This window comes from Paramormyrops kingsleyae, chromosome 20, assembly GCF_048594095.1.
Source record: "Paramormyrops kingsleyae isolate MSU_618 chromosome 20, PKINGS_0.4, whole genome shotgun sequence".
NCBI classification, from domain to species: domain Eukaryota; kingdom Metazoa; phylum Chordata; class Actinopteri; order Osteoglossiformes; family Mormyridae; genus Paramormyrops; species Paramormyrops kingsleyae.
In genome coordinates this window covers 20488907-20556244 of record NC_132816.1, presented here as the reverse complement: position 1 = coordinate 20556244, position 67338 = coordinate 20488907, and the positions used below count along the sequence as shown (strand labels likewise).

Here is a 67338-nt window from a genome sequence, read left to right as displayed (position 1 = left end):
GCAATGAGGGGCAGGCCAACAGACACCAGACACTACAGTCCAAACCTGCCCTCCCCCCAGGCAGCTCCACCTGTGAGAGCCCACACCCCCCCCATCACCAGTGGTTATGCATGGGGGGGGGCAGCCGGCGAACCAGGCCGAATGGGATTCAATAGTTGAATCCCATTTGGCCTGGCGCTCTACTTCTTGGTATAGCCAGCAATGATTGGCTAGGATGTGGTTGGGCCTTGGGGACCGGCCTGCGGGGGCTTGCCGGGATGTGGCTGGGGGTGTGGGGACCGCCCAGGGTGTGGCTGGGCCTTGGGGACTGGCTGGGATGTGACTAGGCCACGGGGACTGGCTGGGATGTGACTGGACCTCGGGGACTGGCCTGCAGGTACTGGCCGGGATGTGAGTGGGCCTTGGGGACCGGCCTGCGGGGGCTTGCCGGGATGTGAGTGGGCCTTGGGGACCGGCCTGCAGGGACTGTCCGGGATGTGGTTGGGCCTCAGGGACTGGCCAGGTTCTGGCTGGGCCTTGGGGACCGGCCTGCGGGGACTGGCCGCGATGTGACTGGGCCTTGGGGACCGGCCTGCGGGGACTGGCCAGGTTGTGGCTGGGTCTCAGGGACATGTCATGGGGGCATTACCGACCCCACTGAGTCCCGCTGTATTGTTCACATTTTCTCACATCTCTTCACCCATCCCTCTTTCTTACCCTCATCTCTCCTCCCAGCTCACTCACCTTTCATTGTCTTTCTTTACCTTCCGTTCCTTCACCTCCTCCATATATCTCCCTGTCTAACACCACTGCCACTTGCATCCTATTCACTTTCCCCTCTCCCCCCCCCCCCCCCCGTCCTCTGGCTCCTCCTTCCCCTCCCCAACATCTCAGTAGCTGATTAGTTCCAGGAGGACGGGCATGTGCTTCTTATTTGAACAGGACTTAAACGGGCAGAATGAAATCCAAATGTACAACCTGTGGCCGATTCCTGGAACACAGAGAAGCTGAGAGAGAGAGAGAGAGAGAGAGAGGAGGGGGGGAGAGAGTGGGAGAGAGAACACTTCAGATTTACTGTTTGGAAATGAAATAATTGCCTTGGCAGCAAATTGCTTGAACGAGGGACACGTGGTGGGGGGGGGGGGGGTCATTTCTGTCTCTTCCTGCCATGGACTGTCAGAGGTGGCAGATGCAGGAGAGATGGAGGCCAGACTTTGGGGTCAGGTTCCACAGGAACTAACAGCTATCCAGCAACCTTGCCTAGTCGGCGATGGCCAACCGGTTTTGGCCTTAGGGTGGGAAGCTTCGGATTGGTCGACGGAAAGAGGAGCATCTGTTAGCAGGTGCATGAAGCAAACTGGGCGACCAGTAACCATAGCGATGGAATGCATGAATGTCACATGACAAGCCAGACCCCACAGCTGACGAGTCTGTGGTCCCACTCCCACCCAGTTTCCAAACAGGTGGGCTCCTCAGGCCCCAAATACACGCAGAGGGGAACCACTGGGGTGCCCCATGCCTTGTTAAATGCCTCAAGTTCAGAAATTATCAATTGTTTTAGCCCACAAGGGGGCAATAGTTGCCTCTGTTTTGATTGGCTGGTGCGATCCCTGAGGTCAGTGCCTAATTTCATAATGACTAATTATCTGGTAATGGGCCGTGGATGGGGGGGCAGGCTAGAGCTGGGATCTCAGAGGGAGGGGCTCCCTATGCCGCAGAGCGCTTATGGTATTGCCCTGCCCCCTCCCCCCCACGGTCCCGCCCCTATCCCAGGCGGGGCATTAAAGCAGCCCCATCTACTAAAACCCGCCGGTTAAATATTTACAAATGCACCCTTTTCTTTTTGCGTCCTCTGTTTGGATTCTGGGGGCCGACTGCACTGAAACAACTCCACAGTCCCTGTCTCCCCACTTCAAAAAAATGGGGGGGGGGGGCAATTACAAAGGATTTTCCTTTCATTTTGTCTTCCTCGACCCAGAAACACCCCTCCCAGACGTCCATGTCCAAAAGCACTGGCAAACACAAACACTCACAGTGCTAATGTTTTCAGAGTCAGCTGGGGGGGTCAGTGCAGCGGTGTATGTCATCTCCGTGAAAAAAACAAGCGATGTGAAAAACAGGAGAAGAAGATGAATGAGAGAGAAGAAGAAGAAGAAGAAGAAGAAGAAAAGCCCATCCAGACCCAAGTGGGAGCCCACAAAATGCCCCCCCCCCCTCGGCCAGACTTGGGAGCAGAACAAAGGAGTGGTTGTGACTGGAGTCCGCATGTGTCCCCCGGACACCTTGTGCGGGGAGCACACACACTGCAGTCAGTGATCACAAGAGGGTGCAAGCGAGCAGGTTGGAGCCCCCCCGCCCCACCCAAGGCAGCCCCCCCCCCCCCCCCCCCCGAGTCCCCATCTGACCCTTTACTCATCCTGCATGTTCATGTCGCCACCGTGAGCAGCTGTTAATTGCTAACAGGAGGATGGAGAGCGCACGCTTCCTATTTACACCCTTACAGCGCAATTAATGAGTCTTAACCTTCACTAAAACACACGCAGAACAGAACGGCTGCAAGCGAACGAGAAACAAAAATATCCGGCACTTCTGTCTAATATCTGGCAGATGTAGGGGGCTTGTTTCGTGGGCTCCCACCCCTCCCCCCGCAACATCTGTTTGCGAGAGTTCAGTAAACCCCCCGCATTGCACACATGTGATTGGTGATGCAACCCCCCGCCCATTACTGGATCCTCGCCACGAAGGCAGCTTGCCCTGCAGCACAAGTGCAGCAAATGCGATGGAGAGCAGAGGTGCATCTCGCTGCGAGACGGCCGGCTGGATCTGCCGTCCCCAGACAGGACACTTCCTGTTTATCGCAGGCCAACGCTTCTCTGGTCATGTGACTGTACCTGGCCGTACAGCTGCCCCCAACCCAGACTGGAGAGTGCAGGGGCTTGAAGGTGTGGCATCTGGATTCGGGGGTTTTGGGGGGGGGGGGGGATTGGGGCAGATTCCGAAAACATGAAGTGACCAGAGAGGAAGGGGTGGGGTGGGGGGGGCGGGTCACACAGGATTGGGGCTTTGAGGTTGGGAACTGGCAGAATGTTTATGATGCTTTTGGGAGGAGGGGGACACACCAAAAGATAGAGGACAGGAGGAAGGGTGTGGGGGGGTGTGGTGGCGGGGCTGGGCGGCCAAGCGGCCTGTAATTAGGTCAGCAGGAATGTCTGTCATCCAGCGGGTGTGGCTACTCACATGCTCAGGGAGCAAACCTCTCCCAGCCTCGCTCTTCTCTTTTCAGGCACGTTGTTTTTTTAAACCCTGCCGCCGTATCTTTTCACAGCTATTTAAATATTTATTAAGCGCAGAGAAGTTTTAATACAGGAAATTCCAGCCATGTATTATATTTTCAATATGCACTCTCTGGAGCTGTGATAAACTCCGCCCACTGGGCGTGGCCCGTGGTGCTCATTACAGGATAGGCAGACTGACAGGTCCGTAGAGGTGCGGATCCTTTCCTTTGGCCAGCTGTGTACGAACTTGAACCTGTAGCTCCACCCATATCTCCGGTGACCATCCAATGAGGCAGAGGGGATTGCTTGTGGTTGTCCAGTCAGGATTTGGCATGGTGAGGGAAGTATAATGCATTAAAATGAACTAAAGAAACGCCATTGGCGGGGGGGAGGTCGGGTGGAGGTACTGGTAATGGCGGCGAGACCAGGCTGCTGTGGCAGTGCAAGGCCACTGGGACGAAGAGCGGGATTCTGGGAATTCCTCATGTCCATCTGCTGCCCTCCATCACTCACTGTGGGACTCTGTAAGAGGATGGGTGGAGACCTGGGGGTGTGGGGGTGCGGGGGGTCAATCAAGGGCCAGTGGCTCCATGCAAAGCAGATGCAGATGGGCATGGAAAAGGGGGGAGATATCAGCCCCTCACAACCACAGACAGTAAGGGTGACCATTTGAGTATCAGTTAGGGGTGATGTCATGCGCCTCACCGACTGAGGTGCATTGTGGGTGATGGCCAGCAGCTTTCCATTCCGGATAGAATCAGGGCAGCATGTTGCTGACCTGGGGAGGGTATGCCAAACAGCCTGTGCCTGTGCTATTCCCCCCCCCCCCCCCATGCCCCCCCGGCTATCAAAGTCCTTACCTGCTTTTGTCCAAGTCCACCTCCTCTCATGAGCACAGTTCTTCAGTCTTCAGTTCATCTCTCTCTCTCTCTCTCTATCTCAGTCCCTCTTTCTGTCTATCTCTCTCTGTCTTCATCCCGCTCTTTGTGTCTCTCTCTGTTTTAGTCTTTCTATATACATCTGTCTAGATCCCCCTTTTTCTGACTGTCTCTTTCTGTCTCTCTCTCTCTCTGTCGCCCCCTCCTGGCCATCTATCAGTTAGCAGCCAGTATTCCTGATGACCCGTGCCATTGCATGGGAGGTGAGGAGGTGAAGCTGTGTCAATCTGCTGCTTTATGAGAGCAGACATTTAAAAATGATTTATTGCCAGTTTTCAAAGCCGTCTCACGGCAATTTGAGTGGGGTCTGTTCAGGGCGACTCAGAACTGGGATCTGGGTCAGGCAGTCAAAACACCTCTTCCAGAGGCTTACGCACCAGTTAGAGCTTCAGGGAAAATGGGCAGCGCCACCCGTTCATGAGGTCACATGACCCTACTGTGGTTAGGCATTTCGCCTCGGTACCATGTCAGCCTGTGGAAAAAAGTCACGGTCACAATTAATGGACATCATGGTCTGGTTTGTTCTGAGCGGCTGCCCTCCTGTGCGATACCCACTGTGCAGTTCAAAGTGCCCAAAGGCGCTCTGTGGCTAGAAAACTGAGGAGGAATTCAGAGTGGGGAATTGGGCCAGTCCGGAATCACATCCCACCCCCTCGATGCCGGGGGTCATGTGACCACTTCTCAGTGCTAATGAGGAAACCTGTGAGGAAGCCAGGCAGCAATTCAGCATCAGTATCGCCGGGCAGCAGTTCGGCATCAGTATCGCCGGGCAGCAGTTCGGCATCAGTATCGCCGGGAGTCACCGCTGCTCCGCTGATGGGGCCTGTGACACTCCCTCCAAGGTGTCCCATGCATTGTTGCCTGTGCTTCCTGGGACAGACTCCAGGCCATGGCCTGGTATCAGATAAACCGTCATGGAAGATGGATGGATGCGTATTCACGAAGACGCACATTCTGTGTGACCAGGAACCCAGTTGTTAGCTAAGAAGGTTGAAAAGAATCATTTCAAACAGATCCTGTTATTCTGCATGGGTCCGCAACACCTTCCCGCTTGTGGTTCTGGGCGCCTGCTCAGGTGACTCGTGAACAGACCTCCCTTGTGATCCAACGGGAGGCTGCAAATCCACGCGCCCCCCCCCATCCCCAACGTCTTTCGCAATAAATGCGCCCGACCCTGGCGAACCTCTTCCTGCTTTGGGGGACCTTGTTGCATGCATGCATGCGATTGAAGGTAATTAACGTGATTGGGGTTGGGTGCCTTAAAGCGCTGCATTGATAGCAGAGCAGGAAGTGTGGTCAGGCAGAGGTGCTGTGGAGGTTTGGGGACAAAGGTGGCCAATGTTTGGCCGGACAAGGGGACCCGCCCAGCTCTCAATGGGAGACTCTGTTCTAGGGGCTGGATAATGTGTAATTAAATGTGATTACGGAAGCTGTGCTCTCTTTTTGACTCACACACATATGCATACTCCCCAGCCCACAAAAAAGGTACCCCCTCTGCCTTAGGCTGAGGGTCTGACCTCACAAAAGGTTGCTTTCAGGTCCTGTGTGAGCCTCACCCTTCCCAGTTTACAGGGTGGGTTTCCCCCACCCTTACTGACCCCTGTGTTGACCTGGGGTCACTATGAGGTCAGGGGTCACCCCACAGCTTTCACTCCACCCCTCCTACCTCTACCCCGGTTGGAATGTCTCCTCCTCAAGTTCCCTCATTCTTTTCCTTAAATCTGCTCCAATATCTAACCTCTCTGCCCCCTCCGGGTCCCGCCGCTGACCAGATCCTGCCCCCGGCATCGAGCCCATCATCGGGGATTAGGTGCGATGAGAGGGGGGCCCTGCCAGTCGGGGGAGCTGTCAGATTGGTTTTCGGGGCCTGGTAGAGCATGAAACCCAGGAGTTTCCTGCCAGGTCTCCCTGCTCACCAAACTCCCTCCCTGGGGATGGCACTGAGGTCATGACACCCCCGCCCCCAGCCAGCCTGGTCCTGGCACCCGGCCCCTCTCTGCATTCCCTCGCTCTCTCCCACCGATCCAGTGTTACCTCACACGCATGAAACACGTGTGGTAGGCGCCATCACTGCGAGACCCACACCGCTTCCCAAAACGGGCGCTAAGCCCACCGGATCGTACGCAGGGCCGCTAAGATTTAATCGCACCGCTCCGGTGCCTGGGACCGCGGGCTCCCAGACTAATTAAAAATGGAATAATTGCTCTTGTCTCTGCCGTAAACTCGATAGCACCATTTAATCAGGGAGTTGTGATTCTTTTTTATAGACTTGACTTCACAGGCAGCCACAGATGCTGTATAAGCTGTAAGCTTCAATGCGTGTGATGGCGTCTGCCTGGAACGCGGCCTGCGTGTGAACACATGGCCATGGGATCGACACGCGCACTCGCAAGCGGCATGGCCCACTCCGCTGGCACGCCAGCATCCATCTCGGCAGACGGAGGTGATTTAAGGACGACTTTGTCTAAATGCACACTACTCTTTTCGCATGATTTTTATCCTACTGGATAAAAATTACAGTCCATTTCATTTTCTTTGATGTATTAAAAAAACCAATTTCTTTTATACTGGAAAGGGTGGGACACATTTATCAAGCTTTTGTACCTATGGGGTAATGCAGTGACTGGGTGTGTGGAAATGCAGTCAGAGGTGTGGATTTAATTCTCATCTAGCTCTATGAGTGTGCAGTTTGCATGTTCTTCATGGGTTACTGTGGGTTTTCTCTGGTTTCCAGTTTAAGAGAGTAGTCAGTCTACATTTTTCCTCTTGGATAATTTTGTGTGTGTGTGTCTGAATACGCCCTGAGAAGGACTGACCTGTACACACTGGGATTGGATCAGCAGCGTGAGAAAGAGATTCATTTTGATTTAACTGCAGATGCAGAACTGTTACTCAGCAGGATGAGACAAATAAAAACGTTTAGGGTGTTAAAAAAAAAATCTCGATTAACCAATGCAATAAACATTGAAATAAAATACTTCTGTCGTGCTTTAAACATCCGGGCCGATAGGGGTAGCAGAGAAGACGTCCCCGGTATAGGCCACCCGCCCCTCGCGGCGGCGCTGAGTTTCGTTTCCTGTCGACGTGTGTCTCCGTTTTCCATTCTTACTTCCTGGATACGTACACAGGGAACCGCGAGAGAGACAAACGTAACGTTCCGAAAACTGATTTTATAACTCGAAGTTCAGTTTTTGTAGAATTAAACTATCGAGAAAATGTTTATCATGTAGCGTGTAAACGCCCGGCACTTGGTGCTTTGTAATGTCGCTGTCTCGGGAAGTCTTGTTATTGGTGTTGGACGGGAAAGGATTCCGCCGAGTTTGACATGCAGAGGAGCTTCGGGGGCACCCAGCTGTATCTGTGTCGTGCTTCATAAAACAAAGAAAATCACAGCTATCGGATCTCCAGCTGAAAACATACTTTGATACAGCACCCCCCCAAAGGGAAAACCCCCCCGAACCGCCGCGGAAATGACGGGCTCAAACTGGGGTCTGATCATGAACGTGGTGAACAGCATCGTCGGCGTGAGCGTGCTAACCATGCCGTTCTGCTTCAAGCAGGTGGGTGAGCTTTGGCATGGCAGGGGTGACAGGGGAAGGCACGACTGAGCCTCCAGTGTCGCCGTTCATGTGCGACAGAGATGTGGGGGAGAAAGGTGTCACAGCTGAGCTAATGCAAATCTGGCATCATTTATGTTTTATCTGAATGTTACGTTTCTAAAACACCCTTGTTTATGCTTGTTGGGCGCGTCACTCCGGTAAAGTTGCTTTGCATCAGCTCTTGGTTGAAGAAATAAGCGAAGAAATGGTGTCGGGGCCACGCTTCAGTTCTCACCGGCCGCCTTGTGTGCGCGCCTGCAGTGCGGGATCGTGCTGGGCACACTGCTGCTCTTCTTCTGCTCCTGGATGACGCACCAGTCCTGTATGTTCCTGGTCCATTCAGCCAGCAGCACCAAGCGCAGGACCTACGCCGGCCTGGGTGAGCTTCCACAACAGTATGACACAATCAGCAGCCGACACCCATGGAGCATTCCGGAGATGCCGCATTAATAACAAAATGCATTATGGTTAGAATTTATTAGTAACCATGCGATAAGTCCATTTCCCAACGATTTCTGTATTTATGTATCTGCAGCTTTTCATGCTTATGGGAAGGCAGGCAAAATGCTGGTGGAGACCAGGTGAGTGTTTACTGCTGTCACTCCACGTTGGTGCCCGTTGCTGCCAGGCAGACTGTACAAGGTGCTTCATTTCAGCCGCCTGCCGTAATTTTCTTGTATTTTGTTTCCAGTCTTGATTATTTAAGGAGAGCAGATGGGGCCGCACTGCAATAAGCAATCTAAAACAGGTGGTGGAATAGGCTGCATGTACTTCAGGGAGACTGGGCTGGTTTTTTAAGACAGTGTTTCCCAATCTGGTGCTCACGGATCCTGGCAGTCTGCGTTTGTCGTCCCTGAGGACCGGGTTGGGAATCACCGGAGGAGGAAAGTTCAGGTTCAGAAAGTAAAAATCCAGACCAAGATTTTGCTTCAACCAAACAGTTGAGTATAAAGAGTCACATTCACAGAGTACTCAACTGGTTGGTTGGATCAAAATCTTGATCTGGACTTGTACTTTTTGGACCTGAACTTTCTACTTCTGAGAAACTGATTTATGAGAGGGAGCGGAGCAGAGTGCCCCCTGGTGGCTGAGTGGCCTTCCTGTCTTGCAGCATGATCGGCCTGATGCTGGGTACCTGCATCGCTTTCTACGTTGTCATCGCTGACCTCGGCTCCAATTTCTTTGCCCAGCTGTTAGGGCTTCAGGTGAGACAGACACATTTTGAGTTTTATCCATTTCCGTTTTCATCACCCTTTTGAAATATCTGTTACATTTTTATGCAATAATTTTTTAATAGTTATATTTTACGCAATTAACTATGTTTGCGCATTTTATTTTTGTATATAAGACAATTTTCTTGTCTTTGTTCTGTGTGCGAATGGTTGTTCGGTGCACGCTGGCGTTTTTGTTCCGATCTGCTGATCCTCCTTGAACCCCGTTTCCTAGGTGACGGGAAGTTTCCGCGTGCTGCTCCTCGTCGCCGTCTCCCTCTTCATCGTGCTGCCGCTCAGCTTGCAGAGGAACATGATGTCTTCCATCCAGTCCTTCTCCGCCATGGCGCTCATGTTCTATGCGCTCTTCATGTTCGTGGTGAGCTGTGTGCCGCCCACAGCCAGGGGGGGAAGCGTATCTCCATAGTAGCTGAGTGCCTATAGCCCCCCCCACCCCCTGCCCCCAAAGCCCAGTAGACTGGCGCCAAACTCGAGAGACATGGTTGCCTTGGTAAGGCTGCATGTGACAGTGATAGAGGTCACCTATCACAGGTACACACACACACACACACACACACACACACGGACACACACGTCCCGCGAATGTGTGTGAATGATGTCACCCCTCTGGCTTCAGAGCAGACTGGCTCTCTGCTTCTTCTCAGAACCAGCGCGGTCCGTCCCCGCCCCTCCCCACCCTCTGGAACCTCTCTCTCGGTCACTGCATCGTCACCACCGTTTAAAGCATTTGTTGTCATGGTTACCGCTCCCCCGGCTGCATGCACCTGTGACATTGTCAAGGGCCAGATGATCCCGCGCAGGATGCTGTTCACCTGCCGCTGGCTGTTAAAGCTCTATAATATTTAATCATGAACTTAATTATGAGCTGCATGCTGATTGGGTAATAATCCTGCCCCACCCCATAACTAACACACTCTTACTGACTGTGGAGCCTCAGCATATTAAAATATTCACAGTACTTGGGTAGAGCATACTTTTTTTTTTTTCTGAATTAACATTTCTAGGATTAATTAGTGGTGTCTGGCTGCTGCGTTGCTCGTGCCTGGCTATCCCCGTCCTGGCCGGGTTGGGCCGGGAGGGGCGGGGGGGGTCTATCCCGGCCACTAACCCTCTCCATGATGTGTCTCCCCCACCCCCCTCCCGTTCCCCGTGGCGCTGCTCCGCCCCTAGATAGTGTTGTCTTCTCTGCGTTACGGCTTCGCGAGTGGCTCATGGGCGGAGCGTGTGCACCTCTGGCGAGGCTCGGGCATCATTCAGTGCCTGCCCATAATCGCCAACACCTTCTGCTGCCATCCGTAAGTAGACCGCAAGCCCCGCCCCCTTCCCCTGACCCCACCACAAGCCACGCCCCCTTCCCCTGACCCCACCTCTTGCTCATGTCTGGTTCCATCCTCTCTTTCTGGGCGTGCGTGTATGTGGGTGCGTGTGTGCGGCGGGCTGGGGGAAGGTCTAAATCTGTACCTACACCCTCGAGCCTGGACACCCCATCACAGCTCGGTCTCTGGGGGATGTCACAGGCGGGAGGTACGGTGGTGGCATCTTGGTTACCTGGGAAACCCTCATCTGAAGCAAATGGCAATCAGAATCATTCCTCTCACTGTGTTGTCCCCCCCGAACAGAAACATACCCACCTCATCTTGCTAGATCATTCTTTTGGTTTCTCCTTTTTGTTCCTAGGGGCCCCTGGTGGCCCTTGAGCCCAGGGTGGCCCCTTGGCTCTGGTGCTTTGGACAGTGTGGTGCTCCGCCGTGAATAGTGCCAGGGCTTATAATCATGGGATCGCTGGCCTGCCCTTCTCTGGTCTCCAGAACCATCCCTTCCTCCGGAGCCCAGAGAGTGGCAGGACTGACCTCTGACCTCGCTGCTCTCCCCTCCCTCGAACGCAGATGGTGCTCTCCTCTTTCAAACATGGTCTCATCAGCGGGCAGTGGGTGAAGCTGGTCACTTACATGCACTGGGACGGCGTCTTTCGCTGCATCCCTATCTGTGGCATGGCATTCGCCTGTCAGTCGTAAGTACCGCTCCTTCCTCTTCCTGCTCCCAAGTATTGAGGTTGGCGGGGGGGAGGGGGGGGGTCAGCTGTCATATGGGACATGTGCTGCCGCACGCTCCCTTTTTAAGCTAAACCCTTTGATCTGTCTTTTAAACCCCACCCCCTGCCTGGGAGAACAGCACACTGATTGGCTAATCCATGTGTGGGCGGGGTCTGTTATATAACTTGCTTACATCTTGCTGTTCCGTTCTGCTACGTGGCTCAGCTGCACCCCCTGTTGGTTTGTTTCCCCCAGACCCTCTTCTCTCTATTGATGCTGTTTCAGGAATAGATGACAGGGTTAAGCATTTACCAGCAGTGTGTGTTTGTAGCTTGTAAGAAAACCTGGCCTAGATATGAGGCTGCCCCCCAGTTGCACCCCCTCCTCATGCCAGTTCTCCTTGGCCCTCCCCCCGAACCGCTCGCGGCGAGGAGCAGCAGGCCAGAAACCGCTTCCAAGTTCTGGCTAGACTTCAGTGGGGCTTCCTGCCCGCTGCCATCTCCCTGGCACCACGTCGCTGTGTGTGTGTGTGTGTGTGTGTGTGTGTGTGGGTGTGGGGTGGGGGGTGGGTAGGGGCGGCGGCGGCGTCACTGTTCTTCCTGGGGGCAGGACTTCTGCAGGCCTCTCAGTACACGATTGGGGGTGGGGGGCATCTGTCATCCTATCTGCACGGTCGGGTCGACCTGACCGAGGCTGTCAGGGTAGGAAGTGGAAAACAGCAACTGTTTCATCTTCAGCCAAGTGAGAGCCGGGTTTTGTTGGGGGTGTGTGTGTGTGTGTGGGGGGTGTCTGTAGATAACAATGAGTAAGCAGATGGGGGGGGGGGGGGTGAGAAGCAATGCTGGGGCAGGGGGGACTGGCTCAGTTCCATGAGTAGGCTGGCTGGAGAGGTACAGTGCACTGTTAGGGTATTGGTTCTCAACCCTGCCCTCTGGGAGCCCCAGACGGGCCATGTTTGAGAAACACTGTGTTAGGGGGGCAGAAAGGGCTCTGGATGGGGGGGGGGTAATCTCAGCCTTGCTCCCCCTCTCCCCTTCCGCATCTGTCTGCCCTCCCTGTCCCACCCCACCCTGTCCCAGCTAATCCCAGCCCACTCTGTCGCCCCCCTGTCCGTCCCTGTCTCCCCCTGTCCGGCCCCGTCGCCCCCTGTCCGGCCCCGTCTCGCCCCCTGCCTGGCCCCCTGTCCCCCCCTGCCTGGCCCCCTGTCCCCCCCTGCCTGGCCCCCTGTCCCCCCTGCCTGGCCCCCTCTCCCCCCCTGCCTGGCCCCCTCTCCCCCCCTGCCTGGCCCCCTGTCCGGCCCTCTGTCCCCCCCTGTCCGGCCCTCTGTCCCCCCCTGTCCGGCCCTCTGTCCCCCCCTGTCCGGCCCCCTGTCCCCCCCTGTCCGGCCCTCTCGCCCCCTGTCCCCCCCTGTCCCCCCTGTCCGGCCCTCTCGCCCCCTGTCCCCCCCTGTCCGGCCCTCTCGCCCCCTGTCCCCCCCTGTCCCCCCTGTCCGGCCCTCTCGCCCCCTGTCCCCCCCTGTCCCCCCCTGTCCGGCCCTCTCGCCCCCTGTCCCCCCCTGTCCCCTATCCTGTCCAGTTTCCTTTTCCTTGTCTTTTGGGTGTCTGCTGAGGGGATGGGTTGATGCCACTCTTGGTCATTGTTGATTTGTTTCCATTATTATTTTTAATTGTTCTTGTCCCCCAAGAGACGTCTGGCTGGTTTATAGACCGCGCCACTGCACCATGGACGCTCCTTGAGGTCTGCGGCACGTGGATGGCTAAGACAGTTGAGCTGGCTAATTAGCTGGATCGTGCCGTTATTACGCTTATGTGTGATTACTGCATGTTCTCTGTAGTCAGATGCAGGACAGGCTGCTGCACAGAACTGAAAACGGTGAAAGTCCCCGGAGTGGTTAAGCGGCTCCATATTTCAGCGGGACGCTGCGATGTGGTCGCTTCCTGAGCCGTGAAATTGTGCGGCACGATGACGCGTGAAACACACAGCCAATCAATAACTCTTGCCCCCCCCCCCCCCTCCCTCGAGCCTTGGCCACTAGTGGCTGGTGGGGCATGGGGGCCGTGGGGCTGACTCCTGCCAATAGCTCACCTGTCCACAAGCACCCCCCCCCAGAGCTGTTTTCACGCGCCGTGCGGGATGGAGTGGCCCTGAGATTGACTGAGGCCGTTTAAGGAGTCCTGTAAAGGCCTGTAAAAATAAGGGGGGGCTATTTTAGGTTTCCCTCCCTCTCAGAGGGGCGGCTCAGCAAAAACCAACTGCCAAGAAACTTTATAAGGTTTTAAAATGTGATCAGCGGCTCAGCTCGGATAGACAGCGGCGGTAAATTCCCCGGCCCGCAGCTAGTGCTCTCACGGGTTGCTGTGGCGACAGCCCCATCATTCCTGTCGCTCTTCAATTCCAAAAAATAACTCGCTTTTAACTGCCCCCCCGCCCACGTCGCTCTATTCCCATTCTCATACCAAACCCTCTCGGCTGTGTGCTTCCGTGTCCCGCACCTGGGGTGTCACATGACCTAAGGGGCGTGGCCTCCAGCCTGACGTCTTTTGGAAACGCTGATGTTGCGCCTGAGGTCTGTGAGTCTGCTTCGTGTGTTTGCTGGTGTCCACGGCAGTTTGAGAACCTCTATCATTTCTTTGCATTTATCTCCTCTCATGTCTAGGTTTGACTCTTTCCAAATTATTATGCTTTTTTTTTTTTTAGAAAGTAAATGTATTTAAAAAAAACATTTTTGGGCGGCTCTACACCTGGCAGCCCTATGCTGCCTAGTGCGTTCTGCGTGCCGTACGATAGGAGCAGTGGTAAAAACTGCTGTACTGCTGTACTGTGTGACCATCTCAGCCTCACGCCTACAAATCAGTGGCATTTTCACATTCTGACGCATGTCCATGTCGACATACAAGCTGTCCGTCGTAAGTCGGGGACGGTTTATGCTGTAAATCTCACCATTGTCTACAGTGTGAGAGCAAGTGTGTGTGTGTGTGTGTCTCTCTGAGACACACATGCATGCGCACACACACACACACACAGGGTGTGTCCCCTCCCTCTCTGCAGGCAGGTCCTGCCCACGTACGACAGCCTGGACGAGCCCTCGGTCAAGCGGATGAGCACCATCTTCACCTACTCCCTGAATGTGGTCACCACCTTCTACATCACAGTGAGTATGGGTAGGCTTAGTCCAGCCACGCGTGACGCAGCGCCCCCTGGAGGCCTGTGCTTTTCTCCGCTCGGGTTCCGGGAGGCTGTAAGTTGAATTGTCCGCGAGTCTTCGGGGGGGGGGGGGGGGTGAGATGGGCAGTGGGCAGTGGGGGCTGCCATTTGAGCAATACTAACAGTCATTATAACAGTGATAGTAATAATGATAGATTAATAATGGTTGCCGTGGTATTAAGGGTTAGGGTGATAAGTAATGCCAAGCGGGCGGCTCGTGCTTCTCGCTCGCTCACCCGGAAACGCCAGCCGTGATTAGCCAGGCTGGTGATGGAGCAGCCAATGAGGGATTGTTGTAATAATAACAGCATCAGGCGTAACCAATCCCGCCCCGCCGCAGGGCCTGGTGTCAGGCGGCGCGGCGTGTAATTATAGGCTTTGGGGATGATTCCTTAAACAGTGTTTTGGGAGGGGGGGGGGGTAGCTGAGGGAGGAGCGAATCAATTAGCCCTGTAGCTTCTGACAGAGCCCACGGCATCTCAATCCAGGTCTGAAGATGAAGAGCAGGGCGTGTGCGTCACTGCATCTGTGCGTCACTGCGTCTGTGCGTCACTGGAGATTTTGTAGCCTCCCCAAGACTCGGGTGAACTTGAGACTGACGTTTTAGACGGGGCTCCCGGGGCGTCATGCCACCTGCTGGCCCGGGGGACCTCTAGCACGTGGAGGGAGCCGAGCTTCCGCCCCCCCCACCCCCCGCTAGCTGCAGGTTTGCCTCGCGTGTCAGTCACAGGTCTGCACTGCGGCCCCACGCTGCGCGGGTGCTGCTGAAACCCCGCAGCGTGTGACTCGGTGAGTGATGTGAGTAATTACGCAGAGTGCTTTTTCTTACCCGGCGTGGTTAATTTCATCCGTGACGCTTCTGTGTTTGAACGCCGGGCGATTCAGGTTCGAATCTTGACCCGACCTGGATCTTTGTAAACGGCGTTGGGGGCGGGAGCGTCCTGGAATGGGGCCACGCGTCAGTCTGCGAGATCGAGACTGGGGGCATCATTTATTTATTTTTTTAAGTGTACAGATGTTGCTCTGCGAGCTGGGCCTCCCTTGTCCTTGCTGTAGGACACTCCTGTTTGTGTGTGATTTGTCCACTCAGCACAAACCCATTACCCCCCCCACCCCCACCCCGAAAAGAAACGCTCAGGGAGCGGATTACATTCTGTGGTTGTCCATCACAGTCGGGCTGTCAGGTGGTGGGGGGGGGTGGTGTTTAGGGCTCAGGATAGCCCCCCCTCCCCGATAGATGACATTGGTCGCACCGTATGTGTCTCTCCAGGTCGGCTTCTTTGGGTACGTGAGCTTCACCGACACCATCGCCGGCAACGTGCTCATGAACTTCCCCTCCAACCTGGTGACGGAGATGATCCGCGTGGGCTTCATGATGTCGGTGGCTGTCGGCTTCCCCATGATGATCCTACCCTGCCGGCAGGCCATCAACACCATGCTCTTTGAGCAGCAGGTCAGCGCCCCCTGGTGGCAGTGCCGGCGTACTGCGCTCAGTTGGGCTCCTAGGCCTCGTCGGACAACATCATCATAAAAACATCCCTCTAGCAGAGAAACTTTGAGCCGTTCAGGTTCCCAGCCCCGTGTAAAGTATTTTATGAAAAGCAGTCATGGTGTGATTACTAGGGAAGATCACAGGGTCAGTGAGGGGATTTCTGTCAGGTCACCCCTCCCCCTAAGCACAGCACCAAAGCAAAGAGCTGAATGGGGGGGGGAGGTGTCCAAGTCTGGGACTGTCCCACGTTTAGGATGTGTGCTCCATTTGCCAACATCCAAATTCCAGAAAGTTCTTCTGTATGAGGCCCCTCCCTATCTGGATGTCTGTGAACTCGCTCTGGACGTAATACTCTCTCTCTCTCTCTCAACCCCCCTACTGATCTTCCTTCTCTTCCCCTTACACCAGCAAAAGGATGGCACTTTCGCTGCTGGGGGGTACATACCACCCCTGCGTTTCAAAATGATCACCCTCTCCATTGTGTTTGGCACCATGCTGGGTGGCATTCTCATTCCCAATGGTGAGTCCCACGGTGAACGAATCAGCATGCGCATGTTGCCATTAGCGCCACCCTGCTGGTGGTGTGGTGCATTGCAGCGTCCAGCGACTGAGCACTGTGTGTTTGGCAATCGTACCACAGGTCGTCCTGTAATCCTGCTTCTCTTTAAATATTTCTCATCTCCTTAGTATGTGTGTGTGGGGGTTGTTTTCCTGGGCAGTGGGGGGGAATCTATAGTGTCTCCTCCTAAGAGGAGCAGAGCCCCTTGTCCATCTGCAAAACAGCCCTGATCCTCTGTCTGTTACCCCTCCCCAGTGGAGACCATTCTGGGCCTGACCGGAGCCACCATGGGAAGCCTCATCTGCTTTATCTGCCCCGCCCTCATCTTCAAGAAGATCCAGAAGAACACCATCAGTGCCCTGGTACCACCACCACTCCCCCCCCCCCCTGCTGGTTATGCCTTCTGCTGGACCTTTGAGAAAACTCCAGAAAAATGCCGAGCTGTGGTTTAGTGCCAACGTTAGTGGACGTGAGGCATTTCAGTGATCCCTCTGTTTCGGAGGGGGGGTCCTTAGTTAAGAGGGGGCTCTTTATGCTCAGTACCGTAAGTGGTCAAATTTTGGAGCCCCACTCAAAAAATCACTTTGGGCCCCCCTAGTGTAGTGACTGTTTGTGGCCAACAGGGGCCCCTCAAACCCGGGGATATAGAGCTCACTGGTGATCAAAGGGGAACCCAGGTTTCGGGGGCAAGGCATGGGGGGGGGGGGGTGATGCTCTCAGCTTTTACAAGCTGTCTATGCCCATACCCGCCAGTGGCCCCACCAGGCGGCAGTGACCTGTTCTCCTCGACGGGATGTAATTACAGCGTGGGGCCGGGCAGGGTGGGCGGTGGATTGGCTGGCGCTGGGACTCGGGCCATGGGGGGGTTATTTACACGGCGCCAGTGCCAGCCCAAGCAGTCGGCCGGTGGCGGCGATCAAGACGGGCAGTGCTGTTGAACTAGAGTCTGGCAGGGTGGGGTGTGTGGTCAAGAGAAGGAGATCAGAGTGCAGAGGGGGTTTGGTGGGGGGGCTTGTTTGGCCCAGACGAGCATGAAGCCCCGTACCCCATCCTTCTCCCGCCAGCCCCCTGCTGGGTGATCTGGGATCCGCAGGAGACAGTGATCATGTGACTGCCGCCTGTCGCCCCCTGCTGGGTGATCTGGGATCCGCAGGAGACAGTGATCATGTGACTGCCGCCTGTCGCCCCCTGCTGGGTGATCTGGGATCCGCAGGAGACAGTGATCATGTGACTGCCGCCTGTCGCCCCCTGCTGGGTGATCTGGGATCCGCAGGAGACAGTGATCATGTGACTGCCGCCTGTCGCCCCCTGCTGGGTGATCTGGGATCCGCAGGAGACAGTGATCATGTGACTGCCGCCCCTGCCTGTTGACTTTGGCCCATGAAAGTGGTCTTGCTGTGTGTGGGGGTGGGACTGATTCTGGGGTTTTGTATATCTGTGGAATATGCTTTGGGCCCCCACTGCCCAGGGGCAGATAAAAGCCTTTATATGCTTCAGCTTGTTTATCAGTGTGTCCCCCTCCCCACCCCCCCAGTCAAGGTTGTCTGTTAAACAACCGCAGACTCCGTAAAGTCACGTCTCAACTAAGCTGGTGGGGGTGGGGTGGGGGGGTTCCACAGCTGCCACACCCCCTCAAGAGGCTCGTCCTGAAAGCCATCTTTTGGGGGGGTTGGCTGGGAGGGGGTGGAGCAGACCTTAATGTGGGTGCCAGGCTGTGTCAGTGCACCCCCCCACCCCCACAGTAGTTCTGACTGGGAAGAGATAAGAAGCAAAACTAGGCGGGGGGGGGGGGGACATAGGGGCTCCCCTTACTTGTCCTGAGCAGCTAGATACTCATTTTTTGGTGGCCCTCAAAAATTTCCCATGTCTTCTCCCCGTTTTGGAAACGTTTTCCTATTTGCAGTATCCTTACAGGTATGTGTCTCTCTCCCCCCCCAGCTGGTGCTCTGGGTTGGCCTGGGCATCCTCCTCATCAGCACCTTCACTACGGTCTCTGTATCGATGGTGCAGAGTCACAGACTGCCACCCCCTCCAGCCCCCATGCCTGGGGGCAATTCCAAGCCTGACCTGGGCCAGGCTGAGCTGCCACAGCTGCAGACAGGTTAGAGACTGGGGGGGGGATGTCCCTCTGGCAGCCCTCGGTTACATCCTGGGGCTCAAGGGGGAGGGTAAACGGTGGCGGGGGGGGGGGGGGGGGGGGGGATGGAGAGCAATGACTGTTTATAGCGCTTGCTGTAGAAGAGGCGTAAATTTCAGTCTCTGGGTGTCATGCGGGGGGGGGGGGGGGGGGGGGGGCTGCAGCCCAAGGACAATTTAGCGGCTTCGCTCTGTCTGCTGGACTGGATGTGTGTGTATTTACGTCATTTTGGGGAACAATGTCCCCGCAATGTGATAAAACCTGTTACTTTTTAGCTTGTGGAGACATTTTTCAGGTCCCCCCCCCAATATAAACCTCAATTTTACAGAAATCTGTGCATGCAATCAAAACGCCAAAAATACCAGGAGTCTTGTATTTCACTTAAGGCTGAGGCTGGGTGGGGGTTAAGGTCACATTTAGGGTTATGCCCAGCGGCAAGAATGGAAATATAGATACTTTATCTGTGTGTGTGTGTGTGTTTGTGTGTCTGTAATTATTCACATGCTCCCTGTAATGGGACCCAGCTGAGGAGCTGCCCCCCCCCCCACCCGAAACGTATAAACAAACAGCAGGGTGAGAATCAAGGCGCAATCTGTTACCTGTCAGCGCAAACCTAATTAAACGTTGTTTCGAATTAAACGATAATTAGAGCAACAAAAGCCGGCAGCCGCTTAAGCTTTTATAAACATCGCGTGCCGGCATGATGGGAGTCGACAGCGCTGGGGGGGGAGGGGGCATCCACTTTTATCCTGCTTCCGATAATGTCTGACAGTCCTCCTTCCGGATAAACAAAGGTGTGCCTTTGCCCCTCCCTGTGCTGATTGGCTGGCCTGGTGGGTGTGGCTCATATATAACAATGTTTGGGGTTATGGGGCAAAGGAGTGGCACACGCTTGTATGGGTGCCGGGCCAAACACTGAATCGGGTGTCTGTGACAGATGCGGTCGTTAGCATTTCTCACAACGCACTGGCATGCGATAAAAAGCATGACTGTATATGAAATGTCCCTTTGATCTCTGAGTAGTTCGGGGTGCTCTTGTGTCTGAGCCTTGCTGGGAGGGTGCTGCCATCTAGTGGCCATAATGTGCAGGTGGCTGCTGTCTGAGCCCAAACGTTCAGCGTGGCCAGATGTTTGTTTGCCACTGCTTTGGAAAGACTTGTCAGCTAGTCATTAGTCTGTTCATCAAAACTGGTTCTGACGCTGCTTAATGACAATATAACCTGTAAGCAGATATAAATAAATATCTGGTTTAGTGAACAGAAGGCTGCCTTTTCCTTTCGTGCTTTTGTGCTGCTTCCAGTGTTGCGATTGGCCCCAGTCCACGTTCACTTTCTCCGCCCCCTTTCCCAAATGATTCCCCCTCCATGTGTGACTGTCCCTCCCCTTTTCGTCCACAGTCAAGAATGTGGTTCTGGACAAGCCAATGGAGAAACAGGAGGAGCAGGTGAACCCCGCACGGCCCGCGGGGGGGGGCGAGCCCCCAGAACCTCCCCAGATCAAAGTTCCCATGGAGATTCCAGAAAGAAAGAAGGGGCAGGAGGTGCAGCTGGACCGGCCGGACGCAGGTCAGTCATGGACGGGAGTCATAACGGAGTCAGCGGTACTCCCAGATTAATATCGTACAATACAACGATGTTCCGTAATGGCGCCGATTAGCATTAGCATTCATGCTAAGATTGATCCGTCCCTGAAATTCCCTGTACTTATTCAGTCGTGTAACTCTTCCGTGATGGGGCCGTTTGTCCCTTATGCTTATGGACCCCCTCCCCCCCCCCCCACCCACATCCTTGCACACAGGCATAGCCATGCCGGATGGAGAGGCCCATCGCCATGAGCCCCCAATTCCTCACGACAAGGTGATGGTGGATGAGAGAAAAGACAAGGACGAGCTGGAGGAGGAGGTCAAGGCAGCAGATGAAGGGAAGGACTCTGAGCAGGGGGTGGGGCATCTCCAGGGGGTGGAGCATGTGCAGGGGGTGGAGCTAGAGAAGAAACTTGCAGAGGTCCCAAAGCCAGACGACATGGCCAACGCTGCTGTGGAGAAACAGGAGCATGACACACCACCTTACAAGGACCTGGACAGAGTGCCTGAGGGGAACAGGGTGCATGCTGGGAAGGATGGCGCCCAGGACAGGAGAAAAGGAGTAGAGGACAGGGCCCCGGCGGTGTCTTCTGAGAAACGTGAGTGTTTTCTCTGGGGTGGCTCTGCACGGCCGGGGCAGCCCGGTGGTCCGCTCACTGATCTTTCCATCGCTTTCCGTTCAGGTGACCATCACCCTCCCCCTGCCGCAGAAGAAGACCCCCGTGTCCCGGTTGTGGAGCCCAAGGACAAGGAGGAAGGGAAGGAGGCTGCTGTGGAGGGTGAGCCGGGTATCATTTTTGTCAGGCAGAGAGGCGGAGGTAATGAAAGCCTGTTCAGTCTCCAGGGTTTGCCAGAGCATGGCAGATCTGCAAGGTCAGAGTGGTCAGGCTGTGATAAGGAGTAGAGGCAGGTGTGTGTGTGTGCGCGCGTCCCAGCCGCGCGTGTGTGTGTGTGCGCGCGTCCCAGCCGCGCGCGCGTGTGTGTGCGTGTCCCAGCTGCGTGTGCGTGTCTCTGCACACGCTTTCGGTCATTGGAGGCGTTTCTAACCCGCCCTTCATTTAGCTTGTATCTCTTCGATGACGTTAGAGCGCTGCTGGGTACAGAGAGACCAGCTCAGTTTTCCCCTGGGGAGGGGGTTCTCCCTCTTATCTGAGGAATCAGATGGGCCATTTCTGTTTATTTCAGGCTTTGACAAAAAGCTTCAAGGCCGTTTTAAGCTCGCTGTGCAGCTGGAGGGCAATGTGGTGCTTTACAGTCCCTCACTGACCACATAACAGACCTGCAGGCTCTACAACCCCCCAGAAAACAAGAAAAAACCCCCCAGAAAAGGCACATTTAGCAAGCGGCTCGCCTGGGGAGGCTCTTCATTGGGCCTCTCTGATCACTGCTGTTCTGGAGCAGAATGAAAGATTGGTTCAGGCACCCCATATAACCCAAACGGAATGCAGTGAAAAAACCACAGGCCGTCCCCGACTGCTCTGACTGTATAATTCTAGGGTGGCTGGGTCGCTGTTGCTCTCCACGTCTGTGACAGCAAACGTAAGCTATATGAGTGTGTCACACAGCCTGCACTATTTTATTTTGCCACTAATTCTGGAGAAACCCAGGAATTACACAGGGGTGACACAGGCATCACGTTTCTCTGTGCGATGCAGGCTCTGCTCCGTCACCCTTTGCCTGTGCTCTGAGCGCCAGTGGTGGGAGTCTGACTTCTCTCTCTGATCTCTGCAGATGTCTTGTCACTCCTACTTTCTCCTGCTCACTTCTCTCCTTCTGGTCTCTCCTCCCCTCTCCGCCTGCTCTGCGCCGGAACCCGGCCGCAGCGAGTAAACGGCGCGGTACAAGTACGGACTTTTCCATCTGCTTCTGCTGCTTGGCAAAGGCCTCATTGGCTCTCCGTCTTGGAAGCTGCACTGTCCTGCAATTTTCATGTCTTCAGATGATTAGGTGTCAGGCAGTGACATCATGGTGGACTGTGTTCTCCATGATTTCCCACTGCTCTCCAGTTCAGCTGTTGTATAGGGACCCTCCCAATGCGAGCGATGTTTCCCAACCCAGTCCTCTGGGACCCCCAGAGAATCCACATTTTTGCTCCCCCCCAACTAACAGCTAATCAAGAACACTGTTACAGGTATGTTGGGAGCTGGGAGGGAGCAAAAATGTAGACTGTTGGTTCCCAAGGAACCAGGTTCAGAAATGATGCCCTAGAGCAGAGTTTGGTAATTCAGGTCCAGAGAGTTAAAGTCCAGACCGGGATTTTGTTTCAACCATCCAGTTGAGTTCTTTGTGACTGCTCAACTGGTTGGTTGAAACAAAATCCCGGTCTGGACTTTAACTCTCTGGACCTGAGTTATACAACTCTGCCTAGAGGAAGTAAACATGCAAACCATGATGCAGTTACAATTTCTAAAGTCACTGTTGGGGGTGGGGGCAATACATGTGAGAATAGGAGATGGAATGCTAGGAGTGGCTTGAGGGCCGGGCCCCCCCTGGCATGACCCTCACGTTGGCTCTCTTACGCCCCCCTCCTGTCATCCAGAGGGTCAGCTGGACCATGCAGAGATCCTGCAGGTGATCAAGGAGCAGCAACAGAAGCTACTGGACCAGCAGGAGAAGCTGCTAGCCGCCTTCGAGGAGCAGCACAAGGAGAAGCAGCAGCAGGGGGGGGTGGGCGGAGGGGGGGGGCAGCAGCAAAGAGGAGCAGGTGAGCACCAGCATGCGGCCGCAGCGAGCAGATGCACGCCCACACAGAGGGTGGGGCTACAGTCAAAGAGTAATGTTTAGGCACTGAGATCCATGTTTGTTTCCCCCCCAAAGAAGGACAGCCAGACCCAGAGGCAGAGCAGAACCGGAAGGAGAAGCTGCAGCCTGCGGATGGAGGAGTGAAGGTCAAAGAGATTGGCCCAGATACTCAGGAGCATGTGCAAGAGGTTGTTGCTCAGCCAGCCAATAAGGTGGTGAAGGAAGGGGTGGCTGGACCTCTGGGGGGCGCCATGCACCCCGATCCCCAAGTGCCCAGTTCCAGGCCTGCGAAGCAGGAGGTGATTGTAGACGGGGCTGTGGAACAGCCACGAAAGGAGATGGGGGCCAGGGGGGTACCACTGGTACAGAAGCCCCCCCCAGGAGAAGCCCAGGCCGACGCCCAACCTAAGATCAAACAGGGGGGTGACGTTGGCGGGGCCGGGGTGAAAGCGGGGGCTGTGGACCATCCGGAGGTGGAGAGGATTAACAGGGAGCTGGAAAAGCAGGAGAAGAAGGTGGACAATGAGCCGGAGAAGGAGAGGGGCCAAAAAGATGTGGGGGGAGAACAGGGGCCGGGGCTGGAGCTCCACGAGGGGGCTGCCCCACAGCAGCCTGTCGTCGAGGCCCCAGGTGGTGCTGCCAAGAATGCGGGTGGAGTACAGGAAGGGGAGGACCAGCCAATCAAAAAGGGTGGAAGAGACCTGAAGCAAAGCATCCAATCACAGGCAGAGGTGGAGAGGAAGGAGATGCCCATCGAGCAGGGGGGCCCTGTGAGTAAGGAGGCCCAGGAGGGTGATAATCATCACCTGGAGGAGCTGGACCTGAAGAGGAGGCGACGCGAGGTTGGGCCCGGGGGTGTCCCAGGGCTGGAGCCCCTGCTGGAACTGGGTGGATCTGATCTTCACGCTGCCCTGGAGGGACAGCTCCTGGGGGGGGCACTGGTCCACACCCGGCAAATCAAAGAGGCCACACACACTGAAAAGGAGAGATAACACCTCCTCCTGCTCCTCCACCTCCTCCTGCTCCTCCACCTCCTCCTCCCTCACACAGCTGTTTTTAGTATTCACATGTGGCCCTTCAGCAGGAGGACCCTGGGGAGGGGGCCTGTGTGTGGACGCGTGGGTCAGAGGGACTTCGGGTTTCTCCTTCCTCCTGGTGGGTCTCTCCCTTCCTCCTGGTGGGTCTCTCCCTTCCTCCTGGGGGGTCTCTCCCTTCCTCCTGGGGGGTCTCTCCCTTCCTGTCTGGGCCGTGCGTCCTCTGCCCTCTCCCTCCAGGTCGGCTGGGGTGCGGGTGGCAGCTCGCAGGAGATCAGCGGCTCTACTCCTTGCTCTTTGGAGCCTGACACCTGGTATCTCCTGTCTGGTCTTCGTCCAGTCCGAGCCCCGAGCACGGACGCCACACGCCACTTCTCCATAGCTCAGTGACTGAACCCTTCCGTGACTTTGCCTTAAGCTGTGGCACTTATCTGTAAACCCGCCTGCCCCAGGTGGCTGGTTCGCCACGACCTGATTCACGTGACGTCACCTGATGCAGTATGACTGCATCCTGTATTTCTGAGCCCTGGGTTACCTCCCTGTCCCCCTCCCCCCCACCTGGATATCTCCTATTTTTCCAAAGACCTTCAATCACTGATATTTTTATAACGGATCTTGCTTTATAGTCGATCTGTGTATTTTACACCCAGGAGCGATTTAGGACCAAAAGCTTTATGAAACTCTGTGCAGTTTGCTTTCAAGGAGGGGGGCTGCTTTGATTTGTTAGGATTTGTTTTATTATGTCAGACATCAGTCTACTTGAGTTAGGTCAGTTTAAGAACTTAAATATTCTCATTAGTGCTGCAGTGGCTCGTTTAGTCTGACTCTTCCTATTTAAATGTTACGCCTCTCGTTTTTCAAAGGATCACAGTCCTTTTGAGGTCATCGTTGAATTTCACATGCACTCCCCTGCAGAGTAATCGTTTCCAGTACAATGTTGAATATTCCAGTGTAAATACAGGACCAGCTGAGTACTTGGATTCACACCTAAACTGTAGGACAGTTGGGTGCATCTCCAGAGGGGATGAGACTGAACAGAAGATTTGTCGCTGGGGTGAGGGGGGGCGGTGTTCTATGGAGTTTCCCTTCAAGCCGTAGCATCCAGCACCTCCAGTATCCCAGCATTCCACATTCTCTTCTTCTGAATGTTCTTCCACCCTGTGCCTTAATATAAATGTACATTTATACACTGTGCTTCAGGGACTTGTGTAAAATGGGGTGTTTCCCATGCCTGTTATTGTTACGGTGTTTGGGGGCTTTCTGCCTTTAAGTGCCTGTGTCATCATGTAAACATTTCTTTTTGTTTGTTGTGTGCATGTACACATTAGAACATGCTAGACATTCCAAGAGATCCAGACAGATTCACTTTCAATTCATAAGGTCATAATTAACTTTGCCCCCCAAGAACTGCTGTTGAGGGACAAACTGTAAGCATATGTAGTGTTTAGTGTGTCTGTGAGCATCTGTGATGGTTTGGCTGAAAATTGGCCTCTCTATGTTGTTTCATAGAAAACCAAATGATCCGCACAAAGTTACCAAAAAAGGACGTTTGTAAATGGAGAAAGTCCTGTGATTAGGTGATAAACTGTATTTGAGTCCTACAGCATTGAAAAACTAATTTAAAACAAAGATCTCAATAAATAATGTTCTTTAAAAATGCTTGATCCTGTTATTATTCTCTATGAAATTGTAGCTATAGGGGTGATTGTCAGTTTCTCACTGATTTTTTTTTTTTAAGTTTCTTTTAATCTAAGGTGGCCATTCATACGTACGAGAAAAACCCGCTGGAGGGAAGATGGAAAGCCCGTGAAGATTGTCCACCTTCTTGGCAAAATATGCGTCATTAAAAAGACAAAAAAAAAAAAAACTCCCCTCGTCGAAGAATAAAGGCAGGAATTGGTAGAATCCATCCTCTGGTGAATTGTAAACCATCATTAGCGAGTCGGTGAGACAAAAATGATTAAAAACAGGCCGTCCCAGGGTATCGCCCTTCAAAGGCAGAGTCTGACGTTAAAAAACAACCCAAACGGCCAGTTCTAATTTCCAAGCTCTCCGAGCTAAAGTCCTGTCACAAGTCATTAGTGACGGGTTTTACGGCCGTGCCGCCATTTACATCTCGCTAACGAGGGAGTGCGGGGCCCCGCAGCGGAGCCGCTAATGAGACGGCGCAGCGTAATCAGTCTGCCTGGAGTCCGGCTGCAGGTCGCGTCCCCTATCAATTAAGCTGCTTTTCATGTGTCCGTCCTGAACATCGCGGTTCATATCTCAGCGCGTATGGCTGCCGCCCCCGTGACCCAGCACCGGATGCAAGGTGCGCGTCACCACTGCCAGCCCCATCTTTCTACAATGAGCATGCCTCTGATAACGACCACCAATGATAGCATATTTGAAGTTAGAAAAGATCGTAAAGTTGACCAGCAAGCAGTCACGTTATTCTGTGTACCCTCACTTGGAGCTAGATAGCATACCTGAAATCTACTGCACTTCACCTCACGTTCTGTTAACTTATCGACATAATAATTATAATTATAGCCAAGACTGGGTTGTCTGCTCTGGTACAAAGGCAGCCTCTAATTTCTCCTTTAATAACATGGAAGTGCCAAGATGGTTGAAATTAATATTTACATTTTTTCATGTATGTGATATATAACCAGAGATTGAAACTATAGTGAAAGGTGACGGTCATGTAATGTTGCTGGTAATGATGTCAGTATGACAATGAGAAACAGGCGCCAGTCCAGCTCCCCAGGTGACTCTGCGTCTCACACAGGCAGCGTGCCGCCCTCATCTGATAACATGGGCGCCGAAATGAAAATCAATGAGAACACGGCACACATACAGAGCTTTCCGGGCCTAATTCAAAGCAGGATTCAGGCGTAAACTACAATTTATTTCATTTGGCCAACCATTTCAAATGCACGTCTTGGGAGTGCTTTCGCTTTACAACCGGAACAATCTTACACCCACACAGTACATTATATTTACACTTTACACCTGTACAGAAATGTCGCCTCATATGAAAGCTGAGATTACTGCCTATACTGTCCTTTTCAGGAATGTCGGTGCGTCGCGTGCAGCAGTGACAGCTGATCCGATGCCATGACACTGACATCCAGTGGGAGGCGCTCTTCTTACAATAGGGGACACTGGCTTTAGCAGGTAGCTACTTCACAGTCTTCTTAGCCTGTCAGAAAATGACAGATGTGAACAAGGTGCTGCGTCTGGAAAGAATCTGTGTAAGATGCTGAACATTGACGTATCTACACTGTACAGAGAGGTGTGCGCCTAGTGCAGGATGTTACTGTAGCCTCACTGTAACCTAACCTTCTGTAAGTGTACAAAAACAGATACATTATACTATAGGGAAATTCTCTATATAGAGCCGCATAAAATCACCTCGCCTAGGGTGTCATAACTGAGAAATTACAGAATCGCTTTTCTAAGCATTTGATTAAATTATGAAAGCTAAAAATTATGTTTATAAGGGTTTTTCTGTATTATTTACTGAAATCCGTTAAAAATCCGGAAGTGCATTTGACAACAGTTAAACTGTCGTGTTGGAGTGTTGGACTAGGTCATTGGTGCCCTTATTCATTAACTTGTCCTAAATACAGCTCCACAGCTCCAGCACTGCACTGAACAGCTGATCTAGGATCAGTTTCCCAGCCTTAGTTTCTTCAGCCGCATTTGTTCTTCAGCAGCTGCCTGATCATAGATGAGTGACGACGGAGCAGTTAAAGGTAGCTTAACTGCTTACCGCAGAAAGTATACAAGTTTTCAGTGCCTCAAATTCTCTTATGCAAAGGTCCTTTCTCAGCTCCTCTTTACTTGCGGTGGTTGCAGTCACGCATTTCCCGTAAGCTGTTGCCTGCATTAGAAATGTTTTAGTACGCTATTAGGGACTTTTATTATGACAGCTTCAGATAGTCTCATTTAAAATGCTAGCTATATTCTGAGCTCGTACTGGCAGAAGCCAGAAGTCGACTCACCTCTGGGCCACACTGGGCAAACAGCTCCGGTAATCGTTTCATTCTCTCCCGACTTCGCGTCCATACGTTCGCGCCTGACATTGTGCTATGCCAGCTAGCTTTTGATTTGTGCCTTTTCGATTAACGAAACGAATAGTTTGCTTGGACGTCAATTTATCGGGTTTAAATGATGCATATATGAGAAAAAACTTTTTTTGTTTGCTTTAACCACCGGGTGACACCTGGTTCGTGCAGAAGAGAGCGCCTTCTGTTTACCTACCACCCATCCATATGGACGTCGCCATGATGTCGGTCTGGAGTTTGAGGTCCCACCTCCTGGAACAAAATGGCCTGTTCCGATAGGTAAAGCGGACGTCAATCAGTAATTCCATAGGCCGCCACAACTATTACGATCTCAAGTACCCAATCACATTGAAGGATGCTGACGTTCCGGTCTTTATTTGGCTGACTGTTCATGCTGGTCCTGCCCACAGGCCATGGGAGATCGGACTGTTCTGACAGTGCAACATCATGGCAACCCTTATGGAACGCCTGGCTTTCCTTCAAAAAGTAGGTTCGGCGACTGTTCATTTTAATTAAAATGCTAGTTTTGTTCGAGCCACATTGATTGTTTTTACATGTAAAGGTGTCTTAATTAATTATTGACCTTAATGCTCTTATAACTAGCCAAGCAAGATTACAGATCCATCCCAATAAGTCCTCCGTGCGGATAATTGCTTGCTTATTATAACTACGTTCCGCGGCTTGGTCACCACGTCCACACCGTATAATTATGCTCTCCGTTCAAACTTTCTGGTTGACCATTCGAAGCGGCATGTTGTTGGGCTCTACGTTAGTCTGCGCGCTTCATTTTGACCCGTAATGTCAGTGTTTCTCAAGGCTTTGCTTGGGGGGTGGGGGTCCCCCCGAGGTCGCGCCAGGGTAGAGATTCGGGACAGCCGGTCAGTCCTGACTATGCGATGCATGTCATAGGTGCCCACTCTGATGAAGGCCACGGCAGATGACGAAACGCCCTGCCCCGGTTATCTGTTCGAAGAAATCGGAAGTATCCTTTGCAGATATCAGTGTAATATAACTATTCATCATATATGCAGCAGTATAATACTATATTCCCGTGTGAAAGCGACATTCTTAATGTAGCTGCACTTAATGGACCTTTCTGCCAAATAAAAGCTGTTAGAATTATTTAAAGAGAGAGTGCTGGCAGTATTTGAATTGGACCTCAAGTGCTGACATGCATCTTGACCAGCATGACAGAGATCTCCCATGAGTCCGTGGGCTGCTGTCAGTGCTTGCTGGAGTATCTGTTGGAGCGGCTGCAGACAGAGTCCTGTCACGTGAAGCTCAAGGTGAGCGGGTCCTTAGCTTCAGGCAGGGAAAAGGGACTCTCTGTGTGTGGAAGTGGTTTCCAGATATTGACAGGTTTCTGGCTGGCTCTCCTCGAACGTTTCAGGTGCTGAAGATCCTCCAGCATCTCTGTGTTACTGGATCTCTTCACTTCCTGACGGAACTCCGCCGGAACGCCACCTTCATCCAGGAAGTGACAGGTGGGATGGTATTGGCGGTGACTATAACACATGCCGCTCTGCTGTTGTGTAGGGTTGCAAAGAAACTTTCTAGAAACTTTCCATTCAATGGGAAGTTAAATTCAGGAATTTTGGAAACATGGGAATTACCGAATTTATGGGAATCAATGGAAAATTCCCAGAATTTTTAACCCTACTCTCATAACTGATAGCATAAAACATTATGCATAATGACTGTAGACTAGGTAGGATATTGTTGCATTTCATACACCTGTCTGTCGCTTTAACAGCTGCATGGACCGTATGACTATTTTCATGCCTGCATGAGTGCCCCGTGATGGGCTGTCACCCCATTCGGGCTACCCTGTATCTAACAGCAGAGGTTAGAACCTTCTGAATGTATGGGTCTGCCTCCCCCAGTGTACAGTGGGCCCCCAGACCCCATCCATGGCGCGGCGCTGTACCAGAGAGTGCGACTTGCTGCACAGGTCAGTCCCCGCTGTGTATGTTTCTCATCATCTGACATGTTAAGATCCTCTGCAGACCTTAAGTGTCTGTGGCCCTCGTGTGCCAGTGTCCTCCATGCTCTCTGCTCTTTTGGTTACTGTGGGGTCAGTAACAGCCTGCCTGTTGCTTGTGGAGACAGCATGGTGCTCTCCTCACCCGGTCCCTCTCTCCCTCTTTCTCACTCTCACACACACGCTCTACTCCGTGTCTCTCCTGCACCTCCTCCTCCAGGAGCTGGCCAGCCAACTCTTCACAGACAGCGTGTCCCCGCAGGCCGCTCCGTCTCCGCGGAGGGTTGCCACACCCCCGATGGGTGAGAGTTGCCACACCCCCGAAGCTGCTCACGGCAGGGATTACAAACTGCAGTCAGAATGTAGCAGCCAGCGGACCGGCCTTTACGCAGAGTGGACAGCGTAGGTGACGCTGACTCCTGTCCCTGTCCCCCTCCCCAGGCATGGGCTCCGAGTCGGCAATAACGTCGGGGATGCAAGGATTCGGGTACAGCCCTGGGAAGCATCCCTCAGGTACGTGGCTGTCTGTCTGCCCGCCTGCCTGCCTGTCTGCCCGCCTGCCTGCCTGTCTGCCCGCCTGCCTGTCTGTCCACCATCCTATATGTATGCCCACCTGCCTGCCTGAGTGTGTCTGCCTGCCTGCCTGCCTGTGTGTGTCTCCCTGTCTGCCTGAGTCTGTCTGCCTGAGTCTGTCTGCCTGAGTCTGTCTGCCTGAGTCTGTCTGCCTGAGTCTGTCTGCCTGAGTCTGTCTGCCTGAGTCTGCCTGCCTGCCTGCCTGTCTATCAGTCCATTCAGGGTCAGCTGAGCCTCTGCATGCACTGGGTTAGTGATTAATCTCCTGTCACTGTCTCCTGTAGAATCCCAGGGTGTTTTATGTTAAATGACCTCCCTGTCCATGCATCTAGCATGGTCACGTGACCCGTAATGGTGTCACTTCCTGCTTCTGGCAGGTGGGGGGTTCCTGGACAAGATCCAGAAGGCAGCTGAGGTGGTGGCCAGCGCCGTGCTCCCGCCGGCTGAGCACCCCGGCATCCGACTCCGTGACAACCGCTACCAGGCAGTGGCAGTGCCCTCTGTCGCGGTGGAGGTGGCGATTCCAGCATGTGCCTACAGCCTCCCCCCCCATGGGCTGAAAGGTGAGTGGGGGGGGGAAGCGTCATACTACCAGACCTCAGAGAAATGGTGCTAATGGCATTGCAGCAGACCCAGCTGCGGGCATCATGTGGGCATCATGCAGTGCTGAAGGTTCTTCATCACGGTTCTTTTAGATGTGCCCCCCCCCCCCCCCCATAATAACACGACACCTCAATCAAACACTCGGCACATACAGACACTGGTGTCTGGGCTCAAGTTACGCCTCTGCCCCACATTCATGTTTATTAATTCAGCAGATGATCTTACCTTCTGTAATATTAAGTGCATAATAATGAATAAAAGATGTTGTGAATACTCAGAAATACATGGTTACATGGTTTTACCCTACGTGGTGTATCGAGGGGCACACAGGGTAAGTTTAACACACTGACGTGCTCAGTAAGACGCCGGGATGAACATAGGGGCCCCAGATGAAAGCCGATTGGGCACCTTCCCTGTCACTCACCGATTTAAAACATATCACTGGCTAATGATAAGGTGGGCGCATGTATGGCCCCTCTGATCTACACCCCCACCCCCCAAAAAAAAAACGTGTCATGCCAACATGTGCGGTTACCTAGACAACATGGTCGCCGGCAATGGTGACCTTCCTCCCCCCCCCCCACAACAGCTCCGAGGTGTCCTGGCCTGGCAGGAGGGGGCTGGGAGGACACAGACAGCGGCCACAGCTCCCGCGACTCCTCCCAGGAGAACGGCAATGCCAGCCGGGCGTCGCTGGTGGGCAGCAGCGGCAGGTCTGGGACGGACAGCCAATCGGGGGCCAGCCGGGAGAGCGGGGACCTATCAGAGCGGTACGGGTGTCCATTTCAAAGCCCGCCGGTGTGTGACCGCCATGCAGCGCACATGCCCGTCACTCCGCCCCCTCTGTGTCCGCAGGGCCGAGGCCATGCACCCGGGGGACTGTGGCCAGGAGGTGGCGCTCATTAATAGCCTGACCGAAGGCTCCAAGGCCTTCCTGTCCAGGGAGGAGTCCCAGCACTTCATCAAAGAGTCAGTCTCTTGTGGGGGGGGGGACGTGTCATTTAGTTAGCTTGGTCATTCCGTTAATGTTTCAGGTCATGGTTACGTCTTCTCCCATCATGCATCTGTCCCGACCCAGGTGCGCCATACTGAACTGCGAGGTGGTACTGCAGCTGCTGTGCCAAAGGTTGCCGGAGCCCATCCACTTGGTCCAAATGGTACAATGGCAGAGCGCCAGGCGCCGTGACCCCAGAGCGGACTACGCTCTACTCTTTCCCTGCGTAATTCATTAGCTTCAAGAGCCGTCAAAGGACAGAGTGACAAGTGACGTCAAGTTAAAACTAGATTTGAATTTCCTCATTTGTTTTAGTCAAAGGAAAATCTGTAATTATATAAATGTATTGCAAGTGTGTTTATGTATCATTAATGGCAGTTTTTTCATCATTTGTGAAGCAAAAATGTAATAATCCAGAAGTGGATTATCAGTACTACAAAATAATCAATGATACTCTACCTTAAGCTATTGAAATGAAACCATTACAGGATGGATAACTGGTGTAACACGTTCACAGTGATAGCCCTCAGCTAATACTTTTGTTAGATGAAGAGATATTAGGTTGTTGTGTAAAATAAGCTTTTAAAAAGTGCAGAAGGAAGCCCTTGAGCTCTGGAGTTGTAATACAGAATGCCACCTGTTCGGTGTGAGTTGTGTTGACATGTGCTTTGCTGCTCTGGCCACCAGAGGGCGCTGTGTGCCATCGCCTGCCTGATGTCCTCTGACCTGCTGTCCCTGGACCACATGTTTGGTGCCACACACAAGTGTCTGGTCCGGTTGAGTGAGGGTCCACCAGGCCCCGTCTGCACCAAGGCAACAAAGGTAAGTCTGAGGAAAAGATGGACGAGGACTTGGTTTACATCTGTAGTGTTCCAGGAAATGCTACTTTTCCTCAAAACAGTAACCGGAAGTGTTTGTATTACTTGGTCCACCCACTTTATTTAACAAAAGCTGAATATGTCAGACTTTTTTTCAATGAAAAGATTAAAAAATGTGATGAGCACAAGTTAAGATGCTGAACAAAGAGGAGTACCTTAGAAGTTATTTTACATCTGTGTGTGTTGGTGACCTCTGACCTGGATGTGTTTCCCAGCTCCTCAGGCAGTTTGAGGCTCTGATGGGTGGGGTCAGACCAGACACTGCATCCTGCCCCACCACCACCGACCCACCCCCACTGGACAGCGTCTCCAAGCTGCCTGGAGCCCTTGTGTTCTCCCTAGGCACAGCCTCAGATGGCCAGGCGGGGGCGCCGCACCCAGTGGTTGGGGACGGCCAAAATGAGGCTGCCTCAGCAGCTGGGAGGGGGAGGCCGGAGACGGACAGCACCGGCCGCGAGGCCCCGAGCGAGATGTCAGAACCTGAGCTATTGCGGCCTACTGACTTCGAGGACCACGATGAGCAGGCAGGCCTCCACTCTGCCGCTGCCGCAGGAAGGCCGTCTCTCTTCAGCGGCATGGAGCTGGTGACCAGGAGCAAGCACGTGTGCCCCCCAGCTCCGCCGGCAGGCGTGGGGGGCAGCGGAGAGCGGCCGTCGCCGGGGCACCAACCTGGCAGGTCCACTCCCCCCCCGGACTCCCAGCAGCTCTCTGCCTTTTCCTTCCTGAACACGTAGGATGGGAGATACCCACATTGCTGGTGTTAATGAAAGCAGAATGCACTGTACCTGAACACTAAGATGATAAATCAGGGTTTATTATTATTTTGCGTATTTGCACCACAAATGTTTGTCAGACTGCAGCCAGACAGGGAAGCCTGTGAAACCCTACATGGCTACTGTTAGCAGGGGGGCTGCTTCACCCACCATGCGGATTCCTGCACAGAGGGGATCACGCCGCTGGAGACACCTTGTCGGCCGCATCACCCTCCTCGTCCTTCTGTTCCGTTACTATTTTTACCATGTTATTGTAACAGTTCTAATTCACAAAACCTGCCTTTCTTTGAAGGTGACTCCAAACTGTGGAGCACTTCTGTTTCTTGACCGTCGTTACTCTGCGTCCTCGATGGGTTGGGGGGCCGTCGTCTTTGCTCACATTTCATCAGTGTTTGTTTGGACTCCTGCAGGTTTTGGAAATACCCCTGCAAGCAGCACTGGGGGGAGGGGGGGGGTGTTGTGTTCCACGAAACAGGATTTCTTGCTTAGTCCAATTGCTAGTTGGATTTAAGGTAGTCTGACCTAAATGGACATTATCTTTTGTTCCCTTACATCTAGACCAGACTACCTTAAATCCGACAAGTTATCCGGCTAAGAAAGAAATCCTGTTTTGCGGCCATCCCCGTCATGCATATTACCCCACAGAAAGGCAGAGGTGAGGGGTGGCAGTTCTCAAGCCAGCCACCCTGATTACCTCAGGTTCACCACTAAGGGGCGGCAGCCAAGTTAACCAGGCAAACTGCTCGGAAGGGCCCTGTCGATATGCTATCCTCCGTGTGTCTTGGCAACCATAAGGCTTCCATGGTTACAGGCTATGTGGTGTGAAATATGCCCTTTCTCCATTTTAGTCTTCCACAGTTCATGTTTCCTGTCTATATATAGGGACTAACAGCATTTCCTGTCAACGAACAAATTCTTGTTTGTGGATGCGGGAGTTGAGAAAAATATTTTGCTTGCAAAGACTTCGGTAAAGAAAACACTTTTAGAATAAATTATCTGGAAAGACATTTTTGGTCTCAAGTTATATGCCTTTGTATGGATGTCCAGTCTCATCAGCACAGGGCCGGTGTGGGTGCAGGTTTTTGGGATAACCTTTAGGAGTGATGACTCTTCAGCCAGTCAGTCCTCTAATTAGTAATCTAATTACGGAGTTGTAGTGGCCCTTTCTGGATAAGATTGGCCACCCCTGGGTTATATGACAAACGTGCTGCCATCACAAACCGCTAGGAGGCAGGAGAGAGCTGTGGTGTGTTAGTATATTATGAATGCTAGTCCATACAGGTAACTGCAATATGCTGAAGGAGGACTTTTACATGGAAGAATGTGGCTTGGGTGAGTAACAGACACCCCTACTGCAATATACTGGGATCGAAATGTAAAAACCATCAGGGCTAATCTGTGCTAAAACACTCTGACAAAAAATATGTGAGACAGACAGACTTGGGTTCAACCAGTTACAAAAGAGGAGAGATTTTAAAAACCAAAAATTTAAATTTTATTTTCAAATGTAAGAGATGGATTTAAAAAAAATCCTAAACTTCAATGTAGGCCAAAAGGCAATGTACAATTGTAAATACAAAACATGAATAATCAAATGCTGCTTTTTAAATTTAACCCTCCCCCACCCCAACAAGTATACAGAACACAGTGACAGGGAAGGCCAGCACAGAGTGCTGATAGGGGAGGGGGGCGGAGCCTGTGTGAGCACCTTGTGAAACGGGATTGGTCAAAGGGATAAGGGTTCTATCAATGCTGTGCGGGCAGACATGCTGATCTGAATATCGGCTGGATGGACAAATGCTTACCTGCCTGGCTGCTGGCAGACCATCCAATTAATGTTAGCATCTATGGTTCTGCACAGTATAATTTGCAGTAGCCACGCCTCCCTTATGATCCCATCTGGGTGGCTTCTTTGCCCGGGGGACTGTTGGACTTCAGTGAAATCATGGGCCACTGGCATTCAACAGCACGAGTGCTACAACTTTTGTGCGTGTGGTCAGGCAGACAACCCCTATCGCCCCAGTCAGCTGACAGGTTTACAATCCTCTCACAAACATCCCCACCTGGCTGTCTTACTACAGACAAGCCAACACCCCCAGTGCACTCTGGGTCCTTCTGCTACGCCACTACTGGGGAGAGGTGCATTGTCGGGGTAGCTTTCAGCATCAGCACCACAGTCCCCTCTACTGGAGCATTATGGCTAAGGTGCTATGAGGGGAGGGGGGGGGGGGGTGCAAATCCCAGCTGAAAACATGCAACAGCCCCATGCGGCTCGCCTTGAAATGTTCCCCCCTAAACAGGAACTGGAACAGCGGCAAAGAGCCACCAGGGTCTGCCTCCATATCACACTCGCAGATACTCAATAGCGCCTCCCACAGGGCAGATGCTTAAAGCTCACACCAAGTCCTCCAAAACCTTATTTTTCCATGTGCTGATGTGGAACCCTAATATCCGAAGTGTTTTTTTTAAATTATTTTTTAATTAACTTCTGACCACTATACAGTACTCTAAGCTAAAGGCAAACAGCTTTGGCTAGAATTCACTAAAATGAGAAGCATTACACGCAGAGCCAGTGGGTGGAGTTTAAAAGTGGCCTGCCCCTTCTTTATCAGGACCACCCACTCCTTTCCCATCGGCCTATCGGCATTTGGCTGTCTGACTGACATTTGCACATGAAACAAACCAGACCTACCAAACAAAACTTGGATCGGCTGTCCAGAAAAGCTCACCAACCCAACACCAAACCTTAGCCACTCTCACCCAGCTTGACAAATGCAAAAAACTGCCCAAACACATTTCAGTATCTGTTATTATTGCAAACAATGGTCACATTAATGTTTTTCCTAGAATTAGCACCCATGTTGAGATATTACACCAGAGAGCACAATCCCCACTCACGCATGGGAAAAGAAAGCAAAACAAAACAAAAACAAAACCAGTAAGTGCTGTATAGACTAAATTAGCTGAAAAACAGGAAGTTGTTAGGCTGAGCACAGGAAGTCGTGCGAGGTTCAGGTCGGGTCCTCTCCAGCAGGGTGTGTGTGCAGGGCGGGGGGGTCGTCACGAGGCCCCCTGGTGGCCACGGGTCTGCAGGCTGGCAAAATGAGCCTCCCGCAGGATTCGATTGATGTGGTGGTAGGAACCCAGACTCACGGACGGCTCCTCTGCGTGGTGGGCGGGGCCGGCCGGGCTGCAGGGCCCGGGGGTGGACCGGCTCCCCCTGTTGTCTGTCGGGCACTGGGTGTTAGTGCCTCCGACGTTGGTGCTGGTGCCACCGTTGGCCTGCTCCGGACTGCTGAGCACGCTGCTGTCACTGCTGCACGACTGCACACGTTCAGAGACAGTGGCGAACAGGGGGAAACATGGGGCGGATCTCGGCATCAATAAACACGCCTCGTAAACCCCAATATTTATCCTTTATCCTGCAACTACAAAACCTGATATGACAATAAGGTAGTGAATGTTCAGGTTTCTCCACAAGACAAGGCACAGACTACAGCAGAAACTGTTACACTCAAATCTGATTAAATACTGCATCAAGCACATCAATTTTAAATAAACATAAACCCTTGTATTTTAATCAGCCCTTGACAGGGGTATCAGTGCTAAGAATGACTCCTCCACATACTGTTAAGCGGAAATCAAGGCCCGAAATGAGACCTGGCGACCCAGCCAAGACACGTCTGCCCTGTCCTGAGAGATGTCAGGGGCCAGCCTTCCAAACAGGGACACCCAGCTGTCCTGCCATCGCTCAAAACTCAGCACTACAAAGTGACGCCCTTTTTTGGGTGGGGGGGGGCTGAGAGATTGCTGGTCTGCAGGAGGGGCACTGATACCTCTGCATTGCCTATGCACCTCTCAGAAAGACAAGACAAGATTCTCTCAGCATGCAGCAGGGAGCGCGGTTGTGTGTGTGGGGGCAGGAGCTCACCTCAGAGTCCCAGGCATCGTGACCCAGCTCGGTGAACAGGGGGTGAGACCCCCCTGACCTCTTTGCCTGCGGTAGAGTCTGGCTGTCGTCGCTGCCACAGCTGCGCCGCCGTTTCCTGTAATGGGCGCACAAGCATGGAGGATGGGGGAGGGGAGCACTCAGGTAAGCACTGCATACCAGCCTGGGCATCTGTAGGCACCTGCAGGACTCAGGCACGCGCGTGCGGGCGCGGGCACACACACGCGGGCTCACGCGCACCCGGCCAGACGCAGCCAGGCGCCACTGTGAGGCCGTCAGCAGGGCGCTCAAAATACACAGCACCACCAGGGGAGAGTAATTACAGACCGGACCCCCGTTATGCGCCCTGGTGTGGCACAGGGAGCCAGCTGACAGTCCCGATTAGGCCCCGCCACCTGGCCCATGACTCCATGAAGGCGCGGATGAGTCACGGCACGGCGTGACCGATTTTATTTATACATACAGCTCATCTTCGTCAGCGCGACACCGGCGTGACAGGAGAGCAGGCCGGCCGAGACGGGCCTCCTCACGGCGAAATGCATGCCACCTCCGGCAGGGAAAATACTCCAGTTTGTCATAAGACACACGGTCACGACCCGAGCACAGCGCGCAACACAGCATATATAAGCGATTACATATAAATATGTATAATAAGGCAAACCCTGGGCCATAAATAACTGCACACGTCCACCACCAACAGAAGCCGAGGAGACAGAACTAAATGTGGAATTTACCTGTTTTCTGTTAACATCTAAATCGCTGGCCAGCCGATGCCGGCCGCCCGTCCGAGCCCTAAGATGAAGAGCTTCCCTGCCGCCCACGGCAGACCTCAGTCACGGTCCGGTGGGTAAAGCTGGTCCCGGGATCGATCTACAGCCGCTCAGCGCCGTCCTTCATCACGGATCGCCCCGAGATGCCCTCGCAGTCCGGCCGGATGAAGATCAACCCCGGAAGGGGGCTTTTCTTCAGGCGTCAGCGAGGCACGGCGATAGCTGGCCGTCGGCGTCTGAGTGTCGGCTTCCTTGAGACTGTCACTCTGCTAGGCCCCGATCCGCCCTCTCCGCACAACCGGACTTAAAAAACAACAACAAAACTAATATAAACCAAAACGGCTCACGGCACGCTGGGTTAAGGCTCGTGCGTCCACCGAAGTCCGCGCCACCGGAAAACGCCGAAGACCCCCGGAAAACAGGTGACAGGGGACGGCGACGGGCGACACAGAGCAAACTCCCCGTCTGGACGGCCAAACGCAAAAAGAGAGGGTAAATAGCAAAATACGAGCCGATCTGCGTTTAAACGTATCTGATTGGCATAAACAGAGCAAAAAAGTGAAACAGTAAATACGACGAAGGGACTCCTCAGCAAAAAAGCGCCCCCGTCCCCGGCTTAATAAATCCCCCAAGCTTGGACGCAGATGTCCATGGCTAAGCAGAAGGAGGACCCCTATTCAAAAAAGCAGCCGATCTGCGCGAAAGCGGCGCTTTTTGTGCCGGCTCCTCCACGCCCCAATGCGCCCCCCAGCCCGATCGGCCCCGGACCTCCGTCTGTCCACACAGCTGCTGCTGTTTACATGACGTCACGGCTGCGCAACCAGGAAGGAGGCGTGCGGGGGCACGTCGCAATCGGCTGCGGGCACGGGCACGGCGGCGGCAGCACGGTTACCCGCAGCCTGCCTTGTGATAAACAAATCCACTTTGCCAAAGAAAGGAAACATATGAGCTCAACTGCTGTATTTGCCTTTCATATAAATATCTGAGAGATATTCTGGTGTTACGTAAAGATTCGTGTTGCGATTCAGTCAGGCATTTGCCAGCGACACCCTCATGGTCTTTGAATGACGTGCTTTTCCAGTGCGTGCCATGTTACATGCAGACAAACGTGTGATTCAGGTTATCAACAGTCAGCTTCAAATACAGCTAAGAAGACAGGACTGATCATTCTAATGCTTTAAATAATGTATGGCACGCTGTTATCTGCACAATAAAGAATAACTTAAGTTTCCATTAGTAAGTTTCTTTTTAAGTGGCGGAAGTTTACAAATGAAATTATAAATAATTTTATAAAGACTAATTAATGAATGGAGACATGACTTCAGGTAGGTAGCAGATTTTAATGTTTTACTCCAGTGCTTAAAATATGACATCCATTTGCAATTTATGAGATTAATGTGCGAAATACTTATACTGAATTTAGGCCCTGGTCTATAAATTATTCACCACTAAAAGTGCTATTCTTAAATAACCGTTTTAATTAATGATATTTTTAAGAGGCTTTTAAAAACAGGACTGTGATATTCTGCACCCACTGTATCTCGAATCAACCTTTAAAATCCCGTTACATTTTTGTACTCATTACAGTAATTAACAATATTTTTTTATTTAACACATTTTATAAAATATCAAAATTCACATTTAGCAGGCATTTAAAATGGATTTAAAAATTTAATTAATCGAATATAAAATATATTTACCTTTGTATGGTGCTGTAACAAAGACATTCCTGTTCATGCTTTTATGCTTGTTTTTCCGGTGCAGATCAGCAGTTGCTGACAGCTGAAAGGCAGCTGTGTCCATATTGTGGCAGGCTGTTCAAAAGGCTGAAAACTCACCTCCCTCACTGCAAATTGGCTCCCATCGCCAAGGAGCTGGACAGCTGCCAAACCTCAGCTTCATCTCACAGTGGTGTTCTTCCCAAATGCACTTCTTCCATGGGGCAGACTGTGACGACCGCACCAGAGAGGCCCCCTGACTCAAATCTGCTCAAAAACACTGGTCTCTCCCCGAAAGTCTCCCCAAAGAAGTCCAGGAAATCCAGCGTGTCTAATGGCGGTCCGAGGGTGATGACCTCGAAGCTTGGAAAGGGGGGAATAGAAGCAGTCAGTCCTGCCCAGAGAAATCTGCCTGGTGACAACAGAAATCTGCTTCGGTCCGCACACAGGGGCAATGAAGCATTGGGGGAAGCCGCCAGTGACCCAAGGGGCAGGCAAACGAAAGTCAAGCTGAAAGAGAAAGATATGAAGAACAAGGCGAAACAGACTGTGGCTCAAGAGTCCCCACCGAGTTCATCAAGGCAGAGTGTTGTGGAAGCAGAAAGGAAATCCGGAGCCTCACAGACAGAGCCCCCTGCTCGAACCCCTGCCAGCGGCATTTTAGGCTCTGAAGGCCCAAGTGGGTCACTCTTCTGTGTGGGCGGTGATGCTGAAGACACCAGAGGGGCCTTCAAGGTCAAACCTGCTGTCCTTGGACTTAAACCTCTGGATTCTTCAGCCTTGGCTACAGAGACTGTCCTTCTGCATAAGTTAAGACCTCTGTCTGCTGTTGATAATATGTGTAAGGTCCCTACGCCCATGGTCTCCTCGCTCCCAGCGTGCACACACACCTCGCCTCTGAACCCCTCCAAAGCTCCAGCAGGCCCCCGTCCCGCAGGCCTGGAGTGGATGCCCGAGCTGGCTCTGGCCTACCGCGGTATAAGCTTCTCCATGCTTCCCCGACGGCCCTGCCGCACTGAGCATGTGCAGAAACATTCGCCTCAGATTCAGCCAATAGCGGCAGAGATTCAAGGTAAAGTGGGCCGGACGAATGGTGCATGCGTAGGATTGGACAGCAGCGAGTGATCCTTTGCTTCTAGCCTGCATGGATGGGCCCTCTGGCTCTTGGCTTCATGGTTCATCCACTCCAGCTTCTACAATGAAGGCCTGGTCTTATGCTGCAACCCAACAAATGCTCATCAGTCACCTGTACTGTTGTTCTTATTTGCATTTTTAATGGATTTCAGTTACTTTCAGACCTGTTATTTAATCTGATACTGAAACAATTGTGTGATCTCTCATTTTCCATCGTCCTTTGCCACGGATGACCATCTAAAAACAGCGTCTCACTTTTGGCGTTGTTCGTGCTGTGCGTTACCACGAAATGCTGATGGATGTAGAGTTTCTGAGCAGCGTAGAGCTTGGTGCTGGACTGCTGTGATGCTCATCAGCGTGAAGCACCCTTCTAAAAGCCTCTCTCTCTGTCTAGGGTGTCTGGCAGAGCGAGCCTTTGTGGATGTGCGGCTTGCCGAACTGCCTTCGTGGCTGATGTCACGACCTCTGCCGAGCCCCAGGGCTGGTGTGGCTTCTCTGCAGAGAGGTGAGCTTCTGCTTTGACTGTGTTCTGCTTGTTCACCTGTCTATCATACGTACAAACATACTAATGTAGCATCTCGCCCCCCGCAGGTTGGAGGTGGTATTACAGCCGGTACATCGACGTCCGAAGGGGCGGGGTTGGTGGGGTGGCCATGCTGCTGACTACCTACTGTGTCCTGAGCTACGTGTGGAGTTACCCCCGCCTCAGTGAGAACACTGCTGCCTCCTAGCCCCATTCGTTGTGTTAATTGCATTACAGTAAATCCAGCGGGACTGTCTGGGCACTGTGGTCCTTCAGTAATGTTCTGCACTGATTGCTGGACCGCACACCAGCCCGAACCCTGAGTGGTCGCATAAACAGACTTCCACTTCCTGCTAGGATAAGACCCCCAAACTGCACCTAATATAACCTGCTCAGTTGAAGGTTCTTTTTCTATATGTCTGTCACTGAGTCTGTTTAAAAATTCTGTCACATTTTCACTCGTTTATATACAAGGTTGGATCTGAAGTCCAGCTTGACTGAAATCAGTTTAAGTTGCGCGTCAGAAGCTTCTGCCTAAAATTACTGTAAATGTATAATTACACTTTCTAATTATACCTAAACTTACTAATGTAAAACTTTCTCCCTTTTCACTGCAAGAGGAGGAACGTTGGAGAAAATATCACTGAAGCACCAGGAAGTGGTTGACTTCTGACCTCTGACCCAAGAAGTGGCTGACCTCTGACCCAGGATACAGTCACTTAGAACAGGGATCTCAGCTTCTGTTACTGCCATGTCTGCTGGTTTTCATTCTTATTCGACTATCCTAACTGGTCCAGTTATTAGCCAGTGCTGTCTACTGTCTGTGTAAGTCTCCCTCATATTCACTCAGAAGAAAGTACAGTCAGACATATGTTATCAGTCTGGACTATAGATTTTAGTATTTAGATAGACAGATTGAAACAATTACAGACTTTTTATAAATCCTTTCTCAGTCTGCATTTGAGACCATGGCTGACAAACTTTGGTTTGCTTTATGAAGCGCGGAGACACTTTCTTTTCCACTGCTGGCCAAAGTGTCTTCTGCTCATTGATTTTCGTGCACCGCTACGTGCAAAACTATTAATATTGTGAATTGTACTGAAAATGTTTAGCAGCAGAGAATCCCTCATAGTGCCTCTTTAACTACCTCAGAAAGAAAAGGACGACTGTGAACCAATGAAACAACGTGGCCAGTGATGAAGTGCCTTGTGCCCAATATGATGGTATATGCTTCTATGAAAACATTTTACTTTACCTGTTTGTGAGGAAGGATTTAAATGAATTGGTCATGTGACCAGACCCAGTATGACAGCATCAGTCAGGGAATGGGAAACCTGTATTTACTGTTTGCTAAATCTGATTGGCCACTGCCAGCAAGGGTGGGGTGGTGGTGACTCACTCTGGTCTCACTTTGGTTTGATGTGGTGTAACAAAAGGTCACCATAGATATGTAGGGAGATTGCCATCATGTCTGTATTTCATTGTTTGCTTTTCTCACCACCGTGTCTAACAGAATCTATGCACTAGGAAGCTTTGTATTTCTACATTAGTCCAGATGTACTGAAAGTCACAGTGCCTACTTTTTAAATTAATTACTATAAATTATTATTGTTTAAATTATTATTGTTTCTCGCATTGGCATAGAACACCAGGACAGAAGGCTAGTGTTTAAGTATCCTACTTAAAAGTACATGGTCCTTCCAATACCAGAATATCAACGTTAAACTCGTCACGTTTTACCTGCAATTTCCAGCAGGTGTCACTGCCTGACCAGTAAAGAATTTCTTTAAGAAGACTACAGTACTGTGTTTTTTTATGTATTTGTTAACATGTAATGACCGTCTGCACATGGAAACAAATACTGACGGGATTAGAATACGTTTTTTGTTTCGTTTCGTTGTATATTTACTCTAAGGTCTTTGTGTAATTAATACTTGACAGTTGTCACTTGATAAAGTTTACACTTGCTTTGATGATAAACATAAGTCTTGTTAAAATATATTTTGGTTTTATAAGAATAATTTGAAATTAATTTTTTATTGACTTGGGGGAGCTTTAAGGGGGATAAACGATTTTTTATTTATTTACTGCGACTGTAATCAGTGAGGCGCTGAAGCGGAAGTGCCTGATCCTGGATCCTGCTTTGCGCTCCGGCCGTCGCCTCCGCCAGGGCGGCACACGCGGGGGAGGGAGCTGCGCGTGAGGGAGCACCAGGGGCGGAGGAGAAAACACGCACACATATACACAGGCAAAATGGGGGGCTCGGACTCCAAGCTCAACTTCAGGAAGGCGGTGATACAGCTGACGACGAAAACGCAGGTTGGTGTTTTTTACATTATGGTCTTTATAATAAAAGCATCCGCATGATGAGGGGTCGCGCGCCTGGTTACGCTGCGCTATGGCAAAGGGATAAAAATAGCAACGAAAACGCACCAGATGGTACGGCAACATCAGTGATGGGATGGAAACCGGGGGGATTTACATGTCTGGACTCCTACAGCAGCGTTATACGTATGGTGATTGGTGGTATTTTGTAACAAAGCCAGATTTAATAGGATTAAATTTCGTGGGAATTTTATAGGCAGTAATTGCTGTCGCTACGGTGTAACTGTAAGTGACCGATAACGGACCGTAATTTCCCTATTGTATAATAAATGCGCGTTTTTCCCACGTTACGGATCTTTATTTTCATTATAACGATCCCAGCCAGAGTTTCCTCAGCAAACCGAATTGCCATTTTCCGATATGAATCTCGCCAGGTAATAGTAGCACGACCGAAATGTTCGTAATTTTAACAGTCGATAAACCGAGATGTATCGTTTTATGGTTTACCGTCTTTTAAGTAATTTTCCGGCAATTAGTGAATGGTTTATACAAAGCGGTTATATAATTAAACTTAAGCGGTGAAGTCATTTTAAGGTGGCCCGCCGCATATAATAAGTAAATCGAGCTTCGGCTGTCGTGCTTTAAGTGGGATTCTTATCTTGCATATAAACATTGACCGAAGCGTTAATTTGTTAATGTATTTTACATTAATTGAATAGCGTTTGGTCAAAAACAGACGAGCTGTCGATGTTGGAAGGATGGATGGATGGATGGATGGATGACGTGGTTTTTAGGGATTATTCCCTCCAAATGCGGCAGGTGCCTTAAGGTGGACCGGCATCAATGCACGAGAGGCTCCGGATAATGTCTGAAGAGCTCGCCGTGAGCTATGAGGCGCTTCGTGTTGTTTAGCTATATAAAAAGAAGCAATATAATATAACTGTTGTGAGTGTCTGACTCTCGCGATCAGCTGTCAGGTTAAAAATCGTACATGGATGTTTTCTTTTGCTGCAAATATGCAGTTGAACCGTTAACTGATTAAGAGATTAAGTACCTAGATTTTTTTTGATAAGGGTATGATATCCCTGCCTTACAAGCGGGATCTGTTATACCAACGACGAAAAAGCTTTAATCAAAGTGCTCGAATTAGAATAAGGTCTAATGTGAATCACTTGATTACTTTCCCACAGCCTGTCGAGGCCACGGACGATGCTTTCTGGGACCAGTTCTGGGCTGATACGATCACCACTGTCCAGGATGTGTTTGCCCTGGTCCCTGCTGCAGAAATACGGGCAGTCCGTGAAGAGTCTCCCTCGAATTTGGCCACACTCTGCTACAAGGTACACCTGGTGGTGGGGGTTGAATTTTTTATGGGTGGGTGGATGGATGTATGTAGTGAATCAGGTGCTGTAGGAGTGGCAGTGTGGTGAAGTGCCCCCACCACGATGGGATCTGGGTGTGAGCCCTGAGGCGCAAGACTGCCCTCTGTTGGGCGGGTAGGTATAGAGTTCTCGGTTCCTCATGGGGTTCCTGCAAGGACGTGGGATGAAGTGGATGAATAGGGCCCCCCTGCCACCCCTCTGAAGCCTGAGGCTCACGCGGTGAAAGGGCACCCTAAGGAAGAGCCTGATGTATTATGCAAAACGCTTTCAGCTGCTGTGACTGACGTATGTTGGAGTCGTCCCCTGCCCTCTTCTAGGTGGTTGATTCACCCTTTGTGTCTGTTGTATTAACTCTGCCATTGATGGGTTTTTATTTATGTGTTTTTTTGTAAAAATGACATTCATTTTTTAGGAGGTTCCTGATAAATAATTTATTGGTACAAATGTCCTGGGGGGGGGGGGGGGGAGTCGCACAGCTGGCAGCAGTTGCGAAAAGGGCTGGCACATACCGCTTCCTGATTGGCCGGTCGGAAGGAAAACAAAGGGAATCTGGGGTGGGGGGTAAAAAGGAAGGATGAGCCACACCCTCTGGGGGGGGGGGGGTTTATTGGGTCTGGGTTTGCTCAGAGAAGGTTTTCTGAGACCCCAGTGAAGCTGGTGTTTGGCTGGCTGGGTCTGCGTGACCCGTGGGTCGGCTCACAGCGGCAGGCTGAGCCGCACTTGGTGCTGTTGCTCCTCGGTTACGGTCAGGCTGTCAGGAATGCAGGCTCTCTTTGCTCTGCTTAGCGTGACATTCGGGGTCAGAGGTCTGCTGTCTGGAGCAGATGGTCTATTGTGTTTTTTTCCCCCTGTCATTTTTAGACCCTTTACTGGGCAAAGTGCTTTTGTTTTGATGCTTGACTGTGGGATTTGCTATGAAAATGTGTCACTTCACAATAAGAATGATGTGTGTGTGGTGTGTGACTGCCAGCGTGCACAGCAAGCTTCCTGTTCGCTTGTACGAGTGTGTCACATGTTGCATGTCTGAAACGTGTGTCACTGAGCACCAATGCCATGTGTGCCCCCCCCCCCCCCCAGGCTGTGGAGAAGCTGGTCCAGGGGGCAGAGTCTGGCTGCCCCTCGGAGAAGGAGAAGCAGATCATCTTGAACTGTGCCCGGCTGCTCTCACGCATCCTACCCTACATCTTTGAGGACCCTGATTGGAGGGGGTTCTTCTGGTCCACGGTGCCTGGAGCTGGCCGGGACGGGGTAAGCGGGAGGGAGGCTGGCCTGATATCCGGCTGCTCCCATTGCCCCGTGTCTCCCCCGAAAGCACAGCCTGGCTGTGGAGCATTTTGTGTGGAGGTCACCAGTCCATCCGGGGGAACCTGGTCTGATTATTTCAAGGAAACAGTCGCTGGTTTATCACTGGTTGATGCTCGTTTAATCAGGAGATGGGTAGCAGATTGCAGGAAGTGTATAAGAGTTGTGAGAAGTTTCTAGATCAGCACACAAGGTTTATGGGATCATACTGAAGGTGCAGCTGAAGCAGCCTGTGATGTCTGGCTTTTCCTTATAAGACCTCGGACTCCCACCTGGAGCCTTTAAGGGCGGTGAAGTGTGTCGGCGTTATTTACACAGTGGACACTCCTACTCCAGTAAAACGCAAGTGGTGTGGTCACACATCAGAACTGACACACAGACAAAAAGCACTGTGATGCTTCAACAAACTGCTTTATTAGGAACAGTCACTTATAGTTTTGACAAGAATGTGTTTTTAAGACTCTTAAACATTTAAATTGGAGCTGCACGATATCACACTGCGATATAATCGCGGTTATATGGCACGTGTGTAATGATCACTAAGGGCTTTAGATGACGGGTGTAGGCGTCTGTCTGGATGCTTTCTTTTCGCTCCTCTACTTCCATTTACTTGGGTCCACAAAGCCCTGGTGATTATTCCACATGTTATCGCCATGTGATATTGTGCAGCCCTATTTTAAATGAAACATACTTCATTTGACAAGCCTACTGAATGAGCTGGGAGTTGACGCTCTGTGATGTCAGGAACTTACCCATAATTCCCGGTAGCTCCTATGCTTTCGGGAGCTTTGGTGTGTAACATGTTCCCATGGATGTGGGTGTGGAATTTTGCTCATGAATGTGTATCTAAAGAGGCTTGGTCAGAGATGCGTACTGTACAAGGATGTGGCTATCTTTAAATGTGAGGTGTGACAGCTGAGGGAGCAGCAGGCCACAAAAGCCAATAGCAGGCCGCCTGGTAATCACAGATTACCGTAGTCACGTTTGCTAACATCCTCCGTTACTATGATTTATTTATTTTTCCTCTCTTGTTTGTGTCGCTCTGGACGAGACTGAAATATCACCACGGGTGCAAATTAAAAAACAAAAAAACTGCCTCAGGTCGATTGGAATTCGTGCACATCCTTTGCGTTCGTGGGCTGGACAGCAGGAAGACGGCGGTGTGCTGCTCTGTGTGGGTGAGCGTCTTGGTTATTGGCTTAGCTGAATGTCTCGGCAAGTTAAAAGGCTTTGGTTTCTTAAACGGTGCGATGTGTTGCGTGAGAGACTGGCCCATCCTCTTAGTGGGGGACTTCTTGGGTTGCCAGTGTGTGCTGTGGCCTGCACACTCCCCGCGTTTAACTACAGAGGAGTGCCACTTTGCTGGGCCCTCCTATGTTTGGAGACGCTAACCAAACAGCGCTATCGCTTCAGGTGGGATCCGGCACCCAGGTCTTGATGTAGCAGCCCTACCCCCCACACCCAGTGCGGGGTTTTATTACCGTACCTGAGGAGCGTCTACTGTGACCCCCAGCCAGGACACAGGGGGGTCATTGTTCCGCTCTCACTGGCCATACTGGCCGAGGGCTTCGGGATTGTACGGCAGTAACAAGCGGCCCTTTTGTCCGGACACAATCGCCTTCTGTGAGTGCAGAGCGCTTCTGGAAAATGCTGCCTTCCTTTTCGGCATCCGCTATCCGCCAGGTACTCTGTCTGGGGGTCGGTACCACGGACACTGGCAATGCGGGTGGCTGGTGGCTTCCTGCTCCCCGCCACGCACCGCTGGGACGCCAGCTGTTTTGGCTGACGGCCATCCCAGCATGCATTGCATGTCAGCAGACATCCTGGATCAGTGTCCATAAGGTCGCTGCCTTCCCAGCCCCTGCTCTCCTGCAGAGGATGATGTGACTCTGCTTTTTTAGATAATATGGTCTGCTGAATAAATAAAATTATTTGCCATGTGACCGGGGGGGGTCACCTCTTTGGTGTCTGTCAGTGTGGATTAGAAGGGTAAGGGGAAGTGGGATGGGGGTGTGACTGTTTTTCAGATTTGGTCATTTCTGTATTGTTTAGCCCAGAAACTGCCCCCACCTTCAGTCGTGCTGTGTATTCCTGCTGCAGTGGCGTTCCTCTTTAAACATTTTATATCAGCCTTATTGAATGTGTAAGGAGATACACCCCCCCTCCCCCTCCAAAACATGTGCTTGGTACAGGCAGATGGTGATGCTGACGAGGACGGGGCCCGACCGCTCGCTGAGCTGCTGCTCCTGGCCGTCGCCGACCTACTGTTCTGCCCCGACTTCACGGTGCAGAGCCACAGGAGGGGGGCGCCGGTGAGTCATCGCCGGCGGATCTTAAGGGATATGCCGCTGTTCTGGTGTTTGGGTCTTGACCTAAAGCAGTGGAGAGGTCTGGCGATAGCAGGAATGCTGACAAAGGACAAGGAACTGCTTGAAGGCGTGTGTTTAAGTTCATGTAGAACATTAACTGGAAGTACTCACTGGGGTGGGGGCTGGAAAGGCTGTCTTTGATTGGTCAAACTCAGTTATGGGCTTCTAGTGTTCCATTGGTTGTAAAGGCTAGGTCCCTCCTGTCTAGGTCCCTCCTGTCTAGGTCCCTCCTACTCAAGCTGTCCAGCACACCTGAGGTATAATAAACATTAATAATGGACTTGAGTTAATTATGTAGCTGAGGTGAGTCGCTGATGGGATGCAGTAATTATGTGGACTGGGGGAGGTCCCTGAAGGGGGGGGGGGGGACTGAGAAGTAGATGAATGAGCTTGGAGATCTTCATCATCATCATCATCATACGATGCGAATCTCAAAAGCAGGGATGCCAGAGCAGGTGTCACTGTCCCCACGGTCATGGTGACAGTCAGCGTCTGTGCCCAGTCCCGGGGGGGGGGGAGGGCTCCAATGATCCTGCGATTATCAGGATCGCTGTAACAGGAGGCGATGTCTTTGACCGCTGAGCGAGCCTGCAGAGACGAAAGGGCGCCGGGTAGTCTGTCTGCCTGCCTGTCTGCCTGCCTGTCTGCCTGCCTGTCTGTCTGCCTGCCTGCCTGTCTGCCTGCCTGTCTGCCTGCCTGTCTGCCTGCCTGTCTGTCTGCCTGCCTGTCTGTCTGCCTGCCTGTCTGTCTGCCTGTCTGTCTGCCTGCCTGCCTGTCTGTCTGTCTGTCTGTCTGCCTGCCTGCCTGTCTGTCTGTCTCTACAAAAAGATGAAAATAATGAAATATTCACTAGCTGTTTGTTACGGCAGTTTTTGTAAAAACCTCCCCTCATAAATGGGAAAGGAACCTGATAGACATTATTTCTGACATGCCCCCACACACACACACACACTCTAATAATAACATAAGATAAAGCCCCATCCATATGACTGATAGCAGCTCTGGGTTTGTCCTACGTTTGGGGTGTGGGCCAAAGTTAGCCAAGGTCCCGGTGGGGGGGGCGGGGGGGTGGTTATTTGTTCCTCCTCATTGGGGGTGATGGAGGATGTTCCCCAGAGCCCTGGCAGCGCTGAGGTGATGGCACTTTGGCTGCCTCCTCCCCCAACCACACACCTCTCCCTTATTAGGGCGCCATGAGACGTGTACTTGCCGTTAAGAACTCCCCAAACGGTCCCTCCGTGTGACTCGATCCCTGGCGCGGCTTCAGCGTGCTCTAAGCGCCAGGTGACGCACACGGGTGTCGGTGACATGGTCACATGGTCTCTCCCTCCTGCAGGACACTGCAGAGGACATCCAGACCCTGGACAGCTGTGAGTACATCTGGGAGGCGGGGGTGGGCTTCGCCCAGTCACCCCCCCTCAACTACATCCACGACCTCAACAGGTGAGCTCACAGCATGGACTGGAGGGGTTCTGAACACAGGTCTGGGCCCATTAAAGCCTCAGGGTTCTGACACCCTTAGTGGCGTGTGGCTCACCGGGGTGATCCAAAGGTCATTGGTTCAAATCCTGTATTCGAAGAGTCATCATATTGTAGTTGAGCCCCTTGAGCAAAGGCCCTTAACGCCCCAAAAATGGCTGACTCTGCTCTCGGACCCCAAACTTCACTCTCAGCTGTCTGTGTCTCAAAGGGGACATGGATGGCATATGTGAAAACAAGAATTCCTATGTACCTATACTAGTACTAAGAGGTGGATAGTTCAGGTCCAGAAAGTCTAGTCCCAGATTTTGTTTGTCATACTCAGCTGGCTGGTTAACATAAAATCTTGGTCTGGATTTGTGATTTTTAGACCTGAACTTTACATTTCTGCTCATACTTATATAAATGGCAAGTACAACATTTTGAAAGTTAATTGCTGATCACTAACTGCTAGCTGTCGGCCGGATCGCTAACCGCTAGCTGCCAGCCGGGGATCGCTAACTGCTAGCTGTCGGCCGGATCGCTAACTGCTAACTTGTTTCGTCTGCTCCTTCCTACCCTCGTTCAGGACAGAGCTGTTGAAGTTGCTGCTCACCTGCTTCTCTGAGGCCATGTATCTCCCTCCATCTTCTGAAAACAACATCCTCAACCCCTGGGTGACCTTCTTTTGCTCCACGGACAACAGGTGAGAAGCTAACGCGGGTGCGTGCACCCATGTATGCACTCACGCAGAGCGCAGCACTAACGCCTCCTTGCTGCCCCCCCCCTGGCCAGGCATGCCCTGCCCCTCTTCACCTCCCTCCTCAACGTGGTGTGTGCCTACGACCCCGTGGGCTATGGCATCCCCTACAACCACCTGCTCTTCTCTGACTACCGTGAGCAGCTGGTGGAGCACGCCGTGCAGATCCTCATCGTGACCCTGGAGCATGAGGGTGGGGCAGCCCCAGGCCACAGTCAGCCCCTGGACTCCACGGGCTCGCCAGCTAGCCTGGACGACCAGGACGTACGAGCCCTTCCCCTTAGCATTGTGCTTTGCTGGCGCTGTTGCCATGGTGATGCATATCTCACACAGCCTTCTCTTGTATGCAGTTTGTGGGTCCAGACAACCTGTTTGTGAACTACCTGTCCAGGATCCACAGGGAGGAGGTGAGACCCAATCCTCATGTAGAGCAAATCAGTCTGAGATTCTTTGACCTGTTTCTCTCTTATTATCCCAGTGACTCTGTGTCAGTAAGCTGTGTTTTCCTGTGCCGCCCCTGCCCCCCACCACAGGATTTTGGCTTCATCCTGAAGGGTCTAGCCCGCCTGCTGACCAACCCACTGATTCAGACCTACCTGCCCAACTCCACCAAGAAGATCCAGTTCCACCAGGAGCTCCTGGTGCTCTTTTGGAAGCTGTGTGACTTCAACAAGGTGCAAGGCTGAGAGCCCTGGAGATGTTCCTCACTGTGGAGGAACCCAGGAGCTCTGAGATTCCTGATATGTGGTTCATAGCCTGCTGGATAGTCCTCTAGACCAAAGGCGTCTCTCTCCCCGGCATTGGTCTAGATTCATTTCCTTGTGTGTCCCACCATCCCAGTAATTTCACAGCTGGTGTAACCCCACCCCTGCCAATATCATTGAGTGGTTTCTGAAACCAAAAAAGGTTCCTTAACCACTGTAGAGCTCGCCACCCCCCCCCCCCCCCACCCCCACCCCCCCTTGGAGCTTTGAGCATCATTTAAATGGGGACTAAAGGTTGTGAATTCACACAAAGGCACAATTCCTTTGGTGGGCAGTCTTATCCGCACAGGGCCGGTGTGTATGCAGGTGTTTGGGATAACCTGTAGGTCAGCTGTTCAAACCCAGGTGTGAGGACTCTTCAGCCAATCAATCCTCTAATTAATAACCTAATTAGAGAGTTGCAGCAAAAACCCTCACAAAACAATGGCCCTTTCTGGATAAGATTGCCTGCCCCTGCCTTAGAATTGTCAATTCTCACGGCATGTTTAGGGGGTGTTGTCGGGGTGTAATGGCAGTGTTTTAATGCTCTGCTGGCCTACTATCAATAAATGTCTGTCTTTCCCTAAATTCCTTGTCCCGATGGGTTATGCAGGGGCTGTATTTTTTCCTGTAGATCTTAGGTACGTCCAGGACTACAGTCTCCTGAATCCCATGTGACCTGCTCTGTCTCGCTGGTGTCTTGCAGAAATTCCTCTTCTTCGTCCTGAAGAGTAGTGATGTGCTGGACGTCCTGGTACCCATCCTGTACTACCTGAATGATGCCCGAGCTGACCAGTGTGAGTGTGTGTGATGGCCCACAGGAAGTGACACGCATGCCCGGTGTGTGCGTGTTGCCCTGATGTGTGTGCGTGACTCCGCAGCACGCGTGGGCCTGATGCACATCGGCGTCTTCATCCTGCTGCTGCTGAGCGGTGAGAGGAACTTCGGCGTGCGGCTCAACAAGCCGTACGCGGTGCGCGTGCCCATGGACATCCCCGTCTTCACCGGCACCCATGCCGATCTTCTCATCGTGGTGCGTGCTCACCTTCGTAAGCACTCTTCATCTGAGCTACTGCTCCCTCTCCGTCCCAGTTCTGACCCATAGATGTCGGTACTCGGCACAGGTTTTCCACAAAATCATCACAAGCGGACACCAGCGCCTGCAGCCGCTCTTTGATTGCCTGCTCACCATTGTTGTGAACGGTGAGTGACACCTGGTGGTCGGATGTGTGAACTGCTCCTTATCTGACTGAACACCAGGTAAATGACATTTAACCCCTCGTCCACAGTCTCCCCCTACTTGAAGAGTCTGTCCATGGTGGCTTCCAACAAGCTCCTGCACCTTCTAGAGGCCTTCTCCACGCCCTGGTTTCTGTTCTCTGTCTCGCAGAACCATCACCTGGTCTTCTTCCTGCTGGAGGTCTTCAACAACATCATTCAGTACCAGTTTGATGGTAAGAACAGAGTGATGGTGGATGGGGTACCAGTGTGAATTCCAGTGTGTGTGTGACCACAGTCTCAATTAGTCCACATGCATCTTCCCATGCCTTCACCTACAGCAGGGCTCTTCAAATCTGGACCTCGATTCTAAATCCAGGCCGTGTTTTCAGTTCTCCCAGGTAGTTAAATATTTACTGATTCTGATTGGCCAAAGGCTTCACACCTGACTCACAGGCAAAGGAAAGTTTGGAAAATCAGCAGTGCTTGGACCTTGAGGGCTGTGATTTGAATAGCCCTGACCTGCAGTTTATTTGCTCTAAGATCTTAGCCTTCGTGTTTCCATTGATTATGCAGCTATTGCTTTTTTCCCCACCAAAGTTTCTGCTGCTAACCTCATGCAGTGCAGGGTTCCCCAGTCCCGGTCCTGAAGGGCCGGTCTGCAACACAGTTTGCAGGTTTCCCTGCTCAGACATACGTTACTCACCAGCTAATTACCAGGTTTAGTAAGTGTGTCTGAGCAGGGAAATCTGCAAACTGTGCTACAGACTGACCCTCCAGGACCGGAACTGGGGAACACTGATGAAGGGAAATCTTCTCATTTTAACAAATACTGTTTTTTCTAGTTGACACACTGTGTCCTGCCTGTTGCAGTAAAGCCGTCTGCTTAACAAAGCACAGGAGGCATTAATATGTAGCCCTCCACCCTCTTAACTGATGGCTAAACCTGTGGTCCTGCTTGATGTGCCATGCTGACCTGACCTTTCTCTCTCCATCACCCCTCCCCCAACACCCCCAGGCAACTGTAACCTGGTGTACGCCATCATCCGCAAGCGGTCCGTCTTCCACCAGCTGGCCAACCTGCCGTCAGACTCCGCCTCCATCCAGAAGGCTCTGCAGCGCAAGAAGCGTTCGCCTGAGGGCATCTCGCGCACCAACTCGCAGGAGACCGTGTCCATGGAGGGCTCGCGACCCGCGGCCCCCGCTGAGCCCGGCACGGTGAAGACCAGCCTGGCTGCCACCCCAGGTACCGAGGCGCTGCCCACAAACCCTGCCTGCATGCCCTGACACCGATTTCTGTCATGGAATGTAAACACACGTCTCATCACTAACTGGTCCCACAGTTAGCGGGACAGACCCAGCTTTCTCTGGTCAGATGGCAGCTCTCAGGCATCCTTTATAATTTATAATGAACTTTTCTATCTAATACAAACAATTATAACAAAAATTTTCCCAACCTTGGGTTTTGTTTCTAGACCTTTTGGGGCAGCCGTGTTGATAAACCTGCCATATTATAAATTCATTGAACTGAACAGTTTTCCATTGGGTAATGTTGTGTATCAACTAACTGCCCTGTGATCACCACCTACTGGGCGGTGTGAATGTAGACTACTTTGACCAAGGAGAAGTGAGGTCCTGTTCTGTACCAGGAAGGTTTACTGGTTCTTCAAATCCCAGCTGATATGCTTATTTGCTCATAACTGGGTCTATCTGTAACATTATGATGAGGAATTTAAGATAAATGGTGGTTATCCTGATATCAGTGATTGACAAAATGATGCTTCATGAACCATTTGCTATATTTTCTGACTCCACTAGATGGTGCTCTCTATTAAAAAATGCACAAAGCATGGTCCCAAAGCAAAGCCAGAGCCAGAATGGGGTTGGAAAATACAGCAAATGGTTGATGAGGCATCGTTGTGTCCATCGATACCTGATATGCTCTGATATTGACTCGCCACCCACAGGCATCGACAAGCTAACTGAGAAGTCGCAGGTGTCCGAGGATGGCACCATGGTCTCTGTACAGCACACCCCGTCGGACCACAGTGACACTGAATCCAACTCGGGAAGGGATAACGAGGTAGCAGCCCCCTTTATTCTGGGGGGGGGAGGGATTTTTCAGGTCCCCACAAAGATCTGTGAATGCAATCAAAAAAGTAAAAATGCCAAAAGTCTTCTATTTCGTTTAGTTACTTATGGTTAAGGTTAGGACTGGGTAGGGGTTACGGTCGTTATGTTGGGATTAGAGCTTTCCCCATAGAAATTAGAGTCCCCACAAAGATATAGTTACAAACCTGTGTGTGTATGTGTTTGCGAGCAAATCTTCACCAGTCCCCTCCCTCCTCCCAGGACGTGTTTTACACAGAGGCCGAAACGGCCCGGAGGCGTCTGTCCAGTGTGTCCTCGGTCTCGAGCTGGACCCCCACCCCAGAATGGGTGAGTCCACCTCTCCCCACCTCGAAACTGCCAATCACCCACCAACTCGGCAGCCTAAACCTCCCACATGTCCTACAATGAATGACCTGTAGCTTACAGCTACTCGCTCCCGGAGAGAGAAGCATGTAGGAATGCAGGAAACCCAACTCAGCTCTTCCTTTGGCCAAAATAAAGTGCTGGCACCTTCTCTTCCTCCTGACCTTACATGACCTGTTTAGCTGAAATAGGATTCACATCCAGAACGTCCAGATTCAAACTTCCCTAAAGGAACTGACATGCCATTCTGGGCAAACACTTGCACACCTCCATAGTGATCGTCTCCTGTAAGGAGGACAGAGCCTGGAGACCATGGAGCACAGAGTGAGCTGCTCTCTCCTCTGACAGGTGCTCTCCTGGAAGACCAAGCTCCCACTGCAGACAATCATGCGCCTGCTCCAGGTCCTGGTGCCCCAAGTGGAGAAGATCTGCATTGACAAGTGAGATGCTACCAGTCTTCTGCTAGAGACCATGTTTGGCTTTTGCTCCTGCTGCCCAGAGATTGAGTGGGAGGGGAGAACGTTGGTAAGAACATGAGCCCAACTTGATCCTCCTGCAGGGGCCTGACAGACGAGTCGGAGATCCTGAAGTTCCTGCAGCATGGCACCCTTGTGGGGCTCCTGCCCGTCCCCCACCCCATCCTGATCCGAAAGTACCAGGCCAACGCTGGTACTGCCATGTGGTTCCGCACCTACATGTGGGGTGTGATCTACCTGCGGTGAGTCTAGCTGCGGGCGGAATGAGTCCGCTGGCTTTTAGATGATCAGAGACGGTTACTGGTTGTCAAGCCCAACTGACCCTTAATGGATTTCAGATATGGAAATCACTTTGACTGATTCATAGTTTAATCCAGAAGTTTAGCAGGGTGATGCCATCCTTATGTGTCATTATTTTTCTTGGTGTTTATGCTGTTCTGAAAGGCTTCTGCTCTCTTCCCTTGTTACAGCAATGTGGATCCCCCGATCTGGTATGACACGGATGTCCGACTCTTTGAGATCCAGAGAGTGTAGGCTTGGTGATGAGAAGAGAAGAGGAGATGCCAGGACAGTGGGTGTTTTTTTTTTTTTTTTTTTTTTTGCCCTCCCAGCTCTAACCCCCACCCCCCCACCCCACCCCCATGACCACCAACAGTCGGCATTTGCTTTGCCCACAAAGCCCACGTCCAATACTTCTCCCTGTCCTGCCCTATCTGAGGAAGAAGAGGGAGGAGAAAGAACTGAAGGCTTGAGGCTACGCTGTGTTTTTGTCTGTTTTTCCAATTTAATTTAGCGTTCCTGCTCCCAGCATCTATAACTTCATTAAACCTCCACAGTAAACAGACCCAGAGGTGGCTGCCCCCTCTGTTTCCAAGACAACCAGGCAATGAATATCACATGATCTTGTGCAAGGTGACTGTGAGTGCAGGTTTCTGAAGGACACCTGGCTGCCAGGTGTTCTGTGAGCTGGCGTTTGCCGCCTGGTAAATCAGATATTCCCACGGTAAAGCTTTTCCATTTGGGGAGGGGGGGGGGGTCTTCTGTTTCTCTTTTTTTTTTTTTTTAAATATAAATAATAATTTTTGCCAGTCTGTCTGCACAGCCTGTGGGAATCGCCCTCCCCCACTCCAGGGCGCTAGTTACATGGCATTGCTGAAATACCCTGTCAAACCAGATGCATGCGGTTTTCTTGTATAACCAAAAATGGTCACTTACCACCAATTTGGGGGTTAAATATCCTGACAGGTAATGAAAAACACCCCGGCTGCCGCATTTATCGGTGTTTCTTCCCTCTTTCATTTTCCTGTGACTTTGGCTTTTCTTTTTTATCCCGCTAAATAAAACAAGTCTGTTTATGGACGACAAAAGGTACCAAGACGGAAGGAAGTCGTGTGAAAGCTGGGCTTTCTCACGACGGATCCTGTGGATGCTGTTTGAAGGGCATCCAGTATTACTACAGGGTCCAATGGAAGTGAGTTTCTTTGGCTGGGAAGTGAAGGCACGTGACTGTCCCAGTCGGGGATGGGTGGGGGCGTCTGTCATCGGAGGGGAGTGGGGGGTGTCTCCCCTGATGTCAGACCAGTGTGTTGCTTTGTGATGTTATAATGGCAGTATATCAGTGTGGCTCATACAGTCTAATATATATGTATGTATACGGAATGAGATATAATTTGTGTTTTCTGTTTGAATGAGTATTTTTCTGTCTGAAAGATATGTAGAGTATATTATAAAATAAACCGTTTATAAATGAATTGCGGAACACTCTTGCAAGGGTGGGGGGCTTTTTAACTAAGAAGTAGAGCTGCACATTAAGCATCGTTTTATTAACAAGAGAACAGCTGATCATAACAAAGGCTGATTAATCTGTGCAGTGAATTTTCTGACTGACAGGAGGAGGGTTAGGGTCACAGAACAAGACCTGTGATTCCAAAGAAAGTCACTTTCATACTGATGTAAAATTGGCCGATAAAATTGCTCCAGTTCCGGCTTCTCTGAAGCGAAACTCGCACAACCATTATTAAATACCTTGGCCACTATCATTATGTTCTTCAGTATCAGAACTCACTTCATTGGTCAGGCACCAACATGTCCTTGGGATCTTTCATGGCAGTATTCATGCATGCATTCAAAGGAAATACAGAACATAAGTAAAATTAGCCAGTTAGCTAATTAGCCAATTTGAGTGCAAGAACGTGGACATCTACACAGAAGACTTACGCCGGGGTTCCACCGTAGGGCTCCTGCCTCTCACACATGCTGGGATTCATACCAGCTCGGATCCAAATTATTCATGCGTGGTTAAGCCTAGTGATGGACGAAGTGACCATGAATTTGCTGTATTGTTTTTGACCCTACTAGATGGTGACTGTGGGCTGCTTGTCGATGCCTGTGGGTGGCGAGTGAATATCAGACCATATCTGGTAGCGTTGGACACAACGATGCCTCACGAACCATTTGCTGTATTTTCCAACCCCACTATGGCTCTGGCTTTGGGCCCATGCTTTGTGCCCTTTTTTGAACAGATAGCACCATCTAGTGGGGTCAAGAAATATAGCAAATGGTTCAGGAAGCGTCATTTTGTCCATCAGTATCTGAACCCCTGACTGACGTTTGGTCTCTGGTGTCCAGGGTCAGTTCAGTCTATCTCCTATAAAAGGGCCCAGTACCAATGCGATGCTAAACACAATTATAACTGTTTCATTAACAATTGGATTACATAATACTAAGTCCTGAACTAAATGTGTATATGTTCAACTTAGTGATTTTTTTTCCCTAATTAACAGTGGGTATCAAATGCAACATTTGTATAACTGCAAATGTTTTGTTTCGACTTATTTGATTCCCTTAAGAAAAAGTTTTATTTCTTCTTCCCCGTGAATCTTAGGCTGGATAGCAAGGCTTCATCCTACAGATCCAAAAGATTCACATCCTCCAGTGCAGTAGTATGGCCTCTATCGCCTCCTGCTGTTCAGGCTGAAATCAGCAGCCCCATCAGTGCCCTTACAGAGTGCATTCTGTAGAAGACCACCAGTGGCTGGGCCAGGTTGACAAATATAAACCAGGCCTGGAACCCATAGTACTGCTTCCCCAGTCCGTTTTCAAATTGGGGATGAGCGCCGAAGGCTGGGATCACCCACAACTGCAGCGAGAGGTGGAGATATGGAGCAGGGAGAGGGATGGAAAAGGAGAAAGGGTCACCTCGTCATGTAGGGCATCCAGATTTCAATGCAAGTCTGTCTTATACATGCACTAGGCGAAACTCAACACCAACTGATAGCACATCTGCGCATCAGCGGTGGAAACACAGAATGAATGTGACAATGGCGCCACCTAGTGTCCTGAAAGCAAATGTTTCAATAAGCACATAGCCATGTTTGTTCAGATTAGGAAGTGGTTTGAGCTTGTGTTCTGTCTAAATACCCTACAATTTCAATTGGCCCAACCTGACTGCAGCTCATCGGAGGACGAACATTCCCATGGAAATTGTTCAGGAATGTATATAGACAATTTGGTATTTATTTATGCATTTCTATCTTCTACTTATTCCATCATCCCTTGTCCCACGGAGTCACTCACCATGACATTGCCCAAGATGAGGAATGCACAAATCTCTTGAATCGCTCTCTTGGTGCACTTGTTCGTCTTGTTCACTTTCACACCTGCAGGTGGTGCTGTAGGCTCATTTCTAGACACATTGTCTCCTTCAGGTTCATTCGCCACTGGGGTCTCAGTCGCCGCCTTTTTCTGTTTTTGGATCAGATGATTACTGGGGCTATAAGTGGATGCTTTCTATCCACTGAGTAACAATTCAGTCAAAGCAAACGCGACAAGGTTTGAAAATATCTGAGAATTGCTCCAAAAAGTGAAAGTTTTCACGTCTGCTCTGAAGAGTTGTTTCTATATCACACTGCAATATAATCGCATGTGCAATAATCACCAGGGCTTCAGATGACAGGCGTAAACATTTGTCCGGACGCCGGCATTTCAGTGAGCATTTACTTAGCCGCCCTGAAGCATACTGTGACGTCCAAACGATAGTGAACTGTATAAATTTGGCGTATCTTTATGTTTAATAAATTCAGTTAGCGGAGCCACATACTACTGTTTCAGTAAATCATGGAAGTGATAAGCACTGAAGTGATGGTGAAGAACGGGACAGATCAGCAGCCAGAACATCTTTTAAAGGAGGAGATATCGCAGATAAACAAGGTAAGAAAAGGCATCAGAGGTGTGGCGATGCTTTTTGCAGTTTAAAGTCTGACAAGTTTATTAAACATGCTCTCATTAATATTTTAGGCATACTGCTAATCTGCTTACTAAAGTAAATCTCCATATAGTTCCGGCGTCTGGACAAATATTTACGGCCGTCGTTTACAGTCCTGGTGATAATTGTGCACATGCCATATAATCACAATGTGATATTGTGCCTACTTATAATTGTAAAATAGTTGTATGCACCGATAATTTCACTTTGTTTCAGACAGGGGGCGCTGGCAGTGAAGCTTGCCTAGGGTGTCACATGACCTTTGAATGGTAGTACACTCACACAACACTGCATTACTCTAATCCACCTCAAGTGTAAATCCCCTGTAATCCATGAGTATAATCAAAGGTACTGGCCTTGAAAATGACGCCGGCCAGCCTTCCCTTTGTCCTGGTGCAGTTTAGACTCGGGTGACGGTGGAGCCCCTCAATGATGAAGATGTTCTGCAGGAGCAGCTCCAGCAGGCTGAAGAGGTTGTACGAAAGGTCTAGGCTCCCCAGATGGTCTCTGGACCCAATGGCCATGGCGGCCACCAGGGAGAAGTAGGAGAGCGCCAGCTGGCCCACGGCCGCCGCCACAAGCAGGCGAACGTCCAGGCTTCTGGTGGGGTTGTGGCTGGTTTCATGCAGCCTAATCTCCACGCGGTACGTGATCATGCCAGCCAGTGAGAACAGCGACATGGCGGGAATCAAGGCCAGGTGGTAGCCGTAGAAGACGAGGAAGGCGTCTTCGCGGCGAGCGTCACTCACCCACACCTGGTACAGGATGAAGGAGACGGCTCCCATCGCGAGGACCAGGAGGCCGGCCAGTGGGCCCAGCAGGATGCCTTCCTTCCGGATGATGCGCATCACGTCATGGTGTTTGTGGTGCTCGTGTGGGGCTTTGCCCACACGCCGGCCCACATTCTTCCACATCACATAGATCATGCAACCCGCCATCAGGTAGAACTCGATGTTGAAGGGGTATAGGATCTCGAAGCCCTTGCGGAACACCAGGCACGGCGTGTGGTCGGTGCACTGACATTCGGGGGATTCGTCGGGATCTGAAAGCAGACACAGACCGTGCTGTAATTCAGGAAGTTCCAGAAAGAAACCTGACACTAGTAGTTTGCAAGTTTAAATCTGAGCAAGGTGCCTAGCTTGCTAAATATTGAACTGAATAAGTGAATTTAATGTAAAAGTCACGAGCCAAGTATGTTGTTTCAAATACAGTTAATAATGGATGCTTGCTGTCAACAGAAACTGTTTCACTAAGCAGGTAACCTTTGTTAAACCTGTATGAAATGTATAGTCCTGTTTTTGTAAAACCTGCTATCAGGCAAAGTCACAACTAAGAAAATATATGTCTGTGTATAGCAGTGATTTTTCAAAGAGCAGGTTATTTGCCAAAATCTGCATCTGAGATGATGTCCTGGCATTGCGTAGTGGACATGCAGTAACAATGACCTGCTGAGCAGTTAGACCTGGCTGTGGTTCTGCCATTAGACCCCATACCATACTCCAGACCTGCAGTGCTGTTGTCAACCAGGGAGCCATTGGCAATGACCTGGTTCTGCTTCTCCAGCTCGATCTCCATGTGCACAGTGTCCTCAGTCACCGCATTCAGCCACAGCAGGATGTTAGCAGAGAGCAATAGCATCAGACCGGACCTGCGAGACCCACACATGTGTCACACTGCGAGGAGAGATAAGCAGCTAAATAATTACTGTAGTTTACGGGAACATTGTGGACCTGGTCAGAATCTTATGCTTGTGGATGCAGTCCTTTGAGTGAGCCCACAGGAAATATGTCTGCACAGAGGGAAACATCATCAGGACAGTGACAAAGCTAATGCTAAACAGCTTGCACACAATTTCTACAAAGTCATATGACCACAGCATTCATGTCATGTGATCGACCAAACCACATCATCAGCACTGATACACTTAATGAACATTAAAAAATGCACATCGCCATACAGAAATGGTGGCAGCTATTAACTTCTGCACATTATCTGCATATATTTTCACATACTGTATAAAGCATTTAGTTATTTTGACTATTTTGTCATGTCTAATGGGGATACAGAAAATGTAATATTACAATGAAATATGATTGTTAAAATAATTATTTATTTTTAGATCAATGCAAAAATGCAGAAGTTTTTCCTGCATCCTGACCTTATGCACGTGTTGCACATCCCAGAGAGGTTAAGTTCCTGCTGACGACAGCAGGCAGGCCCCAGCAGGTGGCCAGACGGATCCTGACGTTGGTTCGGGGCTGACATGTCTACTTAGTGCCAAGCAGGTTGGGCTGACGCCATCCTACCTGCAGTGCCAGGAAGGGCGCCTCAGCAAAGGGAACCAGGACCTCGGCCAGCGGCTTGCAGTCCCACATCATGATGAAATAACCCATCCTGAAGATGTGCAGGAAGAGGCTGAAGGCCGAGAAGATCGCCAGGACCACTGGGGGGCGGGGTCAGCCGGGGATATACGTTTACGTTTTTTTTTTTATATATATATATATATATATATACATATATATATATATATATATATACATACACACACATACATACATACATACATACATACACATATATATATATATATATATATATATATCCTTTATATCTTTATTTATCATATATATTTTTTTTTTTTCGTTGTTACTGGAGTGCCACATCGATTTTCATTGCGCACTGAACGATGACGATAAAAATATTCTACTCTATTCTGTCCTAAACAGAAGCCTTTTAATCAGCTTGCACGTGTGTAACACAATGACTGCACAAACACTTCAGCTTTCTCTGAGTCATTTACCAGTGACTTTGTTTTACAGGCGTGTGAGGAAGGTGGAGATTTGCTGTTGGACTTCAGCTCTGTAGGAGGCTGCAGGGTATTTGGCTGAGACTCCGCTGTGAGGCTGATTAGAGGAAAGGGCGTCACTGAGGTTTAAAACGCCCCGGCTTACCTGTGATGGTGATACCCCCTGCGTGGTGGTCGGTATGGGGAGTGCGGCCGGGTCGCTTGCGTGACCACAGCAGGTACCAGAGCATCCAGACCACACTGAGCAGCAGCAGAAGCAGGATGAACACCTGGCGTCCCTGTTGTAGCTGCCCATTGGCATAGAAGGCGTTAGCCGCCATAAGGGCAGCGCCGAGCATAATCACATTCAGTCCTAGCAGACCAGAGAACAGGCGCCGGCCTCCTGGAACCCACTCCGGCTCTGGGTCCATTTCTGGGTCAGGATCAGACCCTGTGACCATCTCCACATCACATTGCACATCTACACCAGGGCTCATAACCTCGTCCATCTTCCAGTCTATTTCTCTCCTCGTATTGCTCTCTTCGTCTTTTCACTCACACCATCCAGCTTTCCTCTCTCTCCTTCTTCTCCCTTCTTCACTTTGATCTCCTTCCCTCTCGCAGCCCCCTGTGTGGCTGTCCTCTTCTGCTTCTCCCCCCTCGGGAACTGGGCACGCGAGTTCTGACACTTGAGCTTGGCAATGCGGGGGCGGAGCCAGACTGCTCGCTCAAATCCCCTCCCCAGCTCTCAGCCCCACTTGGGCCTGTCCCACCGTGGGTGTGGCACTGTGACCTCGTCTAGCTCAAGCTGGAACACGTACAGGCTCTCCCACATCAGTTGCATGTGATTATAAATCAGTCAACCTTAACAATTACTTACCTGTCCTTAAAGGTGGGGCTGTGAATTGACAAGCATGTTAAAACTCTGTTCAGTACTGGAGTTGCTTTTCTGACCGTCGATTAGTGGTTTGTTTACGGTTAATTACATTGTGGTCCTGACAGCATAATGTCCATCTACTTAGCTCCAGATGATGGATTTAGAAGAACACGCAGACCAAGGGCATAGATTTGCTTATGGACAAGAGGGACACGTCCGTACCAATATCATGGGAGTGACATGTGCGTTTAGAGGGAGGGGGGTTCCAGACTCATTTCATCCCTGCCAGTGCTGAAACTAAACCTACGTCGCTCCAAAATCTGCGGGACATTCCAACCTGATCCTCAAGGGTGACTGACACATGGCGTGTGTCATAGGGAATTCCCCTGAGGAACGTCGCCTGAACTGACCACAGCCACGAGAACCACTGTCCTCTCACGGTTTGCCTCCATCTCGTCCTGAAAAGGAAATAGATATTATACATGTGTGAGAATAATTGAACAAATCATTAAGCTAATAAAGGCAACAAAAAAGAACTAACTGCGATCTTGGGCATTTGTTAGGGATTAACTTATTACATTATGGGGTGGTTTCTCAGAGGGTTTAAATTATGCTGAGAGTTGGCCTTAATCTAGAATTGTTAATCAGTTCCTAATAAACCGCTTTCTGAAACACAGACTAATTAGAGATTACTAACACCTAGACCAGGGGTCTCCAACTCAGGTCCTGGAGAGCTACTATCCAGTAGGTTTTCTGTCCTACTTGGCTTCTGATGAGCCACACCTGCTCCTGGTATTTACCTGAGAACTGGTGTGGCTCACCTTTGCTCAGGTGTAATTGGATGTAACAAAAAATTCCCTTGAGCATACCCACTGTCACCAAGCAATATTCCATTATGATCTTCTCTTTCAAACCGAGCAAACAGTGATGGGTTACGTAAAATCCGGGAATCATATGCAGCACCTTTCCAACAATGTTCGAAAACTGTAACTGGGGAGTGCATACACCTTGGACATTAATGGAAAACCAGTTCTTGCGATTCCTGCATTCCTCAGCATCTGGAGTAGAGGGACGTTCTATTGGAATTTGGGTTCCGTCGATGCAGCCTGTGACTCCCGGAAAGTTCCTATATTCATAAAATTGTACCTTGTAATTAACTTGCGTTGCAGCATCTGGTAATTTTATGTACCGTCTCCTCAATACGCGACTGGCCTTGCATACTCTGTGAACAACTTTACACACTGTTTGTTCACTGACTCCACATAAATCCCCAGTTTCTCTGTGAAAGGTGCCTCACGCCAAAAAACGTAAAGTAATGAGCACCTGCAGACTAACTGGATCATGCCGTCCTCTTTGGGTCACAGATGAAAGACGGGGTTCCAAAAGAGAAATGGTCTGCCTGGCATTTACTTCGAAAACTGATTTCATCAAAAAATTGCAGTGGGTTACTTCTGTCAACAAGAATTTGTCTGGCAGGTGGTATGCGTTGATCATCATTGACATACTCTAAGTAATCCATGTGTCTTCTTCAGCAAACAACATCAATCCGAAGTTAAACCTGCCTGCTGGGAGGTTTAATTTAAACATCAATTTGTTCCTGGACTAGGTCTAATCTTCCTTCAGGAAACAAGCTTAGTTTATTCAGGAATAGGCTTAGTCTAGTACTGTTTTATACCTTGACTGAGAAAGCAGATTTCTCTTGGTCTGCATTAAAAGGCTGTTTAAATCTAGGACTATCTTTAATCTCTGTCTGGGAAACCGGCCCGAAATCGGAAAATGACCAATGCAGAAATTCCTTGCAGGTGTTGAAGACCTCTGGCTGCATTGTTGTCATTCTAATCCTGTAGCACAGACAAGACATGTATAGCAGATATTAGAGCACACACACACACCACCTGTTCCTCATATGCCATCAAAACTTTCTCCATCTTCTCACCTAGACTTCCATTCTTCCGTTTCTAGTTCAGCTTCAGCAACTGAGGTGCCAAGAGCAGAAGAGAAGGAACACAGCAGATGTAGAGCTTCACCGAAAACAAAGACACAGATGACCTGCCTGTAAGCCTTGTGAGGTACGAGGGGAAAGATTCCTCAGTGGGAGTGGGCAGTATATCTAAAATATATCTGGCATGTCTGGACAGTGATATGTTTGCTTCAAGTCGGATTTGAAGCTGAACCAGTTCCAAATAACAGAGGTGTCCCCGTTTTTTGGAAAGAGAGTCTCCTCTCCTGTCGACGCCTCATCTCACGTCTTCTGTTATTCATTTTTCTCAGCCTTTCCTAACTTCATTGGCCTTTACTGAGTTGCAGCAGCTACTGTTGGCACAGCATCACCACACGTTATTCGGGCAGCTGTGCCTTCTACCACACACCTTGCACAAATATATGCCGATTTACCGAATATGTTTTACTTTTTTATTTGCTACTATATATATGTAACAGGATTGTTTTTGTTTAATGTGTATTATTACACAAAATCATGATGGCATCAGAATGTGTAATAGAAAATTAACACAACGCATATAAACCAGTTACATATACTATATGAGGACAAGTATTCAGATTACAACTGAAGTTTTAAAGAGAATGAAATGCTTATTTTTGTTCATGTAAATAGGCTGTTGTATAATTAGACTGGTGACTTCTGGTAGTGTTAAAGTGTAGTGGGATGCAGGTCATAGCCCCCACCAATATTTCACAGATATTTTCAAAACACATACAATGTTAAACTAGATAAAAAATTTCTCAAACACTTTATCTGTATTACAAACCCTATTTGCAGAATAGCTTCTTAAATGCAATAAAAACAAAAATTCACATGAACCTTTCTTTAACTGGCAAAAGTACGAAGAAAAGATTTTCAACAGTTTCACTGACCAACTTAATTATATTTTCTAAAAATATGCAAAGTTAGAATTTGATGGCTGCAACATACTCTACAAAAGTTGGGACAGATAAAATAGGACTGAAAAGTGTTCAGAATATTCCAGTAACACCAGTTTGGAAGACTCCACATTAAGTAGGCTAACTGGTAGCAGGTGAGGTATCATGATCGGGTATAAAAGTAATCTCCATTAAAGGCTCAGTGTTTGCAAGCAAGGATGGGTCGTGGCTCATCCCTTTGTGCCAAAATTCATGAGAGAATTGTTAGTT

The 67338-nt window shown here is 50.9% G+C and overlaps 7 protein-coding genes across 13 annotated transcripts; 4 read left to right on the top strand and 3 right to left on the bottom strand.

Annotated features, from left to right (window-relative positions):
- Nucleotides 1–7261: 7261 nt before the first annotated feature.
- slc38a10 (solute carrier family 38 member 10) lies at nt 7262–25463 on the top strand. Of its 5 annotated transcripts, none has more exons than XM_023820349.2 (17): nt 7262–7752; nt 8053–8170; nt 8327–8372; nt 8903–8996; nt 9238–9381; nt 10910–11034; nt 14105–14207; nt 15531–15713; nt 16161–16272; nt 16567–16673; nt 18250–18412; nt 19846–20013; nt 20246–20629; nt 20714–20809; nt 21854–21874; nt 22570–22734; nt 22848–25463. In XM_023820349.2, the coding sequence occupies exons 1-17, from the start codon at nt 7663–7665 to the stop codon at nt 23762–23764; spliced, it is 3036 nt and encodes a 1011-aa protein (XP_023676117.2). In that variant the 5' UTR covers nt 7262–7662; the 3' UTR covers nt 23765–25463. The 5 variants fall into 5 exon arrangements, with proteins under 5 accessions (XP_023676117.2, XP_023676118.2, XP_023676121.2 ...); XM_023820350.2 differs by lacking the exon at nt 10910–11034 and adding an exon at nt 10194–10318; XM_023820353.2 differs by having other exon boundaries at nt 7956–8170.
- A 1212-nt stretch (nt 25464–26675) lies between these two features.
- Nucleotides 26676–27935, bottom strand: ndufaf8 (NADH:ubiquinone oxidoreductase complex assembly factor 8). Its single transcript, XM_023820365.2, has 3 exons — nt 27796–27935; nt 27564–27674; nt 26676–26990 (listed from the first exon to the last, which is right to left on the bottom strand). Exons 1-3 carry the CDS (start codon nt 27874–27876, stop codon nt 26970–26972), a joined length of 213 nt encoding a protein of 70 aa, XP_023676133.2. The 5' UTR covers nt 27877–27935; the 3' UTR covers nt 26676–26969.
- tepsin (TEPSIN adaptor related protein complex 4 accessory protein) lies at nt 27640–34667 on the top strand. Of its 2 annotated transcripts, XM_072703316.1 has the most exons (15): nt 27640–27824; nt 28030–28137; nt 28269–28344; nt 28768–28840; nt 29053–29144; nt 29249–29342; nt 29742–29809; nt 30060–30141; nt 30281–30352; nt 30790–30975; nt 31605–31785; nt 31871–31984; nt 32094–32235; nt 32697–32831; nt 33103–34667. In XM_072703316.1, the coding sequence occupies exons 3-15, from the start codon at nt 28306–28308 to the stop codon at nt 33619–33621; spliced, it is 1797 nt and encodes a 598-aa protein (XP_072559417.1). In that variant the 5' UTR covers nt 27640–27824; nt 28030–28137; nt 28269–28305; the 3' UTR covers nt 33622–34667. The 2 variants fall into 2 exon arrangements, with proteins under 2 accessions (XP_072559417.1, XP_023676128.2); XM_023820360.2 differs by lacking the exon at nt 27640–27824 and having other exon boundaries at nt 28048–28137; nt 32094–32172.
- A 464-nt stretch (nt 34668–35131) lies between these two features.
- Nucleotides 35132–39180, bottom strand: si:dkey-21c1.1 (protein FAM104A-like). The gene is made up of 3 exons (XM_023820364.2): nt 38344–39180; nt 37592–37706; nt 35132–36984 (listed from the first exon to the last, which is right to left on the bottom strand). Exons 1-3 carry the CDS (start codon nt 38358–38360, stop codon nt 36721–36723), a joined length of 396 nt encoding a protein of 131 aa, XP_023676132.1. The 5' UTR covers nt 38361–39180; the 3' UTR covers nt 35132–36720.
- A 15-nt stretch (nt 39181–39195) lies between these two features.
- LOC111848400 (uncharacterized) lies at nt 39196–43550 on the top strand. The gene is made up of 5 exons (XM_023820362.2): nt 39196–39704; nt 40144–41169; nt 41626–41736; nt 41823–41939; nt 42373–43550. Exons 1-5 carry the CDS (start codon nt 39683–39685, stop codon nt 42399–42401), a joined length of 1305 nt encoding a protein of 434 aa, XP_023676130.2. The 5' UTR covers nt 39196–39682; the 3' UTR covers nt 42402–43550.
- A 301-nt stretch (nt 43551–43851) lies between these two features.
- On the top strand, nt 43852–56890 carry LOC111848488 (protein HID1). 2 transcript variants are annotated; one of them, XM_023820552.2, is made up of 19 exons: nt 43852–44073; nt 45270–45419; nt 46539–46709; nt 48956–49075; nt 50469–50575; nt 51180–51296; nt 51386–51614; nt 51701–51757; nt 51884–52024; nt 52800–52890; nt 52975–53126; nt 53218–53296; nt 53383–53547; nt 54330–54557; nt 55279–55394; nt 55664–55750; nt 56135–56226; nt 56346–56504; nt 56733–56890. In XM_023820552.2, exons 1-19 carry the CDS (start codon nt 44008–44010, stop codon nt 56794–56796), a joined length of 2391 nt encoding a protein of 796 aa, XP_023676320.1. In that variant the 5' UTR covers nt 43852–44007; the 3' UTR covers nt 56797–56890. The 2 variants fall into 2 exon arrangements, with proteins under 2 accessions (XP_023676320.1, XP_023676323.1); XM_023820555.2 differs by lacking the exon at nt 43852–44073 and adding an exon at nt 44105–44193.
- A 3944-nt stretch (nt 56891–60834) lies between these two features.
- On the bottom strand, nt 60835–64014 carry LOC111848489 (proton channel OTOP2-like). The gene is made up of 5 exons (XM_023820556.2): nt 63478–64014; nt 62833–62969; nt 62257–62315; nt 62020–62174; nt 60835–61568 (listed from the first exon to the last, which is right to left on the bottom strand). Exons 1-5 carry the CDS (start codon nt 63818–63820, stop codon nt 60835–60837), a joined length of 1428 nt encoding a protein of 475 aa, XP_023676324.2. The 5' UTR covers nt 63821–64014.
- Between the last annotated feature and the right edge of the window lie 3324 nt (nt 64015–67338).

Bases quoted from the DNA above. Each gene is read 5' to 3' on its own strand.
- slc38a10 (XM_023820349.2), top strand. From the start codon at position 7,663: ATGACGGGCTCAAACTGGGGTCTGATCATGAACGTGGTGAACAGCATC. The intron at 11,035-14,104 runs GTAAGTACCGCT...CCCTCTCTGCAG, and splicing joins ATGGCATTCGCCTGTCAGTC to GCAGGTCCTGCCCACGTACG. The intron at 22,735-22,847 runs GTGAGCACCAGC...TCCCCCCCAAAG, and splicing joins GCAGCAGCAAAGAGGAGCAG to AAGGACAGCCAGACCCAGAG.
- ndufaf8 (XM_023820365.2), bottom strand. From the start codon at position 27,876: ATGTCAGGCGCGAACGTATGGACGCGAAGTCGGGAGAGAATGAAACGA. The intron at 27,675-27,795 runs GTGAGTCGACTT...TTTCTAATGCAG, and splicing joins TTGCCCAGTGTGGCCCAGAG to GCAACAGCTTACGGGAAATG. The intron at 26,991-27,563 runs GTAAGCAGTTAA...ATTTTCTGACAG, and splicing joins AAACTTGTATACTTTCTGCG to GCTAAGAAGACTGTGAAGTA.
- tepsin (XM_072703316.1), top strand. From the start codon at position 28,306: ATGGCAACCCTTATGGAACGCCTGGCTTTCCTTCAAAAA. The intron at 28,841-29,052 runs GTATCCTTTGCA...CCAGCATGACAG, and splicing joins TCTGTTCGAAGAAATCGGAA to AGATCTCCCATGAGTCCGTG. The intron at 29,145-29,248 runs GTGAGCGGGTCC...CGAACGTTTCAG, and splicing joins CCTGTCACGTGAAGCTCAAG to GTGCTGAAGATCCTCCAGCA.
- si:dkey-21c1.1 (XM_023820364.2), bottom strand. The intron at 36,985-37,591 runs GTGAGCTCCTGC...GAACGTGTGCAG, and splicing joins ACGATGCCTGGGACTCTGAG to TCGTGCAGCAGTGACAGCAG.
- LOC111848400 (XM_023820362.2), top strand. From the start codon at position 39,683: ATGAATGGAGACATGACTTCAG. The intron at 41,170-41,625 runs GTAAAGTGGGCC...CTCTCTGTCTAG, and splicing joins AATAGCGGCAGAGATTCAAG to GGTGTCTGGCAGAGCGAGCC. The intron at 41,737-41,822 runs GTGAGCTTCTGC...CGCCCCCCGCAG, and splicing joins TGTGGCTTCTCTGCAGAGAG to GTTGGAGGTGGTATTACAGC.
- LOC111848488 (XM_023820552.2), top strand. From the start codon at position 44,008: ATGGGGGGCTCGGACTCCAAGCTCAACTTCAGGAAGGCGGTGATACAG. The intron at 46,710-48,955 runs GTAAGCGGGAGG...TGCTTGGTACAG, and splicing joins CTGGAGCTGGCCGGGACGGG to GCAGATGGTGATGCTGACGA. The intron at 52,025-52,799 runs GTGCAAGGCTGA...GGTGTCTTGCAG, and splicing joins AGCTGTGTGACTTCAACAAG to AAATTCCTCTTCTTCGTCCT.
- LOC111848489 (XM_023820556.2), bottom strand. From the start codon at position 63,820: ATGGACGAGGTTATGAGCCCTGGTGTAGATGTGCAATGTGATGTGGAG. The intron at 62,970-63,477 runs GTAAGCCGGGGC...CCCGCCCCCCAG, and splicing joins AGGGGGTATCACCATCACAG to TGGTCCTGGCGATCTTCTCG. The intron at 61,569-62,019 runs GTATGGGGTCTA...GTCTGCTTTCAG, and splicing joins CACTGCAGGTCTGGAGTATG to ATCCCGACGAATCCCCCGAA.